The following is a 72,089-nucleotide window of genomic DNA, read 5'->3' on the forward strand; positions in this document are numbered from 1 at the left end:
TTGGGCACTCAAATGGACAGTTTCCATGCAGTGTTAATGAAACTGATGATTTTGAGAGAGAGAGAGAGAGAGAGAGAGAGAGAGAGAGAGATGTAGATTGTATTACTTTGTAGATGAGGAACAGAGACAATTACGACTGGATTGTTTGTTTGTTTGTGTGTGTGTGTGTGTGTGTGTGTGTGTGTGTGTGTGTGTGTGTGTGTGTGTGTGTGTGTGTGTGTGTGTGTGTGTGTGTGAGTGTGAGTGTGAGTCTCAAGTCAAAGAATCACACACACCGGCAGACACTCACAACACCCACCAGGATATTATCCAGGGATGAAGAGCAAACAAGTCAGGAGGCAGCAAGTCTAATTAGGTAGACAGCAGCTTATTTAGACGGAGCATTCCGCCTGCTGATACATTGATCTCCAACATGAAACCATGTGGCACATATCCACCTCTCAGTCACATGGGAAATCAACAGTGTAGGAGATCAATCCCCTCTGGTGGCTTCAGCAGGAAGCCCAGCGGTGGCCTTCCTGTATATGAAGAGACATCATCCAGTTTCGAATGAATGATACATTCAACTAGAGACCATCTTGTGATAGGATCACACCAGCCTAGACGCCTGCGACTTGAAACGAATATGAGCCAGGGGCGTAAAGTGGGGCGAAGGAGAATGTGTGTGTGTGTGGATGGGGGGGGGGGGATCACGCACATTTTCAAACTCCACCTTCATCTGTATGTCAACTACACACCTGTGAAGTTTTGTGACTGCATCTTGCACAGTTTTCACACTAGTGCATTGCGTTCACAAAATCTGTCCACAAGACAGACAGACAGACATAAACACCTGTCATCAAAATGGCTTCTGCGGTAGTTCCCGCTACAATAGGTGTCACAATAGGTGACACCCACACACACATGTTGCACACACACACACACACACACACACGACCATGTGAAAAGAATGCCAGCCCAATGCTGTCACGGCTGGTAGAAACTCCTAGATGAGCCATGGGCTTTGTCAGTCAGTTAATGGGGCGGTGTAGGTACAGGAAACTGTGGGGTGTCCCAACCAACCCAAAGGTGATTAAACACACTGAGATGACCTAGATGAGCTCCAGTCAAGGTGGCAAGGAGGGAGAGAGAGAGAGAGGGAGAGAGAGAGAGAGAGAGAGAGAGAGAGAGAGAGAGAGAGAGAGGGAGAGAGGGAGAGAGAGAGGGAGAGGGGAGAGAGAGGCACATATCACCCACTCTCATTACCGCAGATTCCTTATCAAGACGACCTCTGTGGGATTCATTAAAAGCGACATGTGCTGTAACTGTTTTACTCAATCAAAAGTGGGCTAGTGATTAAAAGCAGACTGTGGGGGACTCCACCTTTCATGCACATGATCCCTTGGCAAAAAAAAGAAGAAGCATTGAGATGAGAGAGAGAGAGAGAGAGAGAGAGAGAGAGAGAGAGAGAGAGAGAGAGAGAGAGAGAGAGAGAGAGAGAGAGAAGGGGTGCAATTTCCCCCAGGGGATTAATAAAGTACACTATCCTATCCAAAGTAAGTGAGAATTGTCAAACTGCTCAAACTAATCATCAGGCTTCTAATTGCTTTTGATTGACCTTTTTCACAGCAGCCATTTTGTGTCTAAAAGGCAGGAAGTAACATAGGTGCAAGCAAAAACATTAATGAGGGTTTCCAACTTCCAATCCATCTAGGTGTTCCCTCATTAATGTTTTGGTTGCACCTGTATTACTTCCTACCTTTTAGACACAAAATGGCTATTTTTCGTGTTGGGGAAATAGGCCTATTGCGTCGGTTTGGGGAATTCACGCGAGGCCGGTTAAAACGCTGCTAGGCTCCTGCAGCAGATGACGCGCAGGCTTCAGAGGCGGGTGGTGACGGCGGCTGAGGATCCCCTGGATGCTTACTGTAGCTTCACTGAATATGTGACCTCAATCTATCAGTGAAACCAGTGATGTATGGTGGTAAATAAACTGGCAGGTACAGTAAGCCTATGATCTGCAGCTGGGGATCATCATGAAGCAAACAATTATGAATATGAACAAAAATCTGTTATGTTTTCAGAAAAGCATTCAATGTCTGCATTTTCCCTTAAAAAAACGGTCATAACTTTTCGAACCCAAAATATAGGCTACTTACTGAGGTGTATACTATGAATTTATTAGGATTTGTCAGCCTATAAAAGGAGGGCAGGCTGTATAAAAGTGAGTTTAGGTGGCGTAACCCTCCACTACATCGCGGGTTGACAGCACCTGCCATAGCCTACACTCAGAACTAAGATTGGACTGATATTCAGTCCAACCATTTTTATACCCAGGAAATAAAAAATAACATCGAGAAGTGCACTTGGAGAGCGCAGACCTCCGCCAAGGCCAATAGTCCAGTCTGCTATGATATGCACATTTTGTGAGTCAGAATTGGATCCGCACCTAAATTAACTGTTTCATGAAGATCGGCCCAGTAGATGTTTTCCATAATCCTGCTAACAGACAGACAGACAGACAGACAGACAGACAGACAAATGGCACCGGAAACATGACCTTCTCAGCGGAGGTAAAATTACAAGTATTCAGTATTTCCAAAGAATTCTATGCTTGCCAGGGCAGAAAAGTGTCTGAAATAGCAGACATCATGTGACACTAAAAACACTCCATTGAAAGCCATGCTAATGAATGGGTTAGCAGATCTTTAAGGCAGGGTGGCCCATTCCACTTATTGGACGGTTTGGGAAACTGGCATACATTAGTAACCTGACTCCGCCTGATGGGGGCGATATCACTTTAGGTCTTTAAATGAAGAATTCAATTCATTTCCAAAGAAAACTTTGTGAAAACAAGTGGCTATAAGAAAATAGCTGTGGTCCATCATGTCAGCAGTGGACAATATTGACCGGCTCTCTGCAGTGTTTTCTGTGTCCGAATAACAAAACAAACCGCGGCTGACTTGTGGGACTTCCGTCCAGTCAGCCGTGCATGGAGCTGTGCCACCCAAAGAGGTTTATTCAGCACTGGCCCGCGGAGAAGACTGGTGGCGGGGATTACCAAGTGGCTGGCCTGGCACCGCTCCGACACGCCAAGGCCAGCAATCTGCTTGGTGGACAGATTCCTCTCCAACTCGCTAATCGTGCAGCTTTCTGTTGACGTTTGTTGTGGAAATACAGCGTTTCTCAAGCTGAGGAGCGGGAGAGCCTCTGTGTGGAGGGCTGTAAAAAGACAAGCTCTTTACTGTTTTGGGCCGTGAGCCAGTGCCCCAAATTTGGGCCACCGCCGGTACCATCTTGGGGGATTAACTTTCACAGCGATTTTTGGCAAGGTACACGCCATTAGAGTTAGAAAATATGTGATAGCATTGCAGGGGTGGCCTCCAATTTATTTAATTTAAACCGATTTATAGCCCCATCTTTCGAACCTATGGACTTAGGGAGATTGAGGCTAACTTTGTGTAAATCAAAGCACCACCAGGCCCAAATAGGATAACGACCCCAACATCAGGCTCCTGCAACAGGAGAGTGGGAGGGGCATCAAGACTTTTAGATGTTTTATTACAGAAAGTGTATGAAACCATTGACTAAAATAGTCCCCCTATTGCTGGGGACCCCCTGGAACCCCCTCAAGGACTTGTCGCACCTTTGAGTCGCTACCCGCTTAACAATGCAAATATGCCCTCTGCCTTCTCCCACTCGCTCTGTGGCCCCTAATTCACCTTCCTCAACCGTGAGGAAGCCAGTGCGGAAGTGCCTTAAACCTGCATTTTTATAATGGCCAACAGAGGGGCCACTCCACTGGCTGCAAAAAGAAGTCGGATTGTATGGAAGTCAATGGGAAAATGACCCTACTTCTCACTTGATTTATGACCTCAGTAAACACTTTCCTAGTGAGTTGATGTCTCAATCGCTATAGTTTCAAGTCTTCTTCAATACAGCATGTTCATTTTGTAAAGTATGGTCTCATTTTGAGTAAAATAGTCGATAAAGCACTGTTTTGGGGCATGATTGACATGTCGCCTGTCCAGTGATCGCGCAGCTTGCCGGTCGCCGACCAATAGCACCCCTGGTCTCGCGCTAGCTGCTTCTGTTAAAAAAAAACTAAATAGCGATGGTCAAAATTCCAAACTCGAGGCTTCAAAATGGGAGTTCAGAAACCAATGACCAATCACAGAGGGTATGTCCATATTTATTATACGGGCTATGCTCAGAAATCAGAGCTTTAGCACTATATCTGAACATGTGTTCATCTGATCAGAGGTGGAATAAAGTAAAAGTGCAGCTGCTGTATATCTGTATGTGTTATTGTGTCTACAGCACACGACACTGGACCATAACCTTCTTGTGTTAAATAGCTACATGTAACACTTTTTATATCACTGTCAAATTAACTGTGATATAATTGCAACATAAACATAACATTAACAAAGGAGACCATGGTCGAGACGACTGGTAGGCTCTATCTCATGCCAGCTAATGCCTCCTCCCTCTGTCACTTGTCAGGTAAAGCTAAACATGCTGCAAGTGTTTTTCCCATCAGCCTTCACTCCTTCCACTATCTTCCATTGACAGAAACTCTCAAAGCTTTAGCTCACGTTATTGCTGAAACAACAGCACCCTCTTCCTGTTTTGTGCCACAAAGCAATCCAGCAGGTTTCCTGCTAAATCCAACCCTCTAAACACAGAATATACAGTAAATGTAATGTACAGTGTAGATTCTACACTGTACATTACATTTACATTCTGTAAATTACATTTACACCTTCTACACTGTAGAAGGTGACACAGGCTGCAGATTTTCTCGCCAATGGTTTCATTCATTCATTAATCTCCATCCATCCATCCATCCATCCATTCATTGTATTATACTGTCTTCAAATTAATGTGTTGATAATGTGTTAGTGTTAAAATGCTGCTAAGTATCTGGCAGTTAGATTTTCACCTGAGAGAAGCAGAAGTTTCAGTTGTATACTGTGCACATTTGAAATAGACATAGTGCATGCTTTAATCTTTACTTTAAGTCTAAGATATTATCAGGTCGGATGATTATACCAGGGGTGTAGTTTTTTTTCTCCAGGAGTTTGGACATACAACTTGTATTCACTCCTAATACAGGGAGTTCTTAAAAATTCTACAACTATTTTAAAATGTCTCTATTTGATGCTGTAAAAGTATTACAATTACAAACATATATTTATAATATATATATATTTCAATGCATGACACATAATTTGAAAGTTTACAATCTGCACTTTCATAATCTGTAAAAAAAAAATAGTGAAATGACCACAGCTCATCCGGTATCTGAGGTGCTAGAGCTTAAAGTATCAAGATGAATGGAAAATATCTTGATATTTGCACAGATTTGAGTGTGCGGACGCTGCATAATCTGTAAACAGTCAGTTTGACAGTCCCTGTCAATTTTAATTTGTTAGGTATTTATCATTTATATATATAAATGTAGTCCATATCTGAAAATCTTACCTAGAGTGACTCAGAATAGGAATAGGCTTATGTCTACCTCAACATTACAAGCAAACAATAGTAAGGGGTGTGACAACAGATGTAGCAACTTTTCTGTTAAATTCCTGGAATGATTGTGTACATTAGAGAAGTCCTAGCTTAAGACATAAGAAGACAAAGGCAAAGGGCCAAAAGGCTTTCCCTGGTGCCCAGAAGAGCAATAACAAAAAAGATGCAGAATCTCATGAAATGCTTTCTGTGATTAGTGGTACTCAAATGTGCAAGATTGAAAGCAACTGATTAATAAAGGATGGAGATGCAAAAGGGAAAACAACATTGGCAGAGACTATCAACCTGACCTTTGATATGAGAAAGTATTGATGCACATCTAATTTTGTAGCTGGTGAGGAGCACTTACTTTGATATTGGAATTGAGCATGGTCTCCAATTCTCCGTCCGAGATGGTGGGCACCTTGTTGATCAGATCCATCAGGAAACAGCCCACACTATTGTCCGCCATCACCTTGCCAGACTGAGACAGACACAATCAACATTACACGGTCAAAATCGCCATCATATTTAATTGCTTCCCTTCCCAGTGGGGCTCTGAAACCAAAAGTACAAAGGACTGGCGTAAAGATACATGATGGTATCAGCACGTCATCGATATCAGCCGATAAAGGCTTTAAATTTAAATATCGACATTGGCCCGAAACAAATATTTCTGCTGATAAAACCAATAAAATTATGCTTTAATTATGCCCAAAAGATAAGCTAATTGTCAGGAATATCTCCGGGACAGCATCATCAAAGCCTGTTAAAGTAGGATGAATCTTATCTTTGTTTCGAAGAAAATGTTACACAAATAAAATATGGAATGTATTACCTAACCAAGTAGTTTTGCTTATTTTGCCCAGTGAATGTGTACTTTAAAAAGCATTGTATTTATGCCTGTATCTGCCATCACAATAAGAGTAGGCATAATCATGTTAATTCCACTACAATAGAGCTCTCTGGCCACCTGCATCAAAGGTCAAAGGTGAGGCTCTTGGTGTGACTGGGAGTAATAATAATTAATAATAATTCATTTATTTTATATAGCGCTTTTCAAGACCCAAAGACGCTTAACAGCAAAACAAAAGACAAGCAACAGGCAGCAGACACAGGCAACAGATACAGGCAACAGATACAGGGGACAGGTACAAATAACAGTGGCAGTTCAGGGCAAGGTTGTATGGAGAAGCAGAGGAGAGGAAGAGAACAGGAGGGAGGGGCAGGTGGGGGTGGGGAGTGGGGGGGTGATGGTTTGGAGGAGGTGGTCTGGGGTAGGGGAGGTTGTAAGCTTGGGAGAACAGATAGGTTTTAAGTCGGGTTTTGAAAGTGGGGAGTGAGGGAGTCTCGGACGGTCTGGGGGAGGGAGTTCCAAAGTCGGGGTGCGGCGCGGGAGAAAGCCCGGTCACCAAAGGTTTTGAGTCTGGCTGGGGGGATGATGAGGGTGGCAGTAGAAGAGGATGGGAGTGTACGTGAGGGGCGATGGGGGATGAGGAGGGGATGAGTGACACATGTCCTCTGGAGGAGGTCCACTGAAATAGACACAGGGTGTGTTACAGCAGAGGGAAAGAAAATCTAAACACAAATAGTGTTTCTCAGTTGCCTGGATGGTTAACTAGCCCAGTGATTCTCAAAGTGGGGTGCGGGGGCCCCCAGGGGTCCTTGAGGGGTTCCCCAGCAAAAGGGAATAATGTATTTTCACTATAATTTCATCCATAAGCACAAGTTTCAGACTTTCTGTAATAAAACCTTGAGTCCCTAGAAATAAATATGATCAAATGGAGTTTAATGTGGTATAATTTGTGGCAGTTTAGGGGTCATCCATCTGAAAATAGGAGTCTCAAGGTTTAGGCTACATGTAATCTTGATGTAAATGCATTTTTCTCTCTGCCCAAGCTGCAAAGCCGGGACTAATAATAATAATAATGACAACAATAATAATAAAAGTTTAAAAATACACAAAACACATTTTTATTGGCAGTTTCTTGTTTACCTGTCCGGTAGCCGAAGCTGTTAGAGGTTAGTCTCGCAGTGCCAGCCGTAGTAGATGATATCTCGTCGCTGGAAGCTTGCTGACGTCGACGGTGGGTCTAACCACGTGAGACTAGTTACAGGTAAACATTCCCCAGAACCCCCCCCCCCCCCCTCTACAGGAAGTGAGTCCATTCTTTTTTCTTTTTTTACCAGCATTATCAATAACTTTATTTGTATTACTCATTTCAAATGTAAATGTATAATCCTATCCTATCCTGAATGTGAAGTGTCTTTGTATGAGCAGAAATTGTGTTTGGCCACAGCTATGCCATTTTATGTGCGATCATGCTGAATCTTTCAGGAAGTGTAAAGAGCACCTAAACGGACCTAATGGAGCCACACTTTTTAATTAGGGAATTAGGGTAGAATAAATGGACAAAAATGGCTAATTAGTGGCCAAAATGAGTGAACACAGGTTCAGCACCATGGAAAGCTCCTGGAACTTTCCTAAATATCAAGGAGCTTCATGAAGCATCGATGCCTGATGCAATTTTTCAATAGCAATATATGAGAATACTGATGTTGATCTCAAATCAAACAATTGAAATGCAGGATATAAGATACATACATTTGTTTTCAAATAATATTCCAGCATTTGTTTCACCTCATTTTGAGACACTAATGATTTGCAATTTAGAACTGAATTTTTATGACAATCACTTGATCAATGGTCTGACAATATGTTTCCACTGATAGACAATGATAATATTGAATTAGTGTCCAGCCCAATATTAAGTGACCTGTGCTGTGTGGAGTATCATGTGTTTCTTCAGGGTTTGTTTATGACCAAAACTGTTACCACAGACTGAGCATTTAAATGGTTTATCTCCTGTGTGAACTCTCATGTGTTCTTTCAGGTTTCCTTCACGACCAAAACTGTTACCACAGACTGAGCATTTAAATGGCTTTTCTCCTGTGTGGACTCTCATGTGTTCTTTCAAGTTTCCTTTAACACCAAAACTGTCACCACAGACTGAGCAAATAAATGGCTTCTCTCCTGTGTGGATTCTCATGTGCTCTTTCAAGTGTCCTTCACGACCAAAACTGTTACCACAGACTGAGCAATTAAATTGCTTCTCTCCTCTGTGGACTCTCTCCCCTGTGTGGACTCTCATGTGTTCTTTCAAGTGTCCTTTATGACCAAAACTGTTACCACATACAGAACAATTAAATGGCTTCTCTCTTGTGTGGACTCTCATGTGTTCTTTCAAGGTTTCATTACGACCAAAACTGTTACTACAGACTGAGCATTTAAATGGTTTCTCTCCTGTGTGGACTCTCATGTGCTCTTTCAAGTGTCCTTTCTGACCAAAACTGTTGGCACAGACTGAGCAATTAAATGGCTTTTCTCCTGTGTGGACTCTCATGTGTGTTGTCAAGTGTCCTTTCTGACCAAAACTGTTACCACAGACTGAGCAATTAAATGGCTTCTCTCCTCTGTGCACTCTCATGTGTCTGGTCAAGTTTCTGTTATGACCAAAACGTTTACCACAAACTGAACAGTTAAAGTGTTTATTCCCAAGAACTTCACAGTTTTTCTGTGAGTCTAAGAGAGACTGAGGTTTTCTAGTCTCTGTCCAATCATCACTGTCTTCAGTCTCAGAAGAGTCTGAAGTCTTGCCAGCATTGCCTGGTTCTGATGCTCCACAGTCCTCCCCATCAGCTTCTGTTTCCATGTCTTCAGTCGAGCTGCTGGCTAGAGGCTCTGCCTCTCTCTTCTCCTCTGTTTGGCTCTGATTAAGCTGTGAGGACTGAGGTTTATCTTCCTCATCTTCACTCTTCACAGGAACAGGAGTGAATTGGAACTTGGTGACATCAACCTCATCCAGCCCTTGAAGCTGCGCTCCGTCCTGACTGATCCAGAGTTCCTCCTGTTCCTCTTTAATGTGTGGGGGCTCCCGGCCCTCCTGATGCTGCTCTCCCTCCTGACTGATCCAGAGTTCCTCATGTTCCTCTTTAATGTGTGGGGGTTCTGGGCACCCTTGAAGATGCTCTCCCTCTTGACTGTTCCAGAGTTCCTCCTGTTCCTCTTTAATGTGTGGGGGCTCTGGGTCCTCCTGAAGCTGCTCTCCCTCCTGACTGATACAGAATTCGTCCTGTTCCTCTTTAATATGTGGGGGCTCCGTGGCCTCCTCGTCCAGATTGGGGCTCCACTCCTGCAGCTCAGGAGGAACTTCTTTAATGACCAACAGCTGCTGGAAGTCTGGAGGTACGGCGGCTACTCTATGTATCCGCACTACAGGACTAGAACTAGATGATTCTAGCCTGATACCAGACTGTATTGTTAAGTCGTTACACTCCATTTCCTTCGTCAGAAGCCGTCAACTCGGTGGAGTGGGAAGATCCGAAGGTCTGAACTCAGGCAAAGAAGCTTCCTCATCGTACTCTGCTATCTTCTTTCAAACAGCCCAAAATATCTCTTCAACTGCTGCAGTTAGTAGTTCACCAACGCTGCCAGGTTTTGGACATTAGACATTTCCATACAGTGACACAGGAACTTTTCCTCCTGAACAATTTACTGACAAACGTTGTCCTTCAAAGCTCCAACAACGTTAGCTCAATTTGCTTCACAGCTAACTAAACCATCCATCTGAGTCCATAAGAGAGAGGAGCTTCTTCCTCCTCTCAGTGGTAAACGGAGCCTCGGCTCCAGTTTCTATTCGTGATAACATCATCCATACATACCGAGTCTTCCGTTGGTCATCATTACAGTTGCAAACTAATACTAATGAAATGGGGGGAAATGGGTAAGTAGGCCTCCGCTGAGGCGAATAACGCGCCTCCGCTCAGGAATATTTACACAAACTGTCCGCCATCTTATGCGACGTCAAATTCACTTCCGGTCCGTCCTCGTCTTCTTCTTCTTCTGTTTTGTTTTACGGCGGTTGGCATCCAAAATGTTGCATTACCGCCAACTACTGGATCCAAACTAACCATCTAGTATTAACACTTTCGTCCTCAAATTAGATAGTGAAGGATTTCAGAGGAAATGAGGAAAATAGGTTGGATTATACTTGAGAGATTAAAGGCATATATATAAAAAAAAGAAAAAAGAAAAAAGATGGTGATTATTTAATACAACGTGCCTGCTCACACTGTAGACCAGAATATGTCTAATTTTACATTTTATGGTCACTACTATCTTCTCAGTCTTAAATGTAATATTTGAGTGAATATGTATGTGTGTATCGTATGAAGGTATTTATGTGTATCATTTATTTCTCTCTCATTTCTCTTTAACTCCATGTCTGAATGTAGTCTTGTTGTGCAGTCTTTCTGTTGTGAACATCCTCTTCATGTTCCTTGAACGAGTGTATAACCCTAGGGGTTAGAGTGGAGCCTACAATAAATGCGTGCCCCCCCCCCCCCCCCCCCCCATTATATTCAAGCTCACATCTACATAGACCTCTACAAATCACTAGTGAACAGAAGGAGGAGATATGATGTCCCCCCTCTGACTTGTGTCTACTAAGGGTTTACTATTCCCTGCACACAAGTGTCCCCCTCTCCGCCATCACCTTGCCGGACTGAGACAGACACAATCAACATTACACGGTCAAAATCGGCATCATATTTAATTGCTTCCCTTCCCAGTGGGGCTCTGAAACCAAAAGTACAAAGGACTGGCATAAAGATACATGATGGTATCAGCACGTCATCGATATCAGCCGATAAAGGCTTTAAATTTAAATATCGGCATTGGCCCGAAACAAACATTTCTGCTGATAAACCCAATAAAACGATGCTTTAATTATGCCCAAAAGCTCAATGCTTGATTAAATGCTCGATACCATACAATTTGAGCTGGTTGTCGTGGCTAATTGTCAGGAATATCTCAGGGATAGCATCATCCAAGCCTGTTAAAGTAGGATGAATCTTATCTTTGTTTTGAAGAAAATGTTACACAAATAAAATATGGAATGTATTACCTAACCAAGTAGTTTTGCTTATTTTGCCCAGTGAATGTGTACTTTAAAAAAGCATTGTATTTATGCCTGTATCTGCCATCACAATTAGAGTAGGCATAATCATATTAATTCCACTACAATAAAGCTCTCTGGCGACAGAGCTGGCCACCTGCATCAAAGGTCAAAGGTGAGGCCCTTGGTGTGACTGGGAGTGACACATGTCCCCTGGAGGAGGTCCACTGAAATAGACACAGGGTGTGTTACAGCAGAGGGAAAGAAAATCTAAACACAAATAGTGTTTCTCAGTTGCCTGGATGGCTAACTAGCCCAGTGATTCTCAAAGTGGGGTGCGGGGGCCCCCAGGGGTCCTTGAGGGGTTCCAGGGGGTCCCCAGCAAAAGGGAATAATGTATTTTAACTCAAGTAGCTCTTTCTTAAAATTCACAATGGAACATAGCCTGAACACCATTAACTTCCTTGACCTTACCATCTCCAAACAACAGGATGGAAGTATTCATACCTCAATCTACAGGAAACCTATGGAAAGAAACACTCTCCTCCACCACAACAGCAACCACCCAAATCACCTGAAAGAAAACATACCGAAGGGACAATTCTTACGACTAAGGAGAAACTGCTCGACTCTGGATGAGTTCAAAAACAAGGCTGATGAAATGAAATCCAGATTTTATCAAAGGAATTACCATCCATCCACAATAAATAAAGCCTACAACCATGCTTTAACATCTCCAAGGCCTGATCTACTTAAACCCAAAGTCACAGCTACAAAAACAAAAAGAATTGCCTTCACAACTGAATTCAACCACTGTCATATGGGTCTCAGGGACATCGTAAATAAACACTGGCACATCCTAAGTGCAGAACCATCACTGAGTGAATTCACAAAAAGTCCCCCCCTCCTGTCATTCAGACGGGCACCAACAATCAGAGACACTTTGGTACACACTTTTCAGCCCACCAAACCCAACCATACTTGGCTCCATCTAAAAGGAAACTTCAAATGTGGAAACTGCAGTCAGTGTAACAACACCACTAATGTCAAGTCCTTCAATCATCCACATACTGGCAAGAAATATCCCATCAAACAATTCATCAATTGTAACACAACATCAGTGATCTACATGCTCACATGTCCCTGTGGACTCTCTTACATCGGTCAAACTAAGAGAGCACTCAAACAAAGAATATCAGAACATAAAACAGCCATCCGCACAGGTAACATGGACTATGCCATAGCTAAGCATTACCAAGAAGCTAACCATGGCTCTCCAGCCACATTGAAATTTGTGGGACTTGAACATGTCACTCCTCCAACTAGAGGGGGCAACCTACCAAAACTTCTCTCACAGAGAGAAATGTACTGGATCTCCACACTCAACACAATGACACCTGCTGGACTGAATGATGACTTTTCTCTCAAATGTTTCCTCTAAACCCTCTGAAAAGAAAAGTATACCTCAAAGTGCATATAACTATTTTAATTGTATGTAAATGTGCCATTTCACCATGTGTGTTTTTTAGTCATTATGTGGTTAAGTAAATGAAACATCTTTATGTGACCTGATCCCTTTAAGTGTACCATGTGACTTTCCTAATTGTTCACTCTACTATATATGGCATGACATCCATTTTGTTCCATTTCCTCCATGCCCTGAAGAAGGCCGAGAGGCCGAAACGTTGGCATTATTTGTGACATGGCCAAATAAATTGGTGAAATTGAGAGCTCCTTTGTCCTGAAGTTTTGTGAGTGCTACCTTGTGCCATTGGTACTTTGCTTCAAACTTGATGTTGGTTTAGCACCACCAAAAACCACCGGGAAGGCGCATCCTTTCAAGATCCAAATGTATTTTCACTATAATTCCATCCATAATTAACAAGTTTCAGACTTTCTGTAATAAAACCTTGAGTCCCTAGAAATAAATATGATCAAATGGGGTTTAATGTGGTATAATTTGTGGCAGTTTAGGGGTCATCCATTTACCTTTACTTTACCTTTACTTTATCCATCTGAAAATAGGAGTCTCAAGGTTTAGGCTACATGTAATCTTGATGTAAATGCATTCTTCTCTCTGCCCAAGCTGCAAAGCCGGGACTAATAATAATAATAATGACAACAATAATAATAAAAGTTTAAAAATACACAAAACACATTTTTATTGGCAGTTTCTTGTTTACCTGTCCGGTAGCCGAAGCTGTTAGAGGTTAGTCTCGCAGTGCCAGCCGTAGTAGATGATATCTCGTCGCTGGAAGCTTGCTGACGTCGACAGTGGGTCTAACCACGTGAGACTAGTTACAGGTAAACATTCCCCAGAACCCCCCCCCCCCCCCTCTACAGGAAGTGAGTCCATTCTTTTTTCTTTTTTACCAGCATTATCAATAACTTTATTTGTATTACTCATTTCAAATGTAAATGTATAATCCTATCCTATCCTGAATGTGAAGTGTCTTTGTATGAGCAGAAATTGTGTTTGGCCACAGCTATGCCATTTTATGTGCGATGGGGCTGAATCTTTCAGGAAGTGTAAAGAGCACTTAAACGGACCTAATGCAGCCACACTTTTTAATTAGGGAATTAGGGTAGAATAAATGGACAAAACTTGCTAATTAGTGGCCAAAATGTGTGGACACAGGTTCAGCACCATGGAAAGCTCCTTGAACTTTCCTAAATCTCAAGGAGCTTCATGAAGCATCGATGCCTGGTGCAATTTTTCAATAGCAATATGAGAATATTGATGTTGATCTCAAATTAACATTTAAAATGCAGGATATAAGATACATAGAATTGTTTTCAAATAATATTCCCGCATTTGTTTCATCTCATTTTGAGACACTAATGATTTGCATTTTATCATTCATTTAGAACTGAATTTTTATGACAATCACTTGATCAATGGTCTGACAATATGTTTCCACTGATAGACAATGATAATATTGAATTAGTGTCCAGCCCAATATTAAGTGACCTGTGCTGTGTGGAGTATCATGTGTTTCTTCAGGGGTTTTTTATGACCAAAACTGTTACCACAGACTGAGCATTTAAATGGCTTCTCTCCTGTGTGGACTCTCATGTGCTCTTTCAAGTATCCTTTCTGACTAAAACTGTTGGCACAGACTGAGCATTTAAATGGCTTCTCTCCTGTGTGGACTCTCATGTGTTCTTTCAAGTATTCTTTACGACGAAAACTGTTACCACATACAGAGCATTTAAATGGCTTCTCTCCTGTGTGGCCTCTCATGTGCTCTTTCAAGTATCCTTTCTGACTAAAACTGTTGGCACAGACTGAGCAATTAAATGGCTTTTCTCCTGTGTGGACTCTCATGTGTGTTGTCAAGTGTCCTTTCTGACCAAAACTGTTACCACAGACTGAGCAATTAAATGGCTTCTCTCCTGTGTGCACTCTTATGTGTCTGGTCAAGTTTATGCTATGACCAAAACGTTTACCACAAACTGAACAGTTAAAGTGTTTATTCCCAAGAACTTCACTGTTTTTCTGTGAGTCTAAGAGAGACTGAGGTTTTCTAGTCTCTGTCCAATCATCACTGTCTTCTGTCTCAGAAGAGTCTGAAGTCTTGCCAGCATTGCCTGGTTCTGATGCACCACAGTCCTCCCCATCAGCTTCTGTTTCCATGTCTTCAGTCGAGCTGCTGGCTAGAGGCTCTGCCTCTCTCTTCTCCTCTGTTTGGCTCTGATTAAGCTGTGAGGACTGAGGTTTATCTTCCTCATCTTCACTCTTCACAGGAACAGGAGTGAATTGGAACTTGGTGACATCAACCTCATCCAGCCCTTGAAGCTGCTCTCCGTCCTGACTGATCCAGAGTTTCTCCTGTTCCTCTTTAATGTGTGGGGGCTCTGGGCCCTCCTGATGCTGCTCTCCCTCCTGACTGATCCAGAGTTCCTCATGTTCCTCTTTAATGTGTGGGGGTTCTGGGCACCCTTGAAGATGATCTCCCTCTTGACTGTTCCAGAGTTCCTCCTGTTCCTCTTTAATGTGTGGGGGCTCTGGGTCCTCCTGAAGCTGCTCTCCCTCCTGACTGATCCAGAATTCCTCCTGTTCCTCTTTAATATGTGGGCACTCCGTGGCCTCCTCATCCAGATTGGGGCTCCACTCCTGCAGCTCAGGAGGAACTTCTTTAATGACCAACAGCTGCTGGAGGTCTGGAGGTACGGCGGCTACTCTATGTATGAGCACTACAAGACTAGAACTAGATGATTCTAGCCTGATATCAGACTGTATTGTTAAGTCGTTACACTCCATTTCCTTCGTCAGAAGCAGTCAACTCAGTGGAGTGGGAAGATCTGAAGGTCTGAACTCAGGCAAAGAAGCTTCCTCCTCGTACTCTGCTATCTTCTTTCAAACAGCCCAAAATATCTCTTCAACTGCTGCAGTTAGTAGTTCACCAACGCCGTCAGGTTTTGGACATTAGACATTTCCATACAGTGACACAGGAACTTTTCCTCCTGAACAATTTACTGACAAACGTTGTCCTTCAAAGTTCCCACAACGTTAGCTCAATTTGCTTCACAGCTAACTAAACCATCCATCTGAGTCCATAAGAGAGGAGCTTCTTCCTCCTCTCAGTGGTAAACGGAGCCTCGGCTCCAGTTTCTATTCGTGATCACATCATCCATACATACCGAGTCTTCCGTTGGTCATCATTACAGTTGCAAACTAATACTAATGAAATGGGGGGAAATCGGTAAGTAGGCCTCCGCTCAGGAATATTTACACAAACTGTCCGCCATCTTATGCGACGTCAAATTCACTTCCGGACTTCCGTCCTCGTCTTCTTCTGTTTTGTTTTACGGCGGTTGGCATCCAAAATGTTGCATTACCGCCAACTACTGGATCCAAACTAACCATCTAGTATTAACCCAATGTTATTAACACTTTCGTCCTCAAATTAGATAGTGAAGGATTTCAGAGGAAATGGGGAAAATAGGTTGGATTTTACTAATGCGCTCAGTATGAGCCAGAAGCGTCCGGCGAGCGGGGTAAGGTTGGATTATACTTGAGTGATTAAAGGTATAGGCTATGTAAAAAATAAAAAAGATGGTGATTATTTAATACAATGTGCCTGCTCACACTGTAGACCAGAAGATGTCTAATTTTAAATTTTGTTGTGCAGTCTTTCTGTTGTGAACATCCTCTTCATGTTCCTTGAACGAGTGTATAAGGACTCCCCCTAGGGGTTAGAGTGGAGCCTACAATAAATGCGTGCCCCCCCCCCCCGATATTGATGGGATGTGTGTTTTGTAATATTGAAACTGAGACCATTTGTAATTTATTTTTTGATTGCATAATGTGCACAATTATTTTGGATAGAGTATCTCGTTGACTGCTTAATCTGTTCATTTAGAAAAAAGAGACAACTTTTTCACAGAAAAATAGGCAGCCACACATTGACTGGCAGTTTTAAAATGTTTATTAAAAAATAAAATAGAAAAAAATATACCGGTACATAAAAATGTTCAAAACAAAAGCCGGGCAGTGGTTCCCTCCGGCCACCGCTAGCTAGCTAGGCAGCCACTTTGAGGGCCACTGCTCACATGATTCGGCCAGGACACAGAGGGGCCGCCACCTTTCTCTCAGTTTAAAATCCCTCATTGTATTGCAATGGAGGTGCATTACATTTACATGTACATGTGTACGCCAGAACCTCAGCAGTCCCCGTCGCTCTCCGTCGCTTCCTTCTCCTGCCCTGGAACGCCAAAGGCAGACTGTTCCCATCGCCGTCAGGTGAGAGGGAGCCAAGAGGGAACGACGTGGAGAGCGCCACGCAGGACTGCTGCGATGTAGGCTACAGAGATGTCAATCCATACAGACTTCTTAGGATACTGCATGTCAGTCTCAGCTCTGTCGAATGGCAGGCAACTCTAACTCAGTCAACACCCTTCCTCACAGATTTCATTGTCAGCCTCTCATCAATGCTGGTTGGTTTCTAAAAAAGCAGGCAGAGCTGTCAGGGATGTCGTTAAGGGGTTCAACCAGCCCACATAAATATGATTTTCCCATCATGAGCTACAATTGAACGCATTGGGCAAAATCGCGCGCTCACGTCCCTATAGGCGGGGAAATCATTTAAAATGTATCTATAGGTGGAAATGGAGTCAACATCATCGTCTCTGAAAAGCTTTTTGAGTGTGCAGTGTTTTTTTTTCTTTTTTCCAAAATATTAAACGTTGAGAGGAATTTCTCTAGCTGGAGGTGACAATTAGCCCAGAATCCGGTGTGCCTGTGAGTCAAAACAATAACCCCACATCGGGGATTGTGTTGATGCCAGGTGGAGTTGTGACTGATGGATCAGAGTTGCCGTGGTAGGGAAAAAAAGGAGAAAAAAACCCTACAGAGTGTAACATTATGACTGAACACAGTCTCAGTAAAAGGTAGAAGACTCAGTAGAGGGACACTTTCCAGAGTGCACCGGCAGAGTGCAAGTCGCTCTCTGGGTGCACTCTTGCTCATGAGCTGTCAGGCGTCTGATTAAAAACCTGTAGTGGCAGGTCATGAATCTCAATCCTTTTTCTCTCTCTCTCTCACACACACACACACACCGAGATACACACTATACAGACCCAACCATTTGACATTGACATCCCCTTTTCCTTACGTTTGACTGATAAGATGTAGAAAACTAGACTTTGAAACATATCGGGAGTTGCATACAAATACATGGGGTCATGGGGGAGGTGGGTTGGGTTTGTAGTACGTACACTAATGAGTTGGCTTGCAAGTCTGCCCGTCTGACGGCAGCGTTGCGGAAAACTCAAGTCTGACAGTCGGGTTAACATTACTCCAGTCCAACGAGCAGTGTTTGTCATTGGGGGAAAACGGAAAGACAGAGGTCACAATAATTAGAATAGTCCACTTGCATAGTAATAACACCAGTGTGTAGTGTTCTGGGCGAGTCGCAGCCTTCCACAGTCCTGTCTGTGAGTGTGAGAGTGTGAGAGTGTGAGAGTGTGAGTGTGAGTGTGTGTGTGTGTGTGTGTGTGTGTGTGTGTGTGTGTGTGTGAGACACACGGCGCGCTCGCAGCCACGACGTACACACGCTCCAAGTAAACACAAAGAAAGGCATTGCAAACAATTAGCGGAAGTACCTGGCAATCAAATATACACAAGATTCCTGAACGGAATCAAAATATGGTTCCCTTTTCTCTAGGGTCCTCGGTTCAGGAAGAACCGCCCCGCCCCTCCCTCTTTGTCCACGAGCCTTATCGTCGAGCACCTTTAGTGTTGGCCTGCACTGATTTACAGCTACAGGCACGAGTTGACCTCAGCCAAAATGACCTGGGATCAGATTCCCTCTACATCGCCCCCCAACGACGACAAGAGAGAGGAAGCAGTCGATGAGGATTTCTCTGACCTGGAATCAGTGGTTTTCAGCAACTCCTAACCTACTCTTGATCTTCAAGTCAATCAAGCCGCCGCCGCCGCCGCCTTCATCTGGCCCCAACCCTCCTACGACACGTAATAAAAAGGAGACGAGCACACACGACGACGCACGAGCATACACGTTTAAGTGACCGGGCTCTCTCTCGGGCCAAAGTCCCACGGCTGTTTGTCAAATCACCTCCAGCCTGGGGCAGTGGGTGGGGGGAGAGAGCGCTGCCGAGACAATAATGGCAGGCCACTGGTAGCCTTCGAAGTATGGCAACAGTACAGTCCCACGAAGGACACACACACATACATACATACATACATACAGAGGTACATTCATGCACACAATGGTGTGGTTGCGCTGCCGCTCCATCTGCTCTGGCACCTCTGTACTAGAGCGGGCGCCAAAAAACATGACGACATCCTCTTCCCTCTTCTATCGAGATATCCCAGGCTGCAGTTCCACACCTCCACCACTAAACTGGGTTGAATCCTCTTCTCAGCCCACCCGTTTGCAGAAGACAGATGGAGGAAAATGGAAGGATTACTGAGGTAACAGCTCCTTTATCCCTTAGTGCTCCTGCTTCCCCTTCAACACATCAGTATGACACCCGTGAGGCGGGGGGGGGGGGGGGGGGGGCACCTGGGGGTCCATCTCAACCTGATGACACGCACGCACCCGCACGCACTTGTGCACACACACATACATACACACACACACACACACACACACACACAATAAAACCAACCGACCGACACATATTCTCTCCATAGATGCTGCCTGGGGAAAAAGGTTCTGTAAACTCTCTGCAAAATTAAAAACTCTACAAAAATAAAATAACCATATAAAAAACAAAATGCCTTTACATATACACAAAATTAAATAAACATTTACTTCCAAAAGAAAGAAAAACAAAATTATTGCACAAAATGAAAGACAGTTTGTTCTTAAGTGTGTACACTGGAGGGGAAAAAAGGGGGGGGGGGGGTAAGGGGGAAAAAGAGATATAACATAACAGGAAAACAGACAGCTTGGCTGCAAGGGTCAAGTCGAAGTAAAAAAAAAAAAAAAAAAAAAAAAAAAATCCTCAAGACACCGAACATGGCAACGAACATTACCACTAAGTCCACGGATAAAGGTGAAAAACAAAATAAAGGATAAAAAAAAAGGAACAGTAGATTTGAAAGAAAAAAGAAAAAGAAAAACACCACCACCACCACACATCCCAAGAGGGAAGTCCCAGGTCAGAGAGTGTTTAGCTGTTGAACCTCGGGGCACACGGGCCCTGTTCTGAATAACTAAAAAAAAAAAAAAAATGTCATGCAGAAGTGTAGAGCCAGAGATAGAGAGGAGAAAGCTGCAGAGCTGAAGGCTGTTGTTCCGTGTGGAGGCAGCCTGCGAGTCTTAGCTGCTGGTCTCTGGTACTCTGCCTGTCTGTCCTTCCAGACGAATGGAGAAGCCAGGGTTTGCAGCCAGAGTGGAGGTCTGTCTGTCTGTCTGTCCTCCTTCAAGACGAACGGAGAAGCCAGCGTTTACAGCCAGAGAGAAGGGGGAGGAGAGAGGAGTGGTTTCTATCTGCTGAGGCTGACCGGTAGGCTGTCCCTCTTCCTGCGTCGCCAAGTGTTGCGGTGGTACTGCGTGTGCGTGTGTCCGCGGTTGGCCAGAACGGGACTGTTGACCAGCGCCGGGTTGTGGAAGCCCTTCACGACATTAAACTTGACTCCGTTCTGAGGAGGAGGGATGGCAGGAGGGATTAGGAGACAAAACGAAAGAAAGAAAATAAATACATTTTCATTGCTTGAGACTAGGGATGAAAAAACGATAACCGGTTTTAACGATAACCGTGATAAAATTCCTGATGATAACTGTATCGTTTCAAATTTTCATTATCATTAAAACTGTGGTACTGTGATTAAAGTAAAAAAAAAAGGTAAAGTCCCACTGATTGTCACACAATGTGTGAAATTTGTTCTCCGCATTTGACCCATCCCCTGGGGGAGCGGTGAGCAGCAGCGTGCGCCGCGCTCGGGAATCACATGGTGATTTAACCCCCCAAATCCAACCCTTTGATGCTGAGTGCCAAGCAGGGACGCAAATGGGTCCCATTTTTATAGTCTTTGGTATGACTCGGCCGGGGATCGAACTCACGAGTCACGACCTCCCAGTCTCAGGGCGGACACTCAGACCACAAGGCCACTGAGCTGAGCTGGATTACCGTGATTACAGCGCTTTGAAAAACATGGTAAATACTGTCCATCAACCAAAGTTGGCAACCGTCTCCCAGATGCAGACACGCAGCCTTGGAGAAATGATTTCAGTGAGTGTATCAGTCCTTTTTGGGTCAGAGTTTTCCATATAAAACGTGTATTAGTACTTTTTGAACATTTTCAGCACATTTTAACAATACCATGATAATACTGATAACCGTGATCATTTCTGTCACTATAATCGTGATATGAAATTTTCATAACGTTTCATCTCTACTTGAGACAATTACTGATGACGTACCCAAGCGGGCCATAACCAGGGAAGGACCATGTTATTATGTGTCTTTTTGTATGGAACAAAATGTAGAAGCTTGGAGAATGTTATTTTTCGTGAATTGTGAGGGTTCACTCTTAACTTCAGCAAACATCCAATCCACCAAGCACTGATTTCAATACAATTTCAACTTTTAAAGTTGATCCGTTTGGCTCACAAACAATAATAAAGGGGTCACTCGGATACAAAAGTTGACATGTTATTGAATTAAGTGCTGCTTGATGAATTTAATGGACGACGAATTGAGGAATGACCCCTGAGAATTTGAAAGGGGTCCCCTGGCATGCAGTTTGATGTGACATACTGTCCCATACAAAACAATACTGTCCCATACAAAACAATACTGTCCCATACAAAACAATACCGTCCCATACAAAACAATACCGTCCCATACAAAACAATACCGTCCCATACAAAACAATACCGTCCCATACAAAACAATACCGTCCCATACAAAACAATACCGTCCCATACAAAACAATACCGTCCCATACAAAACAATACCGTCCCATACAAAACAATACCGTCCCATACAAAACAATACTGTCCCATACAAAACAATACTGTCCCATACAAAACAATACTGCCCCATACAAAACAATACTGTCCCATACAAAACAATACCGTCCCATACAAAACAATACCGTCCCATACAAAACAATACCGTCCCATACAAAACAATACTGTCCCATACAAAACAATACTGTCCCATACAAAACAATACTGTCCCATACAAAACAATAAAGATCTGCATGGATCAGGCTTGAAAAGGGCTAGTTGGCTAGTTATTTACCATAAAAGGCAAAAAACGTGTACATAGAACAAAAAGAACAATTCGGCCATCCCTTAAATTGCACAGGGAAAAGCAAAAGACCGAATGAGTCCTAACTTACAAACCACAACTAATCAGCCTAACGTCAGACCGCCATACGTGAATATTTTGGTAGATCGCTACCGTGCTGTGAAATTTCACATCGTTACATCCTTCCTGTGGGCTGGTGAGTCCTATATCCTCTGTTTAAAATGATCCAAAGGGCTTTGTATGAACAACTTCTCTGCTGGAGTTAGCCGTAAACAATGCACTCATTATTCTTTCATCTCGGATAATAAAGCTGTGTTATTACTAGACCCAGAGCAAATCTAGTAAGAGAATGGCACCAGCGGAGGTCCAAAATGCGTGACTCAGTAGCCAATAAATAGCCCGGAAGGGGGCTCGCGCTACGTTTGAATGCATAAAATAAAGCTGATAATATACAATTTGATTCTTTAGACGTCTTGACCATTTCAAAGTACATGACACAAACGATCCATTTTTCTGCGACTCGACAGCGCTGCTTAATCCAGAACCTTACTTCCGGGAACTTTTGTGAGGTAAAAAAAAACTGTTTCCATCGGAGTGAATGGAGACTCTTCTATTATGGCTCTATTAGACCTTACTTTGTATTGCCCAATTGCCCGGGGCAAGTAAAATGCCACATCAGGCTAGCAAAAAAAAAAAAAAACATTAAACGTTGAACCCTGGCTCCTATAGGTTTCAAATGATTGCCGGGTCGACTTCCCTAGGAATTCAGAAGTGAATGTGAGTGAAGGGTCAATTAATTCCATGAGATATAACAAAACTCTGGGGAAATATTGGGAAAGGAAATAAATCAGAGGAGACACACATGACAGAGAATGAACACCACTGGAGACAGAGAAAAGATCAGATGGAGAGAGTGTGAATGCTTGTGTGTGAGAGATAGGCTTCTCCCAGCAGTAAGAGAGAGAGAGAGAGTGTGTGTGTGTGTGTGTGTGTGTCATCCGGTGCCTACCTTGTGTGTGTGGCTGGAGTGGGGGCTGGGCGGAGGCTGGGGGCTGGAGGGGGCGGGGGCATGAGCATGGGCTGGGAGGGGCATGTGGAAGAAGGGAGGGAGCCCGGTGTCTATACACACCTGTCTGCCAGGTATGGAGTGCATCGCTAGCGACGCGATGCGAGCCTGGAGGATGAAGTAGTGATAACAGAAATAAATGAGAATATTACACTTACCAATAGGTTGTTAACTTTTATCGTCACCCCCTCTAAATGTCCGATTGAAGTTAAATTATTCAAAAACAATGCTATCCCCCCCCCCCCCCCCCCCCCCGATTCATTTTCAACATAATTATTACTAACGTCGTTTCACAATTAACTAACTTCTCTGGGTAGATCTCTATTCCCACTGCTTTGATTTTGAGTAACAGCTTGAAATGAATATTGGACAACAACGCTGTTTGGTCTGCTTGATCATTCGTTTGTCCTCTGTGAAGCACGGACTCTGATTGGACTAATAAGCAGACATCTTCTCATTACTTTCACTGGAGTTTCCCTTTCCGTTTTGACCAACTTTCCCCTGCAGGAAGTACAGACGGGTAGGCAGGAAGTACAGACGGGTAGGTGGGAGCATTTGCAAATTGCGGGAGCCAACGCGTCTGTTTTAAGAGACTAGGGATGCACAATTCACAGCAGAAACATAACACTCAGAAAAAAACGCGTTGTGTATCCCTGGTATTAATCCGTACTGAGTAGGGGAAGCTGTTACCTTGATTTCTCTTTGACAGGGACTTCTTGATCATGCATTTTTCATATTGATTGAATAATTAATTTAACTGTATGCATGTATGTATGAATGCAAGTTATTCCACTTTGAGCAACACAACACAGCTTATTGCTGAAACGCGTTAATTAAAAGACGAAAGGACGTTATGAGTGCTACCTTTTCTTTCATCACAGATCTCTCCTAAACATTCATTTTTGGTCAACCTCTACTTGCTCACCAAACTTGTTCTGGTGTGTTGTAAGTAGAGCCCGTCCGATACTGGATTTTTGGATACTGGATACCGATATTAGGGAGTAAAAAAATCCCTAACCCTATATGTAATGTAGGCAGCATATTTTACAGCTTATCAATAAACTTTATTGTCCAAAATGAAATACAAAAACACAAATAGAACAAATATAAATTATAACTTGAGTTAAGAAAAAAGCTCAAATATACACAACATGCTGTGTATAACTTTAAAAAAAAAAAATCAAAAAATATCTGCAATAGATTGGCCGATAGCTACCATTATATCGGTTATCGGCCAAAATCGTCTGATAATATCGGTTGAGTGATATATCGGTGGGGCTCTAGTTGTAAGCACAGTGATTGTTACTACAGGTGCTAATGGAGCTAAGGAGAGAGCACTGCATTCACAGCAACTTCTTTCTGCATAATGCTTTGAGTGTTAAGGTCCTTACACATCGGGAGCGTTTTTTTCGTGCGATTAATTCGCACGTCAATAATATTTTCCGAACCTATATCAGTCAATGCAACCGTGCATACCAACGGCGAAGTTTCGCTGAGCGTTATTGCGGTGATTATTTTTTCTAACCACGGTCGATTTTTCAGAAATCCGCTTCCGACGTGTACACATCTGTGGCTGTGATTGACAGGTGGGCCAAAACTCGCATCGCAATTTCGTGCCGTATATTCACATCGCTCTTGATGTGTATGGACCTTTACTCCCAATTCCCCCCACAGTCATCATTAAAGTTTCACCTAATCCAGGCAGAGCTGCAGGCGTACCTGTGTGCCGGGGGCCATAATGAGATGATGTCCTCCCATGACAGGCTTGCCGGTGGCCATGGCGAGGCCATGCGGTAAAACCAGGGGCTGGAAAGACGGGTACGGGTGGTGCAGGGCAGGTGGCGGTGCGGCGGGACACGGCAGTGCTGAATCAGAGTCCTAACAAACCACACAGGAAATTATTTATAAGATGAAAGCTTCACTGATTGATGTACTCCAAAACTGACCATGTTTCCGTTCAACTTTGAAGCAAAAATATCAACAAACTAATGCAATGTTGGGGGGGGGGGGAATAAGAAGAAGAAAATATGGTGCATTTCCATGAGCTGTGTTGAAGTGAATAGATAGGCTGCCTGGTTATATTTGGTTGTGTTGTTCATTAATTAACTAATTAATGAACTAACTAATTTTAAATCCAACAATTGCATTTCCATGCATTTGATCACAGACTGTCTCTACCGACAAAACACATTGGCATCTGTATTCTGTGTATGTTTCCTTACGTTATCTGATCCGGAGAGCGAGGACACAGAGGAGGCGGATGAGTGCTGCTGGGGGCTAGAGATGGACATGGGCGAGTCGGCGCTGTGGGGCGACACCGAGTCCCTCTGCTGCTCCTCCGGCCCCACCCCCACCCTCAGCACACAGCCGGGCTCCTGCTCCGACACCGGCTCCTTGGGAAGGGAAACTAGAAGAGGCAAATGACAATATAGCATGGATGAGCCGCATAGCCACACGCGCATAATACAAAGATAAAACCCTCAAATAAAAGTCATCTTCTGGAGCTACCATATGAGGACAAAGTTCCATTTCATCTGATGGAAATCTATTTAATAAATGTAGGCATTGCAGAGTTATAAGAATAACCGTCATTTATTCAGGAACTCCGAACACAATCTAACTCTGGGAGGCATTTTCAACGAAAGCGGAAGCGGTTTTCTTCCTCCGGCGTTGTGGGAAGGTGTGTCAAAGTCCGAGGAATCACCTCTGTTCTCTGTTGGCGCCAGATGCCTGCCCCCCCACTTCTTGATGATCCATTCCCTGTACTCCATCACCTTCTCCGTCAACCTGATGATCCTGCCCAAGGTGCTGCGGGGAATAGAGGGAAGGGTTTTTAGGTGAGCGGCACGTTTGCACCGGGTATCCTCGCTCACTGACCCAGACACATTTGGAATTGGACCCTGGAGTAAAAAGTCAACAGCAGAACTCAAAGTTTGTCTAACCTTTCCGAGTCTTTGTTGGGATAGGATCGTGCCAGCGGCGACACGGCGTGACCCAGGACTGTGTAGGCGTAGTCAAACACATGCTTGACGTGCATGGCCCCGTAGGAACTCCTGCCCACATCGTTACCTACACAGCACCAAGACGGACGCAACATTACAGTGTTGAACGAAAAGAACATCCAATCTTGCCTGATCAGTAGTGAAAACCTTCTCTCTCTCTCTCTCACACACACACACACACACACCTGGAAGCAGTGGGTCCTCTATGCAGAGCATGGAGGGCCTGTATCCATTGGTCATGGCCTTCATGATCTCCTCCTTGGCCATGTACGCTCCTCCGTTCTTGATGCGGATCCCCGTTTTCAAGTAGTTAAAATGCCGTCCGTACAGCTCAAAGAACTCGATCAGCAGGACACCCAGGTTCTCGTTGGGGTTCCTGGCATCAATACGAGGATGGAGCTGAAAGGCAAGGATAGGAAGACTGTATTATTACATATTTACATGTAATAGTGTGCGCCAACGTATATTAGCAATGGATTTATGTTTATATTTAATAGTAAATACTGGACTAGTGTGAGGCTATTTATGACCACTGGTACTACTACTACTACTACTACTACTATTATTATTATCATCATCAACAACACTGTGATTGCTACTACCAGGGATGGAAAGAAAAAATAAGGTCCGCACACTGTAGCTCGCGTTATCTTATTTATTTAGCCATCCACAAAAGAAGTGATGTTACGAGCGGCTGCTCTTCTTCAGACGTGAAATAATACCAGGTCACGTGATACGTCACATGATCCAAGAGAAAATACACAAAACCCACAGATGCACAACTACAGTAAAACAGTAGAAAACACGGACATGTTTGCACAAACATCAAATATATACAGCTATAATACAACAAATTGATTTCTGCACATACTTTCTTTTGCTGGATGTGCGCGACTGCTTCAGTTATATAGTTTGTACTACCAGGGATGAAAAAAGCAACAGATACCATGGCAGACAGAAAACCACTCAGACATCGTTTCACTTAAGTGCCCTATTCTTGGAACAAAAAGGTGTCTCTAACCTAAAAGTGACTAGTTTGCATCCCTGTTTACATACACCTCTGTACCTCCTATTATTCAAGCGGATTACCTGAAGAGTTGGAATGTCTACACATCATTGACAGCTATTTAAGTTGTGTGCTATTTAAATTGATATCAGCTGCACACACTTACACAGGGATGCAAACTCGTGGAGAGTGAAAAGGGTGACAGATAAGTAACCAGGGCAGAGACAAAACCACTCAGACATCATTCACTTAAGTGCCCTATTCTGGGATCAAAAAGGTGACTAGTGTCACCTAAAAGTGACTAGTTTGCATGGGTGTATTACTATAGCACTTGCACTATCACAGTAGTGATGTCAGTTAGATTTGGTTAGGTCAGAGCTATGGAATAGTAAATCATCCATCTTTACTCACTACATTTGCCTTTTTTATAACCCCAGGTGTGCATAAAATACAGGTTAAGAACTTATTTCTTTAAATACAAAATTGTAAAATTTGTATCGGTTATCGGCCAGGAGAAGCAGATGTTTATCGGTTATCGTATTGGCTGAAAAAAACAAACATAGTGTGCATCTGTTTAACTAGGCCGCTGCGCAGCCTCGCCCATAGCTCGGCCTCGCCTGCCCACATGTGTATGTGTGTAGCTCATATTGCATCAGTGATGTCACAATGCCTCCTTGTGTGTGTGTTTTCTAACTACTGCAAGCACTAAAGCTACGACTACCGCTAATACTACTGCTGCTACTGCAACTGCTACCACAAATTGTACAATATCTACTACCGCTACTGGATCCCTGCTGTTACAAAGTGTGTGTCTGTCTTGTTACTGTACCTGCTGTTACAAAGTGTGTGTGTATCTGTTACTGTACCTGTAGGAAACTGATGACCATGAGGATGAGGCTGTAAGAGCTGATTCCCCCCGTGAACACTTCGTTCAGGTCCCTCTGCAGCAGGAACTGCTTCAGCACAAAGATCAGGTAAGGCAGCACTGGATACTTCTGAAATTGGACAGAAGAGAAGGACACATATATAGTGCATTCCATTTAAACTGTGAGCCAAGGATTTCACGGTTGAGCGACGCCACACCCGAGTTGTCGACGTTCCATTAAACAGACGGGAAACCGGCCAGGGGTAGCTCTAGCCAGGCTAGCCATTGTTAGCAATAACAGTCGATAGTGCATTTTGTGCATACAAACACTGCAGCAACATGTCCACACAGATAGAAGTTAGACAGTACTGTGTTGTTTACAACTGATTTAATGTGACACAAAAAAGACAGAAGTGCTAATAAACAGTATTGACTACGATTTTAACTACTGCTATAGCTGTAACTTCTATTATTATTATTATATTATAGTTTATAACTGTTACAGCCATCTTGGATTGTTGAGGTTGGGGCTGGTGAGGCTCCTCCGAGTTTGTCAGAGAAAATCTGAGTACTGGTGACGTCACCGTCGGAGCTCATGACCTTTGAACAGTCACACTGCCCCGTTTCCCAGTTTAAATGGAACGACCCAATAGGAATAGAGGAAGTAAAATGTAATAACAGTAAAGGGAAGAGGGTGTAGGACAGAATCTAATAAAACTCTAGATCAAAGAAAATCAAATTTAGGTTGAATTCATCTGACTCACTGGAGAGTTGGGGGGGGGGGGGGGGGGGGGGTTCTGACTAGATGTATAGAATTCCACAAGTTAGAAACAGTACTGGTCCACAAACTCCACATTCAAAGTGGGGAGAACAAATCATCCAAACGAGTACAATGATGTGAACAAATACTTTGCATCTCTTTCCACATTCATAAACTGCCTCGCTTCCAACTGGGCCTCACTTGTCAAAAAGGTATTTTGATGAGGCTTCCCAGAGCCAACTCCTTGATAATGCACTTACACCCCACGGGGACTGGCAACGGAATTATAAATATGATCATTTTGAGACCGAAAAGCCAGCCAGCCTCCAGGCGTTATGTGCATGTGTATCTGTGCCAACGGAGTTTAGCGTTTCCTGGTTGACTTATCAAATTATGCGTTTAAGAAGCGAGAGCTGGAGTAGGTGATACATCACTCTAATAATCCTATATGTCAGGGGTTTTCAAAGTCTGAGGCTGTGGGCTTCCCCCCGCAAAGCGCCCCCTCCCCCCTCGTTTACTACTTGCTTACCGTAGTTTTGCTAAATTCCTGGATGCTTATTGCAGGGATGATGATTATGTTATTTGATCCAAACAATTATTTGATCCCAACAATTGAGACAAGATAGCTTCAGACTATGAAAAAGGTCTGTGTGACAAGGCAGTATTTGTTTCCGATTCTCGGAAAGTGGCAAAAACAGTCAAATTCCCCCCAAAAACTACTGTATCTCTGAACTATCTATTTAATCAAATCACACACATGTAGGCTCTTGTGATCTCCTTTTGATAACTAATGTAATATAACTAATTGATATTTTTCACTTCCATTCACTGAGCCTCCCCTCCTGCTAACCTTTGCTGCTATATGTGATCACATGAGCTAGACGTGCCCTTTGAATAGCAAGACGGCAGAGGAGTCCCTTCACACGCCCACTCTGAACAACTTTCACTGGACTGGACTGATGCCAGACATGTAGTCAGCGGGGTGTCAAGCTGCGACATGTCGGCTAAACCAAAACACAAATATGTAAAAATAACAAAAGACAAAAGGCTAAGACCTATATTCCTGACAGTTGTTTGGCATATCAAACCGCTTGTGCATTAGTTACTCCAACAATAACTAAAGAAGGCAGAGATCCACCTCCAGCAGGAATTTGGGGCATAGGTTGAAAAAATATCACCTCCTTGGCATAACCATGTTTTCAGCATCACATTATACTTACTTCGAGTTTAGTTGAGATTACACTCTGGGCACATTTGCTGGGGTCTGGTCCAGCTTCATTTTTTAGGAAATGAGACAAGCCAATGCAAGATTGGAGTGAACTGAAGTGTATTGGCTCTGATCACTGCATTGGCTTGTCCTATTGGACCAGAAATGTACAACTCCTGTATTTATTCCCCACTTAAAAGGGGCAGGTTCAGGATTTTTTTTTTAAGTCTCTGTACTATCAATCTCTACTCTTCGTAGACTGGGGGCGGGGAAATCGAAAACGAATTTTTATTCCTGAGGAATTGATACCAGCCTCCTGTTAGCATCTATTAGCAATGCTAATGAAAGTCAATGGGGTGTGAAACCATTCCTCACATGTACAAGTCAGTCTTTAATCTATATACGGTACTTCCATAACTGCAGTAATACATGACTAGGTAATAGAATTGTTTGCTGTGGCTTGTATGTCTTTGAGAGTAATGGAGTCATGGGCTGTGGACTAGCATTTTAATCTTACTAACAAATTCTAAGAGGAGGCCAGTGTCTGACAAACTAAAAACTGTGGTGTTAAACATTTCTGAACGTGCTCCCTCTGAAGGTATGTAATCACTAGGACAGGCTTTTAAAAATGACTCAACCTTACTCAACGGCAGCAATGGACCACAACATTATGGTTTTGTTTTCATCAATTTGATGTAAAGCACTTTGAATGGCCTCTGTGCATGAAATGTGCTATACAAATAAACTTGCCTCGCCTTGCCGTCATGGTTCCACATGGTTGATTCTTTTTGAGAGCCAATTCTAAAGATGTGAATTTCTGAGATAACGTTGCGGTTATGTCCACACTTGTCCTGGAAATGGCTGTCATTTGTCTCCTGCCATTGATGTCTGCCTGACTTTTTCCTGCTCTCCCTCTCCCTCTGTTTACATTGCTTGAATGCATGTTGTGGCTGGACTGCATCCAGACCGCTTCCAGCTATGGAAGCCTGATTACGTCCATATCTGGCTGTGAAGATAGCACTCGGCACAACATTTGACTTCTGTGCGTCTACACCTGTACCTTGATGGGTCCTGGCCTGATCAGAAGATAACCGTAGCCCGTGGATCCTGAGAAAAACATCTCGCAGACAGTCGGCGTATCTCACTTCCCCCCCCCCCCATTTTCTCCCGCGTTATACTTGGCCAATGTATCCCCATGCTGCCCTATTGGCTGCTCCACCCTCCGCCGATCTGGGGAGAGCCGAGACTAGCACCATGCTTCCTCCGACACATCCAACACACGCACAGTAGCCAGCCGCTTCTTTTCACCTGACGGGGAGAGCTTCACCGGTGGGACGTAGCACGTGGGAGGATCGCGCTATCCCCACCAGTTCCCTTCCACCACGACCAGGCGCCCCGACCGACCAGAGGAGGCGCCAGTAGGCATATCTCACCTGAACATAGTCTTTGATGAAGCTTGCCGCCTTGACTCCAGTCTCCACGTTGAAACTGATGTCCACCTTCACGTCAGTCTCCTGGTCTGTCAGTTTGATGATTGGCACCTGAAAGGAGAGAGGGCAAATATGCGAATCATGAGACTTCCTGTGCGCTAAAATCTAAGGGGGGAAAAAACAAGAACACTCGCACCAATTGGCCATATCCATCATGTGGCTTTAAGGAATAGTTCACGCCAAGATGACAATTCTGTCATTAACTTCTCATCCCTGTGTCAGTGGAAACTCCATTTAAAGGAACATTTTACCATCACCCGGCGGAGTTTCTGCCGGCAAATGAATGAGGAGCTCCCTGTGCAGGCAACATGGAGGGACCGTAAATATTCTTCATTTGCATACAGTACTACCCACATTGTAATGATACAAAGCTGGTTGAAAATTGGCAAAGTAGCCCTTTAAGTTTGCATGAAAACCAAAGTGCGCAAGTAGCCAGTGTCGTTACATTTCAGCTTTCTCACAATTGTTGAAGTTAAAGAGGGCATTATCTTTTTACAGCTTAAAAAAATAAAATAAAAAGGCAATCGTACTTCCTGGCTCTGCATTGGGTTTTTGTGTGACTTTGGACCAACTACTTGTCGCCATGTCAATGACTGAATTTTCTTTACGGGGTGGACTATTCCTTTAAAGCGGCTGGCACCGCGCTGACAGAAAGCATCTCGTGTTGTCATCACATTGTAGCGCTACACCGTAAGCAGCAAACCAGATGTTTATTGTGTAACGTGAGAACAACTGTAAACTCCATCGACACCAGTGGAAAGTGACGCCTATCGCGGACGCAGACGGAACAGACAAAATGGACGGCGCCTCATATGCTGCGCACCTGTTTCATTTGGTCTCGTCTTCCAACAGAGATAACAGCCAATAAGCAAAAGCTTGCCTCTTTTAACTGACCATTTGAAGTCCGGAAAAAATGTTCTCCAGGAGTGTAAGATGTACTGCCAGATTTTGATTTGCCTGGGCATAGTCCAATGGCCTGCTTGGCTTCCCATTTACTCAGCCAGTCATATTTTAGATTTTCTGCTAAATATAATGTATTGGAGCAGTGGAGCATGAACAGTCAGGCAACGCTATTTAACAGTTCCGTTTTTTTATTGCATCAGAGTGCGCATGGATTAAGCCAGGGGTGTCAAACTCATTTTAGTCCACGAGCCACACGGGACCCAATTTGGTCTGAAGTGGTCCAGACAAAGAAAATCAATGCATATAAATCACAACACCTCCGGATTTCTTTTAGTCTTTTAGTGTAAAGATCGGGCCTACAGGTACATTTTAAGAACACGTTTTCACATAATGTTATCTCAGCTACCATAGGCCTATCATATGAAATCTACTGTCTGTAACTGTGCATTACAATTGCATTACATTGCAATTCTTCTCTATATATCAAGGTTATTGGAAATAGTTTACCATTTATTTAGTAATAATAAATACAGAAAACATGATCAATACTAGGCTACTCAATATTGTAACTTGCTCCTGAAACCTGGTACCTCTTAGCCTTCACAAGTGCATCAATATTATGTGTCAAAACCTCAGCATGAAAAATTGGAATGGACTTCTCAGTGCAATTCTCACTATGCAAAGTCATCCTGTGGGCCGGATTGGACCCTTTGGCGGGCCAGTTCTGGTATGTTTGACACCCCCGGATTAGGCAAACCTCTTTGTTTATCAAAATCACTTGGACGATGAGATGGAAGTTTGCTGTGGTTAACTGACATCTGGCGATGCCAACTGCTGTGATTTATTTCAGGAGCCGTTGTGAACGCAGCGTGACACATCAAAGCCTCAAGGTGCTGAGAAGAACCACATTCTCTGGTGGCCACGACTCACCGTAGCCTTGTCCAGCACTTTGATGGAGAAAGGTTCTGCCACGTTGTGTTTCCGGAGAGCCTGTTCCAGCTCTTGCAACGGGGGGCGCTCCCACTTCCCGAACACCACTAGGTCAATGTCGCTGAGGGCAAGGCAAAATCACAAACATTAAAATACTCGCAAGCAAGAAGACAAAAAAAAACTTTAAAATTTCTTTAATCGTACATAACAGCTCTTACCTTGTTGGAAGATACAGCCCTGTGCTGAAGCTGCCAAATATCTGGACCTGAAAATGCAGTTGAATAAGTGTTACAACATCGAAGCCGTGATCAAGGTCATTTTGTGTTCGCAGAATTTTTGTTGTTGTTGTGTAGGGACGACAGGAGCGAAGGTCAAATTTGATCGTTTATTTACAGTCCCTATCTATGTACATACAGATACAGCATGTTGTCGCTAGCTAACAGGATCGGCTAACTAGCTGGTAGCTGCGTAGAGTGGCCTGGTTGCCCCGTCGGTGGAGAGGCGTAGAGCAGAGGCGAACAGTAGCACCCCAGTCAGCTAAGCGATGTACCACCAACAAACCCCGGTGCTGGCGTGCCTCACTGCGCCGAAGGTACAGTCCATGTCGCACCACGCGGCCTTGGCCGTGCAGAGCTCCAGGCGGTTAAATAGTACCTCAAGCCGTGTCCATGTGCGGTATTCGGCAACTTGCCATTTTCAAGGTATTCCAGGACTTGATTTGTTTCAGTCTTCAAGGACCTTGTATGAACCCTGGGCAAAGAGAAGCGGCAGGTCGGCAGCACCAGAGAAGAGTAGAGAAGACGAGGCAGCAGCTGGGCCATCAGATGCTAACCTGGCGGCTAGCGGTGTAGCTCCGTGGCGGGTGCTGTGTGCTCTATTAGCCTGCGCAGCACATAATTGCACAACTTCACATCATTGATGACATCAGTCACTGATGACACAATTGCTCGAGTGACATCACTCAGCGCACAATTGCTCAACTTCACGTCAGACATTGTGACATCATCACTGACATAATTACGGACCAAAATCATTACAAATCTCCCTTTTATAGATGATGATGATAGGCCATTATGTAACAGTGTCAGTGCCACGCCTCATTTGTGGTGTTGATGTATAGACCCAATTCAAATGTTTGCAAACAACCAGGAACCAGGCATTTCCAGGTTCCACTTCACACTCTAAATGCTGCCAAATCAAGTATACAATGACTTGAAAAAAATGTTGAGTATAGAATAGCATGGCTTGTATAGTACAGCAAGCAGGAAGCAGACGAATGTTCTTTCCTTTTCCGTTTGGTAAATCCAACAAGGTGAAAGCACAAAGACAGGCATGGATTAATACGTTCAAATGAAAAGGGAGTCATTACAAATAAGAAGCATGATTCATTAAGCTGACACACTGCCTCATGCTGGAAATGGGAAAGAATGCCAGCCAACAAATTACCACTGTCATGTGTTTTACATCATTAAGTGATGAAGGGAGCATTAAATCAACCACACTTCGCTTCACTAATTGACTAGCTGCAAGATCGTCTTTCCCTCTCTCTCTCTCTCTCTCTCTCTCTATGCATTTAAACAGTGAACATTTCCATACATAAAGGAACATTCATTTCTTAAAACACAAGCATGACCATTACTTGCGATCTGAATTAATCAGCGGTTTATCAGAATGTGATATCTCAGCTCCCTTGATCAGCTGACTTCATCTCTTCTATGGAAAACATCCATAGCAAATCTAGAACAATGTAGAATGCAATGCATGCATGCAGTGTATGTGCTGTTACAATCATTAAAAAAACTTTAGCTATATACTGTACATCGGCTAGGGATGGGCGTTTTAAGTAACTATGGTATTGGCCCGAAACGCAAGGCTCGCTCGCTGAGCGGCCTCACCCGCAGCTCTGCTGCTGTGTGGCCTCGCCTGACCTATTTGCATGTGCAGTGCACAATCGCCTGCCTTATTGGAATGCGCAGCGCACATTTGCACAACTTCGCATCACTGATGACATCACTGCCACTGATGATGTCACAATGCCTATGACATCACTGATGTCACCATGCCTATGACATTATCAGTGATGTCATAAGATGTGGTCAATAATTATGTCACTGATGACATCACTGATGATGTCATAGTCATTGTGACATCATCAGTGATGTCATCAGTGTGCAGCCGTGGTGGCTTCTGAAGTGGGCCTGGTCTGGCAGTTGGGCAGGCAGCTCCTCTGCATCCCCCCGCAGTCGGCAAAAGGCAACATGAGGCGGCATTGAGACGAACAGAAGCTCCCAGATCAGCCGGGCGCAGCAGCAGGCGGGCTGGCGAGATGAGAGGATGAGGCAGTAGCTAACCTCGTGGCTAGCAGGGTAGTCGGGGCCTGGTCGGCGTAAGCTAGCTCCGTGGCGGCTAGCAGCACCATCTCAGTGTTGCTTGTTCGTGGCTCCCACAAGCGGCAGGATCACGTCGGGGGCACCAATGTAGGAACGGCAAAGGAGTGGAGGTATAGTTGACCCAGCAAGTCGCTGGCATCCTTTATTTGTTTCCCTATTTATGTACAGCATGTTGTGGCTAGCTAATGGTCGATGCTAACTAGCTGGTAGCTGCGGCTGGTCTAGTTGCCTCCTCAGCGGGGTGGCATAGACTGGAGAGCAGAGGCAATGAACGACGTAGCTTATATAGCCTAGCTGCCCATCCCACCAATGTCAAGTGACTGCACTTGAGGTTTCTGTCCCAAGTCCGCTAGAAGTCACTAGCAGTCTATTTGTGGTCGCCACACGAGCGCCATTTTTTGCATAATAATAATAATAATACGGGTGGGGAAGGGGAAACAAGCGGAACCAAAGTTTGGCTACGTTAAGCTACTGTAGGCTATATTCCTGTAAGAACATGTATTACTATGGTAGTATGGTAATGATATAGAGCAGAGGTAATCTGCTGTGTAGGGGCTGTTCACACATAGGCCTGCCTTCTGGAGAAGCGTGTGTCTGTCTAATTTGCATCGGGGATTTCCCCCTGTGTCGTTAAGTGCGATGCATCAGCTAAATAGACCCCGGGTGAAAACGCATAACTTCCGTCACAGTCCAGCCAATCAGATTTCTCCCACAACATCTTGGGGGATTTTGCCGGAATCGTCCCGGAAAGTTGACTTGTGATTCAGACCCTCGGTCGCTGGAAGCTTGCTGACGTACGACGTTGGGTCTGACCACGTGAGACTAGAGTCAGGACTGTGACGACTGTCCCATTGTCTTTCAAATCGACTCACTCAAGTCGCAGTGTGGGGGGGCGTAACCCTTACGTGCCCCTTCCCTGCAATGGTACTGCTATCACCAGCGTTCCTACACATTATCAAAATCAAAAATGTATATATATATATATATATTTTTTTTTTGTCCGGTGTTCAATATGATTTATGCAGATAGACATCTGGCCCCTGCTAACTAGGTCATATCACTGTATCGATGAAGATTTGTATTCACAGCCATACATCTCAGAATATGTGAGATGATTGGCAGGGTTCCTACATGCATTCCATTTGAAAAATCCATATTTTCCCCAGACCCTATGTTCTTGACTGGATTTGATTTAGGTGGGTATTTGATATAATGCATGCGGACAGCAGCTGGGTAATAAGAGCATCCCTCTATCTCTGAACATTATTCTTCACATCAACAAAACCTGTGGACTCAGTGGGTCTACAACAACACAAAAGCTATAATTATGTGTGTATCAGACCTGAACGACAACATTTTCCATACTTTTCCAGACATTTTTTCAAATTCCCAAACTATTCAAGACCTGGAAATGATCAAATTCCTTTTTAATAATTTTCCAGACCTGCGTAGGAGCCCTGGGTCATTCAGACATGAGCCATGCGGGGCTATTACCGGTACATGGAATGTCACTATGGCCTAAATTTCTCAGGCGGGAATCAAACCCATGGACCTTCTTGCTGTGATGCGACAGCACTACCACTGCTCCACCGTAACCCAGGTGTCAAGAAAGTCACAGTTTGTCGCCAAACTGTTGCACTAGAAGTTATAAATCAGAAAGACTACATACTGTACACTGTCGCCTAAATGACGTCACTTTCTCTACCGGCCAAGCTGAAGACCGGCGACATGCCACAAGCTTCCACAAGCTATGTAGTTTCTATACAAAACTAACCCCTACGTTTCAGTTTGACGACAAACTGCAACTTTTGTCTTGACATGCAAAGTTACGTTTTAAATTGACAAAATTAACGTTGGCATTTTTTTCAGCGCTGGTACAGAGCGAAAGCAGGAAGTGATGTTTTACTTTGGCTCTCTATAACAACTATGTTAAAAAAATCACAATGACATGACAGTCTTGGCTGAATCTGCCTCACTCACAGTTTCCATTCAATTCTGCTGTATGAGAAATGCCATCTAGTCAACATTTTGTAACATCGGCTGGTAAAAGGCACAGCGCTGTTGTACATTTTACAAATGAACAGCTCATTTCACTTTCACTTATTCGAGCTATGGATATATTCTCAGCCAGTTTAGCCTGAAACCTCAACTTGTCTTTGTTTGGACTGCGTTCTGCTGGACCGACCAGCCCACCAAACGTCCCGATAACGCTTGGCTGCAGCAGATCACATGTTGTGCTGCATCCATACGTGTTGCACACCCAAAGGCTCTCACTCTGTCCCTAAAATGGCGGTTGCACAGTACGCCACTCCCACAACCGTTTTGTGCGTCTCGTTTGACAGATATATGACGAGCGTCATAGAACGCTCATTTGTCCTGTGATAATGGCCGTAATATGTACTCATCATCACCACCAGAAAGAAAGCAATACGGCCACCGGCAGATTACATGACATAATAATTATTATTTTTCCTATGCGCAGGAAAAATAGTAATGGCGGCATAGGAAAATAATAATGGCGGGTAAGTTGATCTTGTCTCACCCCCCATACAGCTGTTACCTGTTGACTAATTATGCTCTCCATGCACTAAGCTGGTGCAGTGTCACACACACATCCCTCTGTGATCATTATTATAAGCCTTTGAGTTGTGTTCTTTAGACTGGGCTGTATGCCCTGCAAAGAGCACTGGGCAAGTGGCCTGAACAGCAAAGATGGAGAATGTATTTATGTTGTGCGAGCTTGTGTTTAGAAATGAAGCTGACAGCAAGACTTGCTGTTGTTGTGAGTAAGACCGTGTTTGTGTTTTCTTCCTCGTTTTTCCCTGAAAATCTTGTGTGTTTTTGTGACAAACCGTGGTTTGGAGAGCAGGCAAGAGTCCTCAGGGATTTTGTAATGTGTGATCCCCTTATGCTGCTCAGTCATATAGTGTGAAAAAACCACAACGAATCAAGACTCCCGATTTCAAGACATCAAGTTGTGTGATCTGTACAGAGCAGAGATCTGACGACTTTGACCGTTGTTGTGTATTGTGTCCGACCAAAAAAGGGTTATGCCCCCCCACTCTGCTAACGACTTGGGCCTGGCCCCACTACCTGAATAGAGTCGCTTTGAAAGACAATGGGACAGTCCTGACTCCTGACACCTCTCCACAGCCGTCCACCTCAGAGCCCCCCGTCCTCTGTCCCTTGCCCCATCTATCAAGAGACGGCGCGAGACGGAAATGTTCCTGAGTGAATGTACTGTAGCTGTATGTGTGAATGGTGAAAATCACTAGCGGTGGCCAGACTGACAAAAACATTTTTTAAGACAGGATCCCGATCCACAGTCTTAAGCTTGCTTTATACTCACTGTGCCGCGAAGGGCTATTCAGTAAAAACAAGTTTGGTGATTCATTCATGTGCTGATGTACGGTCGTTTGAGACTGAAAGCGCACTCAGTACTGCACATAATAGCGTTTCATTGCGACTTTTCACGGGCTGTTCTCACTATTACCATTGTACAATACATGCTGATCACTTGGCTGATCACTTCTGAGTATAAAAGCATCTGCGCGAGGTCCGCACGTGACTCGCGGAGCTCCACCTCGCGGAGCCTTGCTCGAGTATAATGAGGGCTTTAGTTATCACGGTTCTTTTTCGTGTTGGTTAAAGGTTATTTTGCAAGTTACTAAACAGTACAACTTGGGCTGGGCGATATGGAGCCAAAAAATCACACCTCTGTATTTTTAGGCTGAATGGCGTATTCGTATTCTCTACGAAGTGGGCTAAATATTCAGTTGTAAGTCAAAGCCACATGTGAGATATCACAACATATTTACACAATTTTATATATATATATATATATATATATATATATATATATATATATATATATATATATATATATATATATATATATATATATTTATACTGTATATATAATATTCAATCATCAGTAATGTGATGGGTGGCAGATCTCAGTCTACAGGTTAATTATCTGTTCTCTTTTCCGTCTGTGTGTTATGTTTTATTTTTTCTCGCCCATAGATCCTCTTCCATTCTGCGTGTTCTCGTCAGTTGACTATCAGCTGACGTGCAGCCTGCTCTGTGTGGGCGGGGCAGAGACAGTACATTCTAATCATGTTCTGAATTTATTCTTTTCTAAAATAATATATTTTTTAAAAAGCCATTATTTATCAACGAAAAAGAACCAATAAGAGTATTGATAAAGAAACAAAACTTATAAGGAGTAGGCTATCGATAAGTGTGGGATGCAAACACAAGCTTTGCCACACAACCTCAACACCACCAGTAAACACAGTTCAGTCAAATAAATAAATAAATGAATCTCACCATCACCAGCACCCATGTAAAGGCAAATAATAGAACAGTCTGGTAAGTTCAGAAAATTACATAATTTTATCTCGACATCAATATAACATCGCTATATTGCCCAAACATATCCCAGTAGTTTACTATGAACTATGTGTGAAAGAGGCTTATGATGAAGTTTGATGAATAGAGTAAAGTGTCCTACCACTGACTGACTAACATCAGCCTAAAACATGGAGCAAAAAGAATTACCAACTGTCAAGGTAATTGGGACAAAGTTATTATAACTCCCAATTACCTCGACAGTAATATAGTAGTAGTAGTAATATAGTATATATTTCCAAAATTCTGGCACACCCTTCTACTTCTGCCCTTACAATGTACAATTAGAGAATTAATAGCAGCATAATATTTTTTGTGTCATCTTGTATCAACTCATCAATTCATCTTCAAGTGAACCAGTGTTATGTCAAAATGCTGCATGTTTACAGCGATTTATGAGCAATTTGACATCACCGTTTGTCTGCATACCAACATTGCCTCCTGTATCATTTCAAAAAGAGCTCTGACATGTTAAGATTGTGAAAGGTTACAAGTTCACCTAAAACACCCAAATAACACAGATGTGTGTGTGTGTGTGTGTGTGTGTGTGTGTGTGTGTATCTTACATTTGCGGTGGGCCAGAGCTCCTTGATAACCATCTCTATCCTATTGACCACCTCCTCCCTCATAGCAGCCTCCTCCGGCCGAGGAGACATGAAGTTGTAGAAGTCCATCACCTCCTCGTGGAGTCTAGACAGAAAAGAGGGAGTAGTTATTATTCTCACACATGCACAAAATACCGGCACCAAAAATAGTTGGGAGAAATGGCACTATAGCTAAACTTGTCCGGAACGCGTCCTCTATTTTGCAGTATTGTCTGTCAGCTTGTATAAAGCCCACGATCTCAAATGAGGAAACCCTTTTAAAAACTGACTGACACACATGTAGGATTTGGCATGAGGCTATCTTCCGAAGAAGAAAAAAAGAGAGGAAAAAATGCTCCAGATGGTCTAAGATATGCTCTGTTCATTCTTACAACTGTGCTGTTTTACTGCTGTCATGCCAGAGCCAGGCAGGTTGAGCAACTGTACAATATGTCCTTCTGTTTTTTTTTAGCTTCTGTTTCTTCTCTGCTATTTCACCAAAAATAACAAAATTGGTTTGTCTGGTATAATTATTGCATTTTTTTTTTGAGTACTTTCCGGTTATTTTAGGATACTTTTGTACAGTGTTGTACAGGACAGTGGTCTTCAACAGGGGGTCCGGGGCCCCCAGAGGGTCCGCAGAGGTACTGCAGGGGGTCTGCCAATTGTTGTCAGTAGTTTGTGGGCTGAAAATGGTTGAAGACCCCTGATCTAGGCTGATATAGGTAGGTAGGTGCATTTACCAGAGTCAAAATCTGGTATTGCAACAAAACACACACCCCTGTGCCTTACACTAGGGTTTGAGAAGAAAGGAGGTTTAGTAGTGCAACATTCAAGGAGGCCCGGGAGTCCTGTGCCTTACATTGTTATCGCTGATATCTTTGTGTGTGGCAGCAGAGGGGCACGGAAAATGTAAAGATCCCTGACCAGTCAAATGCCTGGGAACAGTGGATCACTGTTCAACCCCATGGCCATTCATTTTTCTAGGAATGCACGCCATGATGTCAGAGTGAAATACAGAACAGGGAGACTGTCACAATCAATTACCAGAGCCCTGGAGGATATGCAGTCAGCCCATGTGCCCACTCCTTGGTGAAAACTCTCTGCCAGCAAAGCAGCCAGGCCGGGGCGTATCCATGCCAAGAGTCTATCGTTGACCAAGGCTGTGGTTATTGTTAGGCCTCCCTTAAAGTCAGAATCAACACTGCCGCCAACGTGGAGCTGCAATCGCCCATTTTACAGTGTGCCACCCATCTTCAACAACTTTTTCACCACACGGAAAAGTAATCAATAGTGCCCATTGTCACAGTCTATTATCTCCCCACGACGACAGTCATGCGAGCTGAGATTCAATATTATTCCTGCCATACACACGGAATGGTTTTTAATTAACCAAACGGTAATCACTGCTAAATCCCTCTGGGAACATTGAAGGCCCCCATTCAATTCACAAGCTAAAACTACTTGCATTAAAAACCAGTGGAAAAGCACAATATGGTACTCGGCAAAATGAAAGAAGTTGCTTATTAACGCATGGCATGACAATGCACCTGATGAACATGTATAATTTTAGTGGGTTTGAGGAGATTGAGGTGAAACTTAGCCTCAACCATGAATGACTGCTTTCCTTACAAACACCAAATTCTTGCACAGAAAATTCCCAGATGGGTACAACCATCCATTCCAAATATCACAATTTACTGCAACAAATTTGGACTGAGTCTAGTTATTTTTGTAACAGCACTTATTTCAGAGCTTAAAGGAACACTCTGCCCATTTTCAACTAGCTTTGTATCATTAGAACACCAGTAGTATATCAGAAAACTGTAAACTGTTTTGAAGTCTGTCATTTAATTTGACAGTTATTGAGTGTACTGGTCCACACTAAGTCAAATTAATAACTCATTAACTCAAATCAACTCTCAATAACTGTCAAACTATTCATCGTTCATCTAGTTTGACAGTTATTAAGAGTTGATTTGAGTTAATGAGTTGTTAATTTGAGTTAGTGTGGACCAGTGATGTCACTGGTCCACACTTTAACACTCAATAACTGTCAAATTAAATGACAGACTTCAAAACCGTTTACAGTTTTCTGATATACTACTGATGTTCTAATGATACAAAGCTGGTTGAAAATGGGCGGAGTGTTCCTTTAATGATAAATATGATTATAATAAATCATAATCTACACATTTTCAACACTTAGTAGGCAGTAGCAAAGTGTTACTGGTAAATCACATATTAATGGATACAAAGTTAGATCAAATTAAAAGGGAATATGACCATTTCATCATTCAAAATTATGTCCTTCCATTTCATCATTCAAAATTATGTCCTTCCTATGCATTAGGTCAGTCATCAATAAGTCCCAGTCCCAAATCTGTTGTCACCCTGATGGGGAGCTCCATAAAGAATGAACTGGAAAGATTAATGATCATAATGGCTTTCTGGCTCTAAGGATGCATTATCTAAAACTGAACGCAGTACAGTGAAATACAGCCAATCAAGTGCACAACTTGTGTCAGACATGCTGATACAACGTGTTAGCAGATTATATTATAATTATCTGTCTTCTTATTATAAAGAGGCATTCCCTTTCAAGTGTAGTGAAATGTAGCCCAAAGCGTGGAAACATGTAAGAAATCAAAACTCTCAAGAGATCATTGCCAAAGGTGAATTAACTGCTCAGTTAACCCACCCGAGTTTCAAACAGAGTTTTAGTGAGTTGCCAGGGTGTGTTTGTTGGTTTAGTTTTAAATTATTAATGCTACGGTGTTCTGCACACTGTGCTGTGCTAACTTGAATACTACGCTGCTGGGTAGAGAAAACCGTTAGCTATTTAAATTAGCTACAGGCTAGTCAGCGGCATCAGCTAACGGACCAATGTCAAGCTAACTAGAATGCAACACATTTCCGGCTTTCTTTTATTCTAAATAAAACCAACATAAAACGGAATATACCATAATACAATTTAATGTTGTGGGAATAGCTCCAGCTATATTTTCGCTAAATAAATACCGTTCAATTAATCTTCTGAATATTTTTGGGGGGACATCCCAGCTCGTGTCTCTCAAATGCGACAATTCTCTCACTTTTATTTTGAAGGCGAAATCACCAAACTTCCGGTCTTGTTCACATTTCTCTTGTTTACTTGACGCAGCTACCTACGGTAGCTTGCCAAAAATCAACCCCAGTCTAGACCAAACATGCATTGCCATGTTCAAAAGGTATTGGAACATAATATCCAAATACAGTTTGATCTAACTACTAAATAAACATTAACATAAGATAGCATTGGCTTAGTCTCAATACTAAAGAGATTGTGGTCAGCCCCTCACCCGAGGACTCCAGGGTTGTACTTCCTCGTCTTCCAGGGCGTCGAAGTGCTCGCATAATTGCCATTAGTGCAGTTTGAAAGCAAGTAATTCACCCCATAAGTGCTCGCCTTGTTGTCACTTTTCCTCCGGCCCGGATGGTGATTGTGTGTGTGATTTAGAGGTACAGAGGGGTGAACCTGGTGGTGACGCTTCACGCAAATCTGCTGTACATTGAAAGCTGGGTGCTCCTGAAGATGACGGTGATGGTGGTAATGGTTGACATTATTGTGCATGCTGTCGCTGAAGCTGAAGAGCAGATTGGCACCCCCGACGTTTTTATTCACATTGCCCGTTATATTTCCACCCATAGTCCTCTCTAATGAGCAGATGGTAGGCGGACTGTCCGTCCCCGATTCCTGCGAAGAAGAGGACGAGACGGATCCTGTCTTTTGGATTCTCCCCTCACGCGGATCGGCGTTCGCCGGGGTCAACGAGTTCTGTAACGTTACGTTCCCGTTGGATAGCGCTATTCCCAGCGAGGAAATCGCAGTGCCGTTAATACTAGTAGTAGTGCCGTTCATGATGCTGTGATGGCTGCTGCCGTTGCTCAGACTGGCAGTGACATTACCGTTGCTGCTGTAAATGCTCTTGGTCGATGCCACCACATTTTTAAAAACGTCCAGCGCAGGGTAATTCACGCTGCATTGGTTGTGATTTTGATTGTGGTGCTGCTGCTGGCGGACTCCCTGAGAGGTCTCCCAGACGTGCATCCATAAGGCGTTCGCAGGTCCTTTCTGTTCGGGCTGAATCCAAGCTACCCTCGGATCCATTCAACTTCTTTTTCTGATAACCCCGCGACAAGTATCTAACTCGAACCAGCGTGTCCGTGATTATTCTGCGCGGATTCCAGGACCGGGGGGAGCTCGTTATGCTATCCGGGGGTACGAAAAGAGACGCAACTAAACATTAAACCGAATTAGGACCATTGATAAAGTGGCCCCTTTACACCGCTAGCTGGAAAAAATGCTAGCCGATTCCTACGGGAATTCAATATGGCGTATTCTCTTCAAATCCGTGCGCATGCGTACTGAATGAGTTTTTTTTAAATGACTGCGCCGCCCCATCCGCCCACTCCTTGATCTCAGTCGGCCAATTGATATTTGAATTTGTATTTGATACATAGGTATTTGTACAGCAGATGACCTTCGCGCAAGAAAAAACTAAGTGATGAATAAAGATTATATAGTCCAGTGGCTCCCAAAGCAGGCCTGAGAACCCACAGGGGTCCCCCTAGTACAATTTCATTTGAAGGCAGGGGAATGAGAGAATCAGAGGGTTGCTTTCTCCACTGTTAGCCTATCTATTAACAGTTATGTGCCACTTATATCCAGAAACAGAAATATTTTCAGATGCAGGGAACCCATCACTATCCTTGTTTATGCATTTGGGATGTTGTTAACATGAAAACGTTTGGGAGCCCTCGCTGTAGCCATATGACTGGGATTCTTTTGTATAAAAAAATGGGGGCTAGAGCATCATTCTTCAACAAAATATTATTTACATATTTATGACATAAAAATCAGTCAGAAATGAGAGAGAATGCAATTCCACATTGTGTAGTCAGCTGGCATCTCAGTACTCAGTCTATGCCGCTGGGGGCCATTAACACAACCTCTGGCCCTTGAAATACTCTCTCTCACACACACACACACACACACACACACAGCACAAAACTCAGCTCCCATTCCAGCTGCCTATATGTGTTAGCGTACACAGAGCCTAAATTTTTTCTTCTGTAGCCATTAGTTTCATTCACACTGCGGTTGTTCCATCCAGATGCCCATTAAAGAGGGGAGGGGGGCGCAGGTTACAACACACATCAGGAGGTGTGGATCACGGCCGACACTGCATGCACGCGGTGACGGCCATCTTCCAGCCCATTAACCTCTGTGATGGAGAGCAGGAGGCTAAAGCTGGAGCCCCGGCACCTTCTGGGATGTGTACACTATGCATGTGAAAGAGAGAGTGAGTGAGTGAGGTTCTTGCATAATGCTGCTACAAGACCCCCCCCCCCCTCTCCCCCACACCCTTTCCTCACATGCAGCATGTGACAGGCAAGGAACCCCCCCCCCCCCCCCCACCCCCTCCCAGAGCAAAGCAGTGTCAGCTAGGATAGCTGAGCTCTCTTGTAAAACAAGCTGTTCACTCCCACTGTACCCCTGTAGACACGTGTAGGCTCTGAAGTTCTCTCTCTGACTATGTAGGAAACAAGGACATTTGTGTGACCCATGCCAGGTTCACAGACTGAATGAGTTATTCCTCTCTGTGGCGTTTATCTTGCGGCCTCTCCTTAGGCCAAACAACGCAAAGACTGTGTGTGTGTGTCTTTCAGGGCTGGTTTGTGGGATTACCACATCAGCAGTTGACTGGACCATAGCTGACACATGCCTCTTCCCCAAACTAACACACACACACACACACACACGGTATACTGTGTATCTAAACAGAGAGCTTACACACTGAAGTCAGTGGAAAAAAGTCAAGAGCATTCTCCCAGGCATAAAGCGGATGATATTGAGGAAGCAGGGTTATTTGCCTGAGACTGCATGCGGCTTGAATGGTAATGAGGCCGACGCTGCTGCTGCCGCTGCTGCTGCTACACGTTCCAGAAATTTAACCTACATTAGCGGCGGCCTGCGTTTACAGTGTAGAACATCAACAGCTCCATCGCACTTTCCACTACGCGTAAACATGATCGCCTGTGGTACACCGAGCAGCGTGTCAGCCTCACTTTGGGCTGTAGATAGAGGAAGAAAATCCTTCTCCCTGGAGGTGGATTAGACTCCAGTCGGATGTCACACTAGGTAAATACTGGCAGTACTGGTGATGCATTTGCCAGGAGGGTAAGAGAAGAGATAAGAAATAGGCTGGTAGAGAGGAGAGAGGCCTTCATTTCTCATCACACACTCAGACAGCGATTCCATTATTTATTGATGACACTATGTGTGTAACAATGCATACAAAATTAACAACTTATTTCATCTCCAGCCTAAATAGGGCCAGGCTACGACAGTTTTAAAATTCATATTTGTCCAAGGTTTGGACAAACATTCTAGAGGCACGGTGGTGTTGACTTTCACCTATGACTGGTTTGAAAATGTCCTGCACTGGGAATGGATCATGGTGGAAGAAGGCATTTAGTTTTCAAATCTTATTTGTCTTAAAAGAAGAAACTCTGAGTAACACTGTACTCTGATCATTCAATTGTTGATACTCACAAACTCAATAACAATCAAGTGATAAAAATCAGATGTTCAACAGAGTGTGACTTGCCTGTTTGCTGCATCTTTACAATGTAAACCAAACCCAGAACCTTTTAGTCTAAGCATTAGGGTTAGACTTTGTACTGACACATTATAACCCACTTCATAGGAAGCGACATTAGTATGAACATTGGAGTATCCACAAAGTAGGACCAAATTCTGCTCATGGAGTTGAGAAGATTCCACTCAGAAATGTTCAACTCAACTTAAACTCAAAAGACTTAAGAAAGAAAGATGCATATTTATTCCACTGCAGCCTTTTCCAATCTGTAACTCTGGACAGCTCAGCATCTCCCTCTATCTATCCACTTTACTGCTGCTCAACCTCCCCTGCCTATCTTTCCACTATTTATTCCCACTATCAAACCGTCCCCCACTCTTGCACCTTTCATTTCTTCACCAGCTCTCCCCCTCTTCCTCCCTCCCTCCCTTGATTAGACCCTGGAAAGCCCAATGTGTTCAAGCAAACAATCCATTCTTCTCATTTCAGGCATGGATGAGTTATCGAGGGGGCCGTGCTTGATCTCCATTTGATTTCCCTTTTTACCCCGCAGCCCGGGTACCGGGGGACGGGCCCCTCCAGGGCCTGTCCAGCACCCAGCAGGTTCTACGTTTTACCCTTTTTACTTAGAAAGGGGCTCTCCCCACCCTCTCTTCCAGGAACGGGGAGATGACTGGGTAGGTAGAACATGAGGAGGAAACGTGGGCGGGAAAAACACTACACGCACACCACTTGCCCCAGATTTCAAACGGCCACGCCTTTCCTTTCACGCAGGAGTCGTGCTGATGATGCCCTGAGGGAGGAGGGAAAGGAGGGAAGGAAATAGAGAGCCGGACTTTCTTCAGCGCACCCTTCCTTATCCCGGAGAGAATGATTCCCGAGGTTGAATGAAAACTTGGGAACGGCCTCTGTGTTCAAACCCGATGTTCCGTCTGGGAGAACATGCAGCTTGGCCGAGGCTCTTAAAATGTAGGGAGCTGTTTATTGCCAGTTCAGAGCCATAAAAAATCCAATGTGTTGCTGGTGAGGCACGCTCCACTCGCCCTCATATTTCCTCCTGCAGATGGTTACATTGATTCAGTCCATGAGCGGTTTGGTCTGTTTTGGTCTGTCCCCAAACTAATGGCACCAATAAAAATCTGAAAGCTTTAAACTGTTGCTTGCTCCCAGCACAGATGATATAGTTTACTGTTTCACCCGTTTGAGATCAATCACGTTTTGTATCTTCAAGGTTTGTTTTGACATCTAAATCAGAGAGAAAACTTGAACATGGTAATGTTTTTCCAAAGTTTGTCCCATTCATATTCATTCATTTGTGTCCTTGGATAATGGTGTAGCGAGGTAAATACATTGTGTTGAAGTAGACATTTTTCAAGTTTCCAGTACCTTCCAGTTTTTTTTAGTACACAAAGGGTATCAATGCCTTCCTAGACTTAGGGTAGTCTTCAAACTTAGCAAGGTACCACCTAGATAGATAGATAGACAGACACAGACAGAGGGAAAACAAGTGTTATTCTGTGATTACAAGTACTTAGTATGTGCATATATCCCATGCAAAGCTAACTGTGTGTGTGTCTATTCTCACTTGTGGTGGGCCACAGCTCGGCTGGCGAGGACCACCAGGGTGAAGACGGCGAAGGCTGTGCTGTGGACCGAGCGGGCGGCCAGAGCGAAGCCTGCCCACTCCGTTATCTCTCCTAAAAAGTTGGCTCCAGACACCAGCTGAAACGCACCGCCTGTGGGGTGGAATGCACATGAATTAGCCTTAGGACAGGTAACGTTATGCTTATCCACTTCACACATTCAACTGGCGGCAAAACAATCTCAATATTTCACCCGGCCGTCAAAACAACCGTTTATGGATTTGCCCTGACCAGAATTCATCACCACACAAGTCGAGACGTTTCAGCTTTCTAACCGTGTTGCGTCAAAGTGTCCCGCGGCCGCTCAGAGTTAAGTGGTGAAATCATGGGATGAATCACTGCCACAGCATCAAAGGGCATCAAACGCGCGGCTTGCTCCACACTGACCATAGATGGCTAAGCATTCTCCGTTTGACTGCGGGGCCACGTGTTCGACAGCGCCGCTCCCCTCTCGATGTGAAAATGTCACATTCTTGGCTGAGGGGATTCCAGACATGCCTGGAAGTTCAGCTGTGAGCAGCGGCTTCCTCTGGCCTTGGCTTTCCGCTGTCAGGCCCCCGGGGGCGCGTTCACAGGCTGCTGTTTCAACAGGTTCACCGCAAGTTCGCTTCGGACTCAAGGTGCTATTGTAAATGACTGTTGTTGTCGGTTTTGTGAGGGGAGGGGGGCGGGGCAAAAGTCTTGAATTGACCTTTTAGGTGATCTGAAAAAGCAGCAACGCACTTTTTTATTTTTCGCGTTTTCTAATAGTCCCCGTCTCCAGGGCGATTTGACAAGAGGAGGAATTAGTGATGTATCGTGTACCTAAAAAAAGTAGCTCCTTTACCCAGCCCCACGTTTTTCTCACATCTCATAGAAAGGCCATCCATTCTCACACAGTAAAGGTCACTGTCAAAAATATACATCTCAACAAGTCATTTTAAATTAGTACTGACTACTGAGAATCATTTTTCCTCAAACAAGTGTGTGTGTGTGTGTGTGGGGGGGGGGGGGGTGCCAACAGGGAGAGGCAATTTCACTTGTTTGCAAACTCCTTTGCAAAAAAGAAAAAGAAAACAAGAAATAAAGAGTCATTTTCGTGATAGAATACTTGTGGAGTAACCTGCCTTATTCTACCTTGTATCAAGATTTTACGTGTACCTGAATTCGAAATGTGTAGAAATGAGTAGAAATCAGCATGATTCTTCACTTATTTGGAGAGAAATAAAGATCTTTAGACTGAATATGATACTAAATGACTTGTTAAGATGGGCATTTCTCGCAGCATACTGTATAGATAGGCTGGATGCTTGATTTAGTGCACCTCTCTGATGAGAGTGGCCTCTGTGCAGACATACAGTCTAACGTATGTGCTGCAGCCTCAGCTCAGCCTGCTGCCTAACATGATTAGTGTCAGCACTGTGCTTCAGGGAATTCTCTGTCTGCTAAAACACACACACACATGTCACACACACACGTCACACACACACACACACACACACACACACACACACACACACACACACACAGAGTGAGTCACTTTCACACATGCCAGCTTGCAGCATATCAGAGGCAAGGCAGGATCAACCTACTCGTATAGTATACACTAGTGTTCAGATTCAGAGGGAAGAAGGGGAAATACAAGTAGTGACGCCCGGTGATTCTGGTACAGTGTCATCCCGTACAATTAGGAAGGCATGATATATCTGCAATCATATGTTAGCCATTTTTTTAATATATCGGCATCGGTCTGATGTTGCAATGTTAATATCGGTTATCGATATCAGCCAAAATTTTCACATTGAGAGGAAACAATGTGGTAAATCTATGAATTATGGGCTTTTCCAAATGTTTTGGAAATAAAGAAATGCATTACTTTTTCAAATTCACATAGTTTACATGCGTTTTTCCCATATGTACAAAATTTGATTATCATAGAAATGTGTTTTTATACCGATCATATTGTAGCGGGGTGGGTTTGTGTGCTACTGTTGTGTGTTATACTGTTCTGTGCATGGGGGTTAACGGGGGGATTGACATGTCTGGAACCTGTGTGATAAAGAATAAAGTGTGGTAACAAGATCCTGACTCTCGCCTGGTTCCTGACAATGCTACACTGGCGTCAGAAGTTAAAACTAACGACTGGAAGACTCGAGCGCGACCTGGCGTTAGCGGTTAGCTGTTTGTGTGCTAGCTGCTACAAGGACCACGTGGAATGGTGCGCATAGAAGAACGCCTGTCGGTGGACGGGGGGGAAGAGGAGCTACCGACCCCGGAGTTTAGCTCGGTGCTTGCTAGCATGGAGGGCCGCCTGAACAAGGAGCTCAGTGCGGTACTTGCCGGCGTGGAGGCCCGCTTGATGCAGGAGATCAGACGGCTGTTGGAGGCGACGCCTGCCTGGGCAGAGGGGCTTATGGAGCTGCTACGGGAGGTCGCGCAGTGCGGAGAGAAGCGGACGGAGGAGCCGCAAAGAGAGTGTTGGACTTGTGGGGGACATGGACACCTGGCGAGGTGGTGTCGCAGCGGTTCCGGGGGACAGACGGGGTACGCAGAGCAACGATACTGGGGATGGCCGGGTGTCTGCTGGTCGTGCGGAGCCTTCGGGCATCTGGCCAGGGGGTGTCCGGAGGCTGTCGGGGAGCAGAGGACGGCGGGAGAGGAGGGACGTGCAGGCGGCTGGCAGGTGAGACTCTGCTGGTCGTGTAAGAGGCCTGGACATTTGGCCAGAGACTGCACTGAGACAGTGGAGGTCAGGGAAGAGACACGGGTTGGGGAGAGTGGAAAGCCGGGGGGAAGAGAACGTTGTGAGGATCGGGAGAGCGACGCTCATATTTCCAGGTGAGCAGGTGTCGCTACTAACGCCGGAGGGACCGGCACAGCCGAGCTGCGCTACGCCCCCCACGGTTGCTGTACAGGAAGCCGAGGTGGTGGTCCCTGCTGTCCCGAACACGCCGCCCCCCTGGGGGAGGGGGACAGGAGGACGAGCGCGGGCGAGAGGCGGAGAAAGAGGGGGAGTGTTCAGATGTGGACCCGGCGGGCGACATGGCCATTTGGTCGGTCGAAGCGGAGGAGTGGAAACGCAGGCAGGCGGAGGACGCGGATATCGGTCCGGTGTATACGTGGGTGGTGGCCGGACGCCGGCCCCCTGTGGAGGAGATTCACACATTTTCCGGTGCCACGAAAGGACTGTGGGATATGTTTGCGAAGCTGCGTCTGAGTGAAGATGGAGTTTTGGGGAGGGGGGAGCACGGGAAAAGAGGGTTCCAGACGGTTGTACCCAGCTCCCTCCGAGGGCTGGTACTGCGGTGGGCGCACAAGGGCCTCGGCTGTCTCGGGCATCGCGGGCCTGAGGAGACGCTCCGCTGTGTTCGTGGGGGACACTACTGGGGCAAACACAAGGAGGATGTGCGGAACTACTGCAGTGCGTGTGAGGACTGTGGGACACAGGGGGGGGCTGAGGAGAGTCACCTGGCGGAGGAGTGACCCCACTGGGGGGGAGAGGGACTAGTGTGCTTCTGGTGGGCCAGAAGCTTTGATGTGAGGGGGAAGTGTAGCGGGGTGGGTTTGTGTGCTACTGTTGTGTGTTATACTGTTCTGTGCATGGGGGTTAACGGGGGGATTGACATGTCTGTGGGGATTTACGGGGGGTCTGTGAAGGCGACATTAGCCAGTGGGTGGGGTGAGAGGGGGGTTCACCTGTGATTGGCTGGGGGGAGGGGAGCTGTGGGCGAGAGGGGAACAGCTCGGGGAGTTGGAGCGTGAGCCTGAGAGAGACGGCTGTGTTTGGGGAGAGCTGAGAGCTAGGAGGGAGCTAGCGGGGTTTTGGTGTGTGTTGTGGCGTTTGTTTTGGCGTGGGCTACGGCTGACAGTAGCCCTGGAACCTGTGTGATAAAGAATAAAGTGTGGTAACAAGATCCTGACTCTCGCCTGGTTCCTGACAATGCTACAATATCAACACCGGCAAATATCGGTTATCGGCCATAACGCTAATGTTAATATCGGTTATCGGTATCGGCTAAAATTTTCATATCGGTGCATCCCTACGTACGTACAAGCATGCTGCCACTAGGCATGGGTCGATTTCCGGTTTTACCGGTTCGGTTCGGTGTACGAGCCCAAACCGGTTTGATCACGTGCGAACCGAAAACCCCTTTTTTTTTTTTTTTTGCCAGTCCATTCTGATTGCACTATTGTTCGTATTAGCCTCTTCTCAAGTTGCACTAGTATGCAAAAGTCTTATTTTGTTTATTATGTTGATGTTTGAAGAAAAGTTAAGCTGAATAGTTATGAGAAATAAATACAGGGTGTGTTTGTTACACAGGTATCCTGCTTCTTTTTATTCAGTATCATTGCTGGTTGACAATACCAGCTTAGAGGTGTATTATCGCTATCAGGTGGACTGAAGTTGCACTGCAGACAGTTATGGGCCACACTCAGGAGCCCTGCTTAATTTTTTTTTTTTTTTTTTTAATTACAAAAAAAATCGGTATACCGGTTCGATCCGGTTTAGACGGCAATATCGAACCGGTTTTAAAATTTTCAAACCGACCCAGCCCTAGCTGCCACCCCAGAAAATCAGCATGTTGTTTCGCTCTGCCATCTGATTACTGCTTCTTCCATCACTCTGTCTGCTATAAGACGTGCTCTCTGAAGGTGCGACGCAGCATGTTCACATCTACTCAAACGTTCCCCATTAGAAGCCTGGAGGTCCTACCTTTAGATGGTGGTGTGTATGTGGTGTGTATGTGGTGTGAAGCCTGGAGGTCCTCTCCTACCTTTGGGAATCTTGTAGCCAGTCTCTCCGGGCTTTCGCAAGTTCCTCAGGATGTGGTCAGAGTGGACATTCATCAGCCAACCGACCAACCACAGCACAGATCCTGGCAATCAACCAACCAGAAGCTGCTTTATCATCATGACCAACACTTGCGGTTGTTTTCATTTGATTTTTTATGTATAGCATCTATTTATTTTACAGCATTCATCAGTATTTCCGCGGCTATGGCTTGAAAACCTTACAACAGCGATTCTCAACCTTTGTCATATCAAGGACCGCTAATGTAGTCCAACAGACCCCCGTTTGATGAGATTTTGTCTCTCTGACCCAAATCTGATCATATTTTTTTATTGTTAGACGTGATTTTGCCCAGAATCCCTGACTATCTCTATTGCAGGTAGAGAGATAACAGAGATAAACTATGAACAAATCGGTCATTCTTCTACATTCTCTAATTGTGTTAACTTCTTGTACATTAAATAATCGTGAGGTTTAACAATTCCTTCATTTTCTAGGGACCCCTGGTGGTCCCCAGACCCCATGTTGAGAACCACTGCCTTACAAAACATTTGCTCAAACAAATGGAATAGTGGATATACCATGCTACATGAACGCACACAGTGATGTAATCTTTTTGTATACCCTCAGTTCACTTGAATACTTAATTTGCCACTACTTGCTGCGATATATACTATGGATTTACTTCTGTGCTTTCATCCACGTACAGTATGTAACAAATAAAGTTACCGTGCCTGTGTGGAGGAAATGAGTTCCTTTCTGGAAAGAGGGTTGCCCATATCTGTCACCTACCTGCGATGAAGCAGGGGTGTGTAACCCAATCCGCAGGGTAGTCGGCGTAATGGCTCAGGTACCTGACCTGCATGTAGCCGTTATAGGTGCAGAAAACAATGGCCAGGATGAAGGAGACGAACGGTGTTGATTTACCTCCTCGGATCAAAAACGGATAAATAAGGGACCTGCAACAGAACAAGAATACCTCAGCAGTGCACACCTCCAGAGGCGCAGCTTGTGAACAGGCAATTGCTTAGGGCCCCAGGCCATTAAGGGGCCCCCGATGGCTGAGAAACTTTACTCCACAGCAGTGACCGCAACTCCCTCCCCATAAACAACCAATGGACGATTTGCAATGACATTGAAACCTCCCTAAAGAGGCCCCATGTCATTTCCGTCATACTCGTATGATTCATGTACATTCTCTTGAATTGGAAGTGAAACATACATTCAAGAGAATGTATGTGAATCATGCATGTTTGACAGGAATGATTCACTTTCACTTTCAATTCAAGAGAACATATGTGAATCCTTCCTGTCAAACTTGCATGTTTCATGTACTTTCTCTTGAATTGAAAGTGAAAGAACGCTGGTTGGAAGGGGCCCCTTCCTAGGGCCCCAACATACTCTAGAATCACCACTGCACACCTCATAGCAACTTCACTGCAATGACTGGCTATACTGACATCCATTAGTAGGCTAGTACTATTGACATAATCTAATCGCAATAGTTACAAACACAAATGGTCTTAGTGCCTGTCACCTACTGCATGCCTTCCTTTACTTTTTTCATATCAAGGACCCCTAAATATGTTAAACCATTGAGTCCCTGTATGAAGTTTCATCAGGGACCCCTTCTTTGTGTTGCATATGATTTAAGACAATAATTGTAGGTTGCAGTCAACATAGAGACAGACTTGTAAAATGATAAAATTGCCAAGTTTGCAGATGATTCGGTTACTGTCAGTTTTCTTCAGGGGGGTTAGTCAGGGCATGGTCCTGTGTGGTGTGACTCATCTGTCCTAAGTCCTCTTTTATTGCAACTGCTATTTTCATAAAGATAGTGATTATCAGTCTTGTTTTTTATAGTCTTTTTTTTTATTAGGTGTGTGTATGTGATATTGTGTTTGTGATACTTGGCTGTACAAGTTCCCCATCAGGGACAGGGACAATTAACTTATTGTTGATTGATAATGTTAGGTGAGGACATAACCAGTGTTGGGCAAGTTACTTTAAAAATGTAATACACTACTAGGTATCCTAGTTACTTTCATTTGTAAGTAATAAGTTACTTTACAATATTACTGTCTGTGTAGAGTAACTCGCTACTTATTACACTACTTTTGCATTACTTTCACCAAAATAATTGCAGTAGCAGAATGACATCGGAACCATCCCGAAAAATAATTTATACCGTCTGAAGTCAATGTAAACTGTCCAAACTTCTAAATGTGATCTTTTCCCTTTGTATTCTCATCTATAGTGGTTATTTGCATAAAAACACACACCAAAAAAAACACAATTTGTAACTTGTGTTACTTGACAAAGTAACTGGTATAATATTACTGAAATCCTATTGTAATAAGTTATATTACTGAGTTACTGCTAAAAGTAATATATTACATGTAATATATTCCTTTTCTATTGAGTTACCCCCAACACTGGACATAACAGTGAGGAGCAATATGTCCTATGCAACTGTCATCCATAGTAATTTACATTTTGGTCTCTCCTTGTTCTAACTTCGTCTCCCTGCAGCCCACTTTGGGAACCACTGACCCACAGTATGATGAACTTGAATTTGACCACAGTATGATGAACTTGAATTTGACCACAGTATAATGAACTTGAATTTGACCACAGTATGATGAACTTGAATTTGACCACAGTATGATGAACTTGAATTTGACCACAGTATGATGAACTTGAATTTGACCACAGTATGATGAACTTAAATTTGACCACAGTATGATGAACTTGAATTTAACGACACATTTCAGTGATAACAGGTGTACCTACCTCTGCACATAGTGGCAGAAATACATGGCCAGTAAGAGCTGATTGGGCAGCAGTGATGTTTTAGCAGAGGATGTCCACACCACCAGACACACAGGCACCCAGAATGCAGGCAGCTCCTGAACAAACCAGGCGAATTTAACATTGACTGGAAACCCGTAGTTGCTGGAAGCGTAGCGACCGTATGGCACATTCTCGAAAAGCAAAGTAACGAAAGTGCAGGCTGCCATGAAGAGCATGAGGTAAGCCAGGCAGTCCAAGACGTACAGCTCCTCTTCCTCCGAGGAGAACAGCGTTGAGAGGAGCGCGTCCATCTTGATCGGAGGGTTTAAAATAACAAACAAACGCGAAGAGAAACCTGCTGTTAGCAACTGTCATCACCGACACACATCCATGCCTTTAATACATCCATGATCCATGCATGCAGCCAGTCTCCTGACCAGTTGTACTTTTCACCGACCAATCACAGACCCTGACAGGAAAAGCGTTGGGTCTTATGAACCAATCAAAGTGCTCAGTTTTGCATCGAGGTTATTCAACACTTCAGCCACTTCAGCTCTGATAAACAATGTGACATTTTGCAAAGTATTGTGATGAAAAACAGCCCAATGTAGTTACCGTTGCACAGCGATTCCACGACATGATTTATTTATAATAAGTATTTGCTTTAGTTCAGGCAGTTGCCGTGGCCATCCCTAGGGTCCTGACTGCTCCTGACACACATGCGCGTCAGAGGCAACACGTTTTACAGTCTGGTTGAAAACACAGCAGTCAGAGTACCTGTACCATAAAGTTATTCATATTATACCCACCCTGTACCTCAGGTTTTTCTCCAGAAGTGTCTGCTGTTCCAACATGGGGAAAAGAAGCAGACAGAGGCAGAAGAACCAGCCGACTGGCAGAGACAACGCTGTAAGTTTCACTATGCTGCTGCAACTCTTGCTAGCTGTTAGCTGCTCAGCGAGGCTAGTAAGTTAGCTAGTAACGTTATCTCGATTTACTTTAATGTGGACACAGCTGGACGAGGACAACATGAATGTTAGTATTTCTGGATTGTAGAGTCAGACCTGCCAGCTTTAGCCAAGTCACAGCTACGTTAACTGTGAGTTTTTCTCCTTTGAGCGATTGTCACGCCAAAATAAACCTGAGAATATAGCTAATGTTGCATACTTGCATTGCTTCATTTTTTTATAATTTGGAATAGGTTCGCCTCTTATTCCCACAGCCATCTTCATTCAAAATACACCACGTATGTCGGGAGCCAACAGTGTGGTTAGCTATATCAAAATATGTGCTACTGCTTGACCAAATTGACCAGTAAACTATAATCATATCAGGTCTTCTACTAGGTATGTAACCATTAGGGTTGCCAACTTCTTGAAATGGAAATAAGGAACGGAGGGGGGGCGGGGTCGGTAGTGGACTTAAATATAACAATCACATAACTGCAATTGCTTCAGCTTCAACTATTAACACAAGCAAACACTTTTGCGCATAGCCTATTCCTAGATGATCATCCAATAATTTTATTTGGGCGTTGCAAAACAAAAGTTTCTCATTCTTAATAAAACAGCTGTATTAAAAAACAAACAGTAGGCTAGTGCAAACAGTATTTTGATATAGGTCTAAATAGCCTACTTCACATTTGCATGTAGGCCTACTTATTCAATTATCTTTTAACAGTGCAAACAGCAACGTTACATACTATTCTTTTGAACAGAACAAACCTGGTATGAAAGTTTAAATCATTAGTGCAAAAACATTTTAGATTTCAACTGAAATCGTCTGAACACAACAAAAACAAATGGCATGCTACATTTGTATAGGTAGGTAGGTACAATGTAAATAGCCTACTCAATGTGCTGTCTTCAGAGTTTAGTTGAATCTAGCAACGCTGACGGCGCTTCATTGGTTGTAGCCCTTCACTCTTTGCACTGCGTGTTTCTCCAATACGGGACAAAGCGTGTCAGTTCAATACGGAACACGTCTTTTTGTTTACAAATACGGGACGATTCCGTATTTTAAGGGACGGTTGGCAACCCTAGTAACCATGTGCCTATAACTTATAAACAATGCAACCTTAAATGACCAGCTATTTGAAATGAGTTTACTAGGTACAGTAAAGCCCACTTAGGTGTGTGTAGTACTAAGTCAATAATCAAACATCCTGACCTATGTGTGCAGGGCTGGGGAGCAGGCTATGCCGACATTGTGAAAGAGAACAAGCTGTTTGAGCACTACTACAAGGAGCAGGGTCTGGTTCCTGAGGGAGAGTTTGAACAGTTTATGGAGGCCATGAGGGAACCACTGCCAGCAACCATCCGCATCACTGGATACAAGAGGTGAGTTGGAAGGATTTATAGGTCTGATTTGTGCCGTGTTTTCTTGCTCAGAGAGAATGTCATGCTCAAGTTACTCCCTGCAAGATGCTGTCAAGTGAATGTGCCCGTTCTTACTGGCAATCTATACCTCACAGAACATCACTAAAGACCCTTTCTGATGCTTTAAGATCCCCAGACAATTCGGCACAAGTGATCCACGAAGCTGCTCACATTTCAATAAATCGTCAAAATTGGTCTGTTTTGCTTGTTGTACCTTTGTCATTTTTTCGTTCTGCCAGTGCGCCAAAAGGCAATCTGCTCACTACTGCCCCACATAATCATCAGCAGACCGTTTGACCTGGTAATCTGGCTGTAATTAAGATTGGGGCTAATTGATTATTTATGATTGTCATTACCAAAAGGACCCTGGCTTTTAAACTGTTCTATTGATGTTGCCATTGTCTAATGCAGTGTTTCCCAAACTATGGGTCGGGACACAATTTGGGCCGCGGACCCGTGGGGGGTGGGTGGACAACTGGTCGTCATGCCAACTCGTTACCGTATGTTTTTTGTGAGTTTGGGTCCCAGGGAGACACAAAATGTATCTGCTGGGTCCCTAGATGAAAACGTTTGGGAAGGAAGCCCTGGTCTAATGGCACATCATTAGTTCATATACACTTGACAGTGACAGGAGAGCTGGGGGAGAAGGGAGGTAGGTAGGTAGAGAGAGAGTAAGGCACGAGTGAAAGAGGTGGGTTGGAAATCTATTCTAACCCACATCTTGGCAAGTCTGTGGTGTATTTTATAGCCTGCTGAGCCTCCAGGGCACTGGTCTGAATGAGTTTGGAGTGATGGAGTGACTCCCTTCCCTTCTGTCCTATTTCAGCCATGCCAAGGAGATCCTTCACTGTCTGAAGGAAAAATACTTCAAGGAGATTCAGGAGGTGGAGATTGATGGCCAGAAGATAGAGGCTCCGCAGCCTCTGAGCTGGTAATATCTCAAATGGTTTACTCGAAGCAAACATACAGTACACACAGACACATTAGTGAACTTGACAAGGTGCTCACAGCAGATTCAAACTAGAAACCCAGACAGTACAAGCCGTGTTCATTGTGCTCAGGTATCCTGACGAGCAGGCCTGGCACACCAACATGAGCAGGAAGATCATCAGGAAGTCTCCCCTCCTGGAGAAGTTCCACCAGTTCCTGGTCAGCGAGACCGAGTCGGTGAGTCACCAAACTGATTATTTACCGTGAAAACCACCCCAGAGGTCTACGATTCCGTGTAATTGGACAGTTCGGAACCGGTTTTAAACGCTTCCGGTTTCTCGATTCCCATCCCTAGAAAGGAAGGTTCGCAGGTTTTAATATCGAAGGAGACATCCTTTCCTCTCCCTCACCATCGACTGTCAGTTCAAACGACTTCATCTCTAACTGTTCGAGTGGAGCAGCTGCATTACTCACAGTAGAAATGGGGGTAGTCAGTGTGTAGCCAGTATGGCTGTCTGAAACTAATTTAGTGTCAGGCAGTGTGCCGCCACCATTTCCAGCCTGGGTAGAAAGTTGAGAAACGTAAATGTCAGAGGAAGTCAAAATAAGGGAAGACGCTGAGCTTAGTGTCTGTGTCTGTCCTTACAGGGTAACATCAGTCGACAGGAAGCTGTCAGTATGATCCCTCCTCTCCTCCTGAAGATTGAGTCTCACCACAAGGTAAGAAGCAAAGGACTACACTTAGATAGTAGGCCTCTCCATACCTCATGTATGTTTTTTTTTTTTTATATATCGTGGGAAATATCTATGTGCCCCTGGCTAGAAAAGCTGCTGTGTGAATTCAGTTGTGTTATTGGTGTTGAGTTGACACATGCATATCTGTGTGTGTAGATTCTGGACATGTGTGCTGCTCCAGGATCCAAGACGGCGCAGCTTATTGAGATGCTTCATGCTGACATGGACGTGCCTTTTCCAGGTGAGAGATGCACACATTTAAAGCTGCAGAAGATGCTCTATTGACTGATTTCTTCATAGTTGAAGAACAAGAAAGTAAGGGTTTCTATATCCGTAAACAAATTAGTTGGTTGCAGATATATGATAATTTACAAGCACTGATAACATCTGTCAATATGAGCCACTGCCAACATTATACTTGTACAATAACAAGTATCAGCGGTCCCTGCCTCACCTTTTGTTCAGTTCAGTTATGTTTATAGCCCGTTGTCACAAGCATGTCTCAAAGGGCTTTCCATAGCATCATCACAGTCATATACTAACATCATATATCTACACACAACATAAGTTACTCATATACTAGACATTTTACTACATTGCATTATGATACTACACAAACAGCATGTCTTCGGACTGTGGGGCAAAAACGGAGCACCCAGAGGAAAATGTGCAAACTCCAGTCCACACAGGAAGGGCCGTGCGTGGAGGAGATTCGAACCCACGACCTTCTTGATCTGCTAACCGCCGAGCCACCGTGCTGATTTCCACCCTCTCCCTCTTCCTGCCTCCAGAGGGCTTTGTGATCGCCAACGACGTGGACAACAAGCGCTGCTACCTGCTGGTGCACCAGGCCAAGCGTCTCAACAGCCCCTGCATCATGGTGGTCAACCACGACGCCTCCTGCATCCCCACGCTGCAGGTGGAGACGGACGGCAAGAAGGACGTCCTCTTCTACGACCGCATCCTCTGCGACGTGCCCTGCAGGTCAGCCAGGAGCCCGCGTGGTTTGCTACATCTGGCTTGTGTAGGCAGAGGCACCGCTGAGTTAGGGCTTGAAACTGGAAGTGGATGAAGAAAGGAAAAGTGGTTCATAAGCACTGTTCTGTGTGAGTAGCTAGGGAGAGATGTAGTTTGGTGTGCAACTATGGAAAGATCAACAGATGGAGATGAGATATGACCTCTCCCTGTCTGTTGTATGCAAAGTATCTACAGGTCTTAAAATAAATGATCAACATTTGCAGGCCTTAAAAAGTATTAAAATGTCTTAAAATGCAGTTATTGGAGGTCTTATTTCACCATGTAATGACAGGTTTATTTCGCTGCATGTCCGCTCTTATATTTAACTCAGAGCAGGGTTATGCGTTACTAAAAACAATTGTTGTCCCTGAAGAATTAGTTTACTGTTTGTTATAGTGCCCATTATTGTTTCAAAACGTCTTATGTTTATGTTTACATTAATTGAAAATAGGCTTGTTTACCCAGCTTTGGTTTGGCGATTTTTGGATCAAATTGGTCTGATCTTTAATTCCGAGTAGATACAATACAAAGGTCTTCAGTCTTAGATTTGGCTTTCGGAAACCTGCAGATGTCCTTCTAGTGGACTGAGCCTGTTGGCAGGACAAGTCTTGAGAAGGGAAAACATTACTACAGCGCACACACACACACAGAGAGAGAGAGCTACCCAGGTCTATGTGCACTCACTTTAAATGTAGAGTCACTTCTTTGTGGCTATGACAGAATTGCATTAGTTTGCAAGTGCTGACTGATTTTGGCCGGCTGTGGCGCCGAAGCCAGGAGCCGCTGCCAAGCACAACAGAGGGAGGGAGGGAGGGAGTAATGAAGACTGAGAGAGCCAGACAGACAGGCAGGCAGCAGTGATGTGAGCAGTCAGCTAAAGCCCTGTGTTTAGACCTTGTGCTTTGCAGACAGTTTTGTCCTGGGAGAACTTGGAGCATCAGGATCTCAGGTGCTTTTATGTGTTTGAGCCGTGCCGTTTGCTCTGTGCTCCTACAGCGGAGATGGCACCATGAGGAAGAACATCGACGTGTGGAAGAAATGGACCACCAGCAACAGCCTGCACCTCCACGGGTGAGCAGAGCGAGTGTGTGCGTGTGCTTGTGCATCCCCGATAACGCAGTAATTCATGCACTTGTGTGATAAACCAAATTGACTGTGCGACAAGGGACTGGAGTGTGTGCTTTTGGTAGTAATTAAAAACAATTGGCAGTAGTACAAGTTGTGTTTTGTGTGTATAATGTGTGTATAATGTGTACGCGTGTGCGTTTCTCAGACTCCAGCTGCGTATCGCGGTGCGCGGTGTGGAACAGCTGGCTGTGGGGGGGAGGATGGTCTACTCCACCTGTTCACTCAACCCTATAGAGGATGAAGCTGTCATCGCAGCACTGCTGGAGAAGAGCGAGGGTAACACACACACACACACAGATTATACACTTTTTTTTTTGGTGTGTTTTTATTTGGATGTTAATTTTTCATTTAGTTTCAATAAGATTTCAGACAGGTGTTGGCTACTTTGAGTTCTTATTTTAATTAAGCTGTAGTATATTTGTCATAGTGGCTGATCCTCATTTCTAGATGTATATCTCTCTGAAGGTCCTTTTCACTCACACACACACACACACACGCACGCACGCACGCGCGCGCACACACACTCACCCACTTCTATTCTAGACGTTCCACCAAGATTTCTTCCCCTTTTGACACCATAAATCTACCCAAATATATTCGTAATACATCAAATATTACATCCATCGAGTCTTCTGCTGCCAAGTCGTGACATCTATTAATCTGTGCTGCCAGGAGCGTTGGAGCTGGCCGACGGCTCGACCAACCTGCCAGGGCTCAAGTGGATGCCCGGGGTCACTTCCTGGAAGGTACTAGAACATTTTGTCTTCATACACCATTCAACGCCCAAGTGTTGTGAGGAACCTTTCTGACCTGCACAACAACATCAACACCCCAGGGAGATAGAAAGTGTTAGGTCATGAAAGTGCTCCAACTTTTGGCTCTCTTCCGGTGGCGCTTTAGCCCAGGCCCGTGCCATGTTATGTTGATTTCCTTTCCCGTTATGAGTGTTATGGCGCCGGGCCGTGTGCGACCGCGCCCAAGATGGACCTACTCTGATGTGGGGCCGCAGAGAGCCAGACCGCTGCCCGCTGAGGGGGGCGGGGCAGCGGTGATGTCTCGCCAACCGCAGCCAATCCGTGACGACCCCCCCTCCTCCCCCTCAAACAGCTGTGCGGCCAGCATAGCGATGCAAAACTCTCATGTCTCTGTGCTGGAGTGGAGAGAGCAGAGAGAAAGCTGCTTTTAAAAGCCTCCATCTGTTCAGCTCTCAGTCGTTTAGTGGCTTCTTCTCACTGAATCTGTGCTTCCAAGTTTAGTTTTGGTTTAACTTCCAGATACCTGCTTTATTTGACCATTTCCCGATTGCTTTTCGGCCTTATCGGAGCCGTGAGCTGATAAAAAACATGTCCTGCTGCTTCTTCATATTAAAGCTTTCCACTGACAAACTAGCAGAAGGCGTGTTATTGTGAAGAGCTTACAGGAAATGCAAATGTCTATCCACCGTTTTAGCCACAACTTAAAGTGAGTAGTCACAGTCACACAGCCACATCGAGACAGGTGTGTCCTCAGGTAAAGTCACGCCTTCAAGCTGGAAGCCCTGTTATAATGGAAATGCAAATCACAGCCTCACTGGGCCTGTTGGCGCCGTGCCAGGTCAGCCTGGCTGCTTGTATGGAAAATAGACATTAGTTGTGAAAAGTCTGGAAAGGTTTTGGCATTTTATACCCGGGGCTAAGTGTGGGAGCCCTGCCTGCATTAGTTTGATAGTGTCACACCATTTACACTGCTGTTGTCTCTGTAGCTCATGACCAAGAACGGCCAGTGGTATTCAGACTGGTCCGAAGTTCCCCCCAATCGTCACACGCAGATCCGCCCCACCATGTTCCCACCAAAAGACCCCCAGAAACTGGCTAGCATGCATCTGGAGAAATGGTACGTATTATTATACACACACACATATACTAAAGGTTTGTGATTTTGAGGAGCTTCGGTTTACTTTTTATCTCCTAACCCCTAAACCTCGCCTATCCTTACCTTACCTTATATTAAATGTAATCTTAAGCCTAAACTCAAGCCTCAAACCTAAACTAAGCCTATGTAGAAGTGAAGACCATCAAAACATACTCGATTTGGAGGATTTTCATCCTCTTTCTATCTTTCTGAGGACATTTGGTTCTCATAAGGACAGGATGCACACACGTATGGAAGAGTGATGGCATTTCTGGAGTGCACACTGGCCAACAGAGGGAGCTGTTGTCTGTACTAGTACTGGGGGGGAAAATGTATTTTTCTTCACAGCAGGTGGCACCAGAAAATCCTAAGAGTAACGTGTGTGTGTGTGTGTGTGTGTGTGTGTGTGTGTGTGTGTGTGTGTGTGTGTGTGTGTGTGTGTGTGTGTGTGTGTGTGTGTGTGTGTGTGTGTGTGTGTGTGTGTGTGTGTGTGTGTGTGTGTGTGTGTGTGTGTGTGTGTGTGTGTGTGTGTGTGTGTGTGTGTGTGTGTGTGTGTGTGTGTGTGTGTGTGTGTGTGTGTGTGTCAGTATGAGGATTCTGCCACATCACCAGAACACTGGAGGCTTCTTTGTGGCCGTCCTGGTGAAGAAAGCTCCCATGCCTTGGAACAAAAGATACCCCAAGGTATATTCACACACACACACACACTATGGGCGTAGACTGTTGATTAGATTCTCTGTGTTCCTTGAAGAGGGAAATGGAGCACAATTCCCACATGGGGGCTATGGATGTTGACTAGAAGCCCCACCCCCCCTGCATCACTCACCTGTTTATCTCCTCCCTCTGCTCGTCCCTCTCCGTCATCTCCAGCCGAGGAGGGACGTCTCCTCCAGCTCAGCGGCCCAGACGGGGGACTCTCCGGCGGCCGCGACTCCCGCAGACGCCCCCTGCCTCCCCGAGACCGCTCCGGAGGATCCTGAGGTGGGAGGAGTTGAGGGAAAAGTAGAGGGGGAAGAAGAGGAGGAGGCACCCAAAGGAGCTTCCCCGACCCAGGAGACGACGGCTCCCAGGCAAGATGGAGTGTGTGGGTGAGTCACATTGGTAAACAGAGTGCGAGTGTGTTTGTGTGTGTCCTAACCAGTGCTGGGTTACATATTTGCTCAGTAACACATTACAGCCATGCGATTGGTTTTCTCCATAATAAGCAGTACAAGTACAACTCATTTCAACTTCAGTCGTTTTTACAAGTATGATTATCCCTATCCCCCCAATTAGTTTTCCTCATAATTACACAGCATTCTGTCACACTCCAACCAGCCAAGATGAAAAATGGCACATAAGGTGGCAACTACAACTACTTTGTTTTTATAGAGCAAAAAGGATTTTGGTCTGGTCTAACCCTCCTCTCTTTCCATGTCCTAGTCTGGTCTAACCCTCCTCTCTTTCCATGTCCTAGCCTGGTCTAACCCTCCTGTTTTCCATGTCCTAGTCTGGTCTAACGCTCCTCTCTTTCCATGTCCTAGCCTGGTCTAACCCTCCTCTCTTTCCATGTCCTAGTCTGGTCTAACGCTCCTCTCTTTCCATGTCCTAGCCTGGTCTAACCCTCCTCTCTTTCCATGTCCTAGCCTGGTCTAACCCTCCTGTTTTCCATGTCCTAGTCTGGTCTAACCCTCCTCTCTTTCCATGTTCTAGCCTGGTCTAACCCTCCTCTCTTTCCATGTCCTAGTCTGGTCTAACGCTCCTCTCTTTCCATGTCCTAGCCTGGTCTAACCCTCCCCTCTTTCCATGTCCTAGTCTGGTCTAACCCTCCTCTCTTTCCATGTCCTAGCCTGGTCTAACCCTCCTCTCTTTCCATGTCCTAGCCTGGTCTAACCCTCCCCTCTTTCCATGTCCTAGTCTGGTCTAACGCTCCTCTCTTTCCATGTCCTAGTCTGGTCTAACCCTCCTGTTTTCCATGTCCTAGTCTGTTCTAACCCTCCTGTTTTCCATGTCCTAGTCTGGTCTAACCCTCCTGTTTTCCATGACCTAGTCTGGTCTAACCCTCCTGTTTTCCATGTCCTAGTCTGTTCTAACCCTCCTGTTTTCCATGTCCTAGTCTGGTCTAACCCTCCTGTTTTCCATGTCCTAGTCTGGTCTAACCCTCCTGTTTTCCATGTCCTAGTCTGGTCTAACCCTCCTGTTTTCCATGTCCTAGTCTGGTCTAACCCTCCTGTTTTCCATGTCCTAGTCTGGTCTAACCCTCCTGTTTTCCATGTCCTAGTCTGGTCTAACCCTCCTCTCTTTCCATGTCCTAGTCTGGTCTAACCCTCCTCTCTTTCCATGTTCTAGTCTGTTCTAACCCTCCTGTTTTCCATGTCCTAGTCTGGTCTAACCCTCCTGTTTTCCATGTCCTAGTCTGGTCTAACCCTCCTGTTTTCCATGTCCTAGTCTGTTCTAACCCTCCTGTTTTCCATGTCCTAGTCTGGTCTAACCCTCCTGTTTTCCATGTCCTAGTCTGGTCTAACCCTCCTGTTTTCCATGTCCTAGTCTGGTCTAACCCTCCTGTTTTCCATGTCCTAGTCTGGTCTAACCCTCCTCTCTTTCCATGTTCTAGTCTGTTCTAACCCTCCTGTTTTCCATGTCCTAGTCTGGTCTAACCCTCCTGTTTTCCATGTCCTAGTCTGGTCTAACCCTCCTGTTTTCCATGTCCTAGTCTGGTCTAACCCTCCTGTTTTCCATGTCCTAGTCTGTTCTAACCCTCCTGTTTTCCATGTCCTAGTCTGGTCTAACCCTCCTGTTTTCCATGTCCTAGTCTGGTCTAACCCTCCTGTTTTCCATGTCCTAGTCTGGTCTAACCCTCCTCTCTTTCCATGTTCTAGTCTGTTCTAACCCTCCTGTTTTCCATGTCCTAGTCTGGTCTAACCCTCCTGTTTTCCATGTCCTAGTCTGGTCTAACCCTCCTGTTTTCCATGTCCTAGTCTGGTCTAACCCTCCTGTTTTCCATGTCCTAGTCTGGTCTAACCCTCCTCTCTTTCCATGTTCTAGTCTGTTCTAACCCTCCTGTTTTCCATGTCCTAGTCTGGTCTAACCCTCCTGTTTTCCATGTCCTAGTCTGGTCTAACCCTCCTGTTTTCCATGTCCTAGTCTGGTCTAACCCTCCTGTTTTCCATGTCCTAGTCTGGTCTAACCCTCCTGTTTTCCATGTCCTAGTCTGGTCTAACCCTCCTGTTTTCCATGTCCTAGTCTGTTCTAACCCTCCTGTTTTCCATGTCCTAGTCTGGTCTAACCCTCCTGTTTTCCATGTCCTAGTCTGGTCTAACCCTCCTGTTTTCCATGTCCTAGTCTGGTCTAACCCTCCTCTCTTTCCATGTCCTAGTCTGGTCTAACCCTCCTCTCTTTCCATGTCCTAGTCTGGTCTAACCCTCCTCTCTTTCCATGTCCTAATCTGGTCTAACCCTCCTCTCTTTCCATGTCCTAGTCTGGTCTAACACTCCTCTCTTTCCATGTCCTAGTCTGGTCTAACCCTCCTCTCCTTCCATGTCCTAGTCTGGTCTAACCCTCCTATCTTTCCATGTCCTAGTCTGGTCTAACCCTCCTCTCTTTCCATGTCCTAGCCTGGTCTAACCCTCCTCTCTTTCCATGTCCTAGTCTGGTCTAACCCTCCTCTCCTTCCATGTCCTAGTCTGGTCTAACCCTCCTCTCCTTCCATGTCCTAGTCTGGTCTAACCCTAACCCTCCTCTCTTTCCATGTCCTAGTCTGGTCTAACCCTAACCCTCCTCTCTTTCCATGTCCTAGTCTGGTCTAACCCTCCTCTCCTTCCATGTCCTAGTCTGGTCTAACCCTCCTCTCCTTCCATGTCCTAGTCTGGTCTAACCCTAACCCTCCTCTCTTTCCATGTCCTAGTCTGGTCTAACCCTAACCCTCCTCTCTTTCCATGTCCTAGTCTGGTCTAACCCTCCTCTCTTTCCATGTCCTAGCCTGGTCTAACCCTAATCCTCCTCTCTTTCCATGTCCTAGTCTGGTCTAACCCTCCTCTCTTTCCATGTCCTAGCCTGGTCTAACCCTCCTGTCTTTCCATGTCCTAGTCTGGTCTAACCCTCCTCTCCTTCCATGTCCTAGCCTGGTCTAACCCTCCTCTCTTTCCATGTCCTAGTCTGGTCTAACCCTCCTCTCTTTCCACGTCCTAGCCTGGTCTAACCCTCCTCTCCTTCCATGTCCTAGTCTGGTCTAACCCTCCTCTCTTTCCACGTCCTAGCCTGGTCTAACCCTCCTCTCTTTCCATGTCCTAGTCTGGTCTAACCCTCCTCTCTTTCCACGTCCTAGCCTGGTCTAACCCTCCTCTCCTTCCATGTCCTAGTCTGGTCTAACCCTCCTCTCTTTCCACGTCCTAGCCTGGTCTAACCCTCCTCTCCTTCCATGTCCTAGCCTGGTCTAACCCTCCTCTCCTTCCATGTCCTAGTCTGGTCTAACCCTCCTCTCTTTCCACGTCCTAGCCTGGTCTAACCCTCCTCTCCTTCCATGTCCTAGCCTGGTCTAACCCTCCTCTCCTTCCATGTCCTAGTCTGGTCTAACCCTCCTCTCTTTCCACGTCCTAGCCTGGTCTAACCCTCCTCTCCTTCCATGTCCTAGCCTGGTCTAACCCTCCTCTCCTTCCATGTCCTAGTCTGGTCTAACCCTCCTCTCTTTCCACGTCCTAGCCTGGTCTAACCCTCCTCTCCTTCCATGTCCTAGCCTGGTCTAACCCTCCTCTCCTTCCATGTCCTAGCCTGGTCTAACCCTCCTCTCTTTCCACGTCCTAGCCTGGTCTAACCCTCCTCTCCTTCTATGTCCTAGCCTGGTCTAACCCTCCTCTCCTTCGATGTCCTAGTCTGGTCTAATCCTCCTCTCCTTCCATGTCCTAGTCTGGTCTAACCCTCCTCTCTTTCCATGTCCTAGTCTGGTCTAACCCTCCTGTCTTTCCATGTCCTAGGCCGCCTCCCTCTAAGAAGATGAGGCTGTTTGGTTTTAAAGAAGATCCCTTTGTTTTTCTCACTGAAGATGATCCTGTCTTCATACCCATACAGTAAGTGTGTGTGTGTGTGTGTGTGTGTGTGTGTGTGTGTGTGTGTGTGTGTGTGTGTGTGTGAGTGAGAGAGAGGTGAAGTGATTTGTTTCTGGGTTGCTATTACTAAACGGTTGTTTTTCTCTCTCTAGGAAGTTCTATGATCTGTCTCCTGACTTCCCCAAGCAAAATGTTCTGACCAGAACCCACGACGGCAAGAAGAGACACTTGTACATGGTGTCCAAAGAGCTGCGCAACGTGCTGCTCAATAACAGTGAACGCATGAAGGTGTGTGTGTGGGCTTTCGTTCGTGCTACAGTAGGATTGAAGCTGCTGATGGAATCAATTCAGCATAAGGCCTTCCTATTGACAACCAATGTGGTATTGATGAATTATACAATAAATATCAAGCCGCAACCTCCGGTTCTGAAAAATGAAGCTAATGCGGAAGTACCAGTAAAGACTGCAGTTTTTCAAATGGCCACTTGAGGCTGGCTCCAAAAGCAAATAAATCCCCATATACCCCCATGTTAAAATGCCCAACTTTGCAGCAGAAATAAATAGGGGTGTGAATCTTTGGGTATCTTCCTATTCCTGTAGTGGGGTCACGATATGATTCAAATTTGATTCTCGATTGTCGATTCAAAATCGATTTTCGATTCAGTGCCATCAATCATCTATGAGCCATATCTGCCTGATAGTGATTGTTATGCCGATCGTTTGTTTTTATTTGATTTCTTATAGCAGCTGGTAGGCTCATAGCAGTATTATGTTGTTTTCCCCCTCATAGCACCTTTTATAGCAGTATTATAGGTCTAACAGGTCTATCCGTTTTACATGCATTTCATCCACCAAAGTCCTGGTTAAAATGTATCCACGTTTTCTTTTCTTTTTTCCACCTCAATATTTACTTGATGTAAACAAAAAACCATGTGCATGCAGTGTTGCCAGATTGTTTCCGTAGACCTGTATTTGCTTGGGCGGTTTTTGAGCAATCTTTGGGCTGAAAACCATTGCCGTATCTGGCAACCCGACCCTCCAAAGATATCGCTCTGTTTCAGGCTTGCGTCTTGGTAGGTCAAGGTTCAATGCAACTAGCTAATGTTTAACTTCCAGAACCATTGTCGACATCGTTTGGTGTCGTGCTCTGATGTTATAACCAGGATAAGATGAGTAGCGTGTGTGTGTGTGTGTGTGTGTGTGTGTGTGTGTGTGTGTGTGTGTGTGTGTGTGTGTGTGTGTGTCTTTATTGATCCCCGGCTAGTGTCTGATAATGTTCCTGATTTTTCCATCGTCTATCAGGCTGAAACTGCAGCCAATTGCATCTTTCTCCAAACACGCTCCACTCTCCAGCTATTTCCACACAATTAGAGATGTTAGACGTGATAATTCCAAAACACTTCCTCGGTTCACTTCCCCTCTGACTTCAAAGTTTCACAAACAAAATCCCCCCCCCCCCACACACACACACACACTCACACACACACACTCTGCATGTTTGAGAAACCATAAGACTGAAAGTGCTACTAAAATCAGATTCTTCTTGTTCAGAAAGATGAGATTTCAATATTGAAGATAAATGTTTAATATCCCATTCATATGCTTTCATATTATATAATATTAAATCATTATTTAGAAGTCTTTTTTGGATTTGCTCTGCTTCCCTCAGTTTGATAAAAGATACATTCAGACATGCATATTTATGTCAGAAGAATGGTTGGATTTGACTTCACAGTTACACCCACCCCTGCTGAGCCTCAAGAGACAGGCTGCACTTGTTTACTCACACTTTGTAGAAGATCTTGTGGATGACTTGAGCTATAAAGTCAGTTTGGTGAACACCACTAATTACAAAATCATTGACTACTAGGGATGCACCATGATATCAGCATGTCCTCGGTATTTGCTGATAAAATGAAATATCGGCATCGTCCCGAAACGAACATTTCTGCCTATATGATAGGCAGATCAAATGATGCATCGACAGTGGTGATTCTAGAGTGTGTTGGGGCCCTAGGCAAAAATTCCAAGGGGCCCCTTCCAACCAGCGTTCTTTCACTTTCAATTCAAGAGAAAGTAGCCTACATGAATCATGCAAGTTTGACAGGAAGGATTCACATATGTTCTCTTGAAGTGAAAGTGAATCATTCCTGTCAAACATGCATGATTCACATACATTCTCTTGAATGTATGTTTCACTTCCAATTCAAGAGAATGTACATGAATCATACGAGTATGACGGGAATGACATGGGGCCTCTTTAGGGAGGTTTCAATGTCATTGCAAATCGTCCATTGGTTGTTTATGGGGAGGGAGTTGCGGTCACTGCTGTGGAGTAAAGT

The 72,089-nt window shown here is 44.6% G+C and overlaps 3 protein-coding genes across 3 annotated transcripts in view; 1 reads left to right on the forward strand and 2 right to left on the reverse strand.

The window, feature by feature from the left end:
- Nucleotides 1–20,409: 20,409 nt before the first annotated feature.
- tent4a (terminal nucleotidyltransferase 4A) lies at nt 20,410–44,947 on the reverse strand (the record flags this gene model as incomplete). Its single annotated transcript, XM_083646323.1, has 13 exons — nt 20,410–20,565; nt 23,191–23,355; nt 24,967–25,125; nt 25,470–25,654; nt 25,952–26,055; nt 26,190–26,316; nt 26,435–26,648; nt 28,122–28,250; nt 31,521–31,628; nt 33,411–33,531; nt 33,629–33,675; nt 40,780–40,903; nt 44,139–44,947. The coding sequence occupies 13 exons, from the start codon at nt 44,945–44,947 to the stop codon at nt 20,410–20,412; spliced, it is 2,448 nt and encodes an 815-aa protein (XP_083502449.1).
- A 2,961-nt stretch (nt 44,948–47,908) lies between these two features.
- srd5a1 (steroid-5-alpha-reductase, alpha polypeptide 1 (3-oxo-5 alpha-steroid delta 4-dehydrogenase alpha 1)) lies at nt 47,909–57,042 on the reverse strand. The gene is made up of 5 exons (XM_083645653.1): nt 56,649–57,042; nt 54,648–54,814; nt 53,839–53,940; nt 49,027–49,177; nt 47,909–48,907 (listed from the first exon to the last, which is right to left on the reverse strand). The coding sequence occupies exons 1-5, from the start codon at nt 56,957–56,959 to the stop codon at nt 48,841–48,843; spliced, it is 798 nt and encodes a 265-aa protein (XP_083501779.1). The 5' UTR covers nt 56,960–57,042; the 3' UTR covers nt 47,909–48,840.
- A 359-nt stretch (nt 57,043–57,401) lies between these two features.
- The window catches only part of nsun2 (NOP2/Sun RNA methyltransferase 2), an 18,295-nt gene continuing 3,607 nt past the window's right edge, over nt 57,402–72,089 (forward strand). Inside the window, exons 1-15 of the mRNA XM_083646322.1 lie at nt 57,402–57,557; nt 58,830–58,987; nt 59,853–59,957; nt 60,088–60,193; nt 60,605–60,676; nt 60,848–60,932; nt 61,483–61,675; nt 62,705–62,779; nt 62,982–63,112; nt 63,509–63,582; nt 64,578–64,708; nt 65,314–65,410; nt 65,597–65,814; nt 69,676–69,768; nt 69,900–70,035. Of these exons, the coding sequence (XP_083502448.1) occupies nt 57,501–57,557; nt 58,830–58,987; nt 59,853–59,957; nt 60,088–60,193; nt 60,605–60,676; nt 60,848–60,932; nt 61,483–61,675; nt 62,705–62,779; nt 62,982–63,112; nt 63,509–63,582; nt 64,578–64,708; nt 65,314–65,410; nt 65,597–65,814; nt 69,676–69,768; nt 69,900–70,035 (1,731 nt within the window). The 5' untranslated portion in view covers nt 57,402–57,500. The remainder of the gene's footprint in view (nt 57,558–58,829; nt 58,988–59,852; nt 59,958–60,087; nt 60,194–60,604; nt 60,677–60,847; nt 60,933–61,482; nt 61,676–62,704; nt 62,780–62,981; nt 63,113–63,508; nt 63,583–64,577; nt 64,709–65,313; nt 65,411–65,596; nt 65,815–69,675; nt 69,769–69,899; nt 70,036–72,089) is intronic.

The sequence above is a fragment of the Poromitra crassiceps genome (genome assembly GCF_964638095.1).
Source record: "Poromitra crassiceps genome assembly, chromosome: 11".
Lineage (NCBI taxonomy): Eukaryota > Metazoa > Chordata > Actinopteri > Beryciformes > Melamphaidae > Poromitra > Poromitra crassiceps.

What these genes read in the sequence shown, in the direction of transcription:
- srd5a1 (XM_083645653.1), bottom strand. Translation starts at nt 56,959, where the DNA reads ATGGACGCGCTCCTCTCAACGCTGTTCTCCTCGGAGGAAGAGGAGCTG. An exon ending in TTCTGCCACTATGTGCAGAG is followed by an intron (nt 54,815 to 56,648) that starts GTAGGTACACCT and finishes GTTCTGTTGCAG; the next exon opens with GTCCCTTATTTATCCGTTTT. An exon ending in CGAGCTGTGGCCCACCACAA is followed by an intron (nt 48,908 to 49,026) that starts GTGAGAATAGAC and finishes CTATCTATCTAG; the next exon opens with GTGGTACCTTGCTAAGTTTG.